General features: G+C 45.3%; 2 protein-coding genes across 3 annotated transcripts; one reads left to right on the forward strand and one right to left on the reverse strand.

The window, feature by feature from the left end:
• Nucleotides 1-7,477: 7,477 nt before the first annotated feature.
• On the forward strand, nt 7,478-53,349 carry SESN3 (sestrin 3). 2 transcript variants are annotated; one of them, XM_075140114.1, is made up of 10 exons: nt 7,478-7,683; nt 31,073-31,138; nt 34,929-35,126; nt 35,878-36,060; nt 36,417-36,653; nt 38,177-38,345; nt 40,577-40,692; nt 43,650-43,840; nt 44,255-44,399; nt 45,308-53,349. In XM_075140114.1, the coding sequence occupies exons 1-10, from the start codon at nt 7,585-7,587 to the stop codon at nt 45,392-45,394; spliced, it is 1,491 nt and encodes a 496-aa protein (XP_074996215.1). In that variant the 5' UTR covers nt 7,478-7,584; the 3' UTR covers nt 45,395-53,349. The 2 variants fall into 2 exon arrangements, with proteins under 2 accessions (XP_074996215.1, XP_074996216.1); XM_075140115.1 differs by having other exon boundaries at nt 38,198-38,345.
• A 7,035-nt stretch (nt 53,350-60,384) lies between these two features.
• On the reverse strand, nt 60,385-70,704 carry ENDOD1 (endonuclease domain containing 1). The gene is made up of 2 exons (XM_075140126.1): nt 70,260-70,704; nt 60,385-64,560 (listed from the first exon to the last, which is right to left on the reverse strand). The coding sequence occupies exons 1-2, from the start codon at nt 70,551-70,553 to the stop codon at nt 63,427-63,429; spliced, it is 1,428 nt and encodes a 475-aa protein (XP_074996227.1). The 5' UTR covers nt 70,554-70,704; the 3' UTR covers nt 60,385-63,426.
• Between the last annotated feature and the right edge of the window lie 346 nt (nt 70,705-71,050).

The following is a 71,050-nucleotide window of genomic DNA, read 5'->3' on the forward strand; positions in this document are numbered from 1 at the left end:
GTCATTTCTCTGCTTAGGCTGTCCAGCATTCTCCTGAATCTTCATCAATATAAATGCTTCAGTGGCGATAGTAAATAGTCAGCTCTATGCGCCTGAAGTTCAGTTATACCAGACGGATCTGGCAGTTAGCAGAACAAGATGCAATGACCTCTGTTATTATTCATTTCTTTGCCCAAACAGGAGTCGGTTTCTGCCATTTCCAGCTCAGTGGCTCCAGCGCTGAAGCTGTGACTGCCAGGGCTTCACCAGCACAGCAAGGTGAATTGCTTACACCCTTTTTTTCCCCTTCCAGATTGACCCTCCCTTTCCCCTCTCCTGACATTATAAATAGAGCTTGTGCCTACTGCAAAGCTGGGCTGAAATAGGTCAGAGAATCTTCAAAGGAAAATCTACATGCAGGAGTCACGCATTTCCATCCAGCGGCAGACAAACAGGCAGGCTAGAGGAGACGGGAACAGAAAGGAGTTGATGGATGTTGGTCCAGGGAAGCTGCTGCTCCTTTTCTCTTGCTCTGCAGCACCAGATGGCTGGGCCTGTCCTGCTTGCTGTGTTTCGGTATATCACAGTGGGCATCGCCTCGCCGCGCAGGAGGGAGGGAGGCAGAAGTGCCAAGGTTAGCGGGTTGCGTGGCTCCGTGCAGGCACGCTGCGCTGCTGATTCAGTCAGACGGCTCCCCTGCAGGCGTCTTTCTTTAAGGCTGAATCTCAAAATTTGGGACTTCTCCTGTCCAAGGATGTCCCCAGCATCTGGATGGCGATCGATAAAAGAAGAAACATGCCATGCAAACAAGCCTTCAGCACTGAGCCTATTTTGCTAGGGAAGATGTGCTAACTGCCTTCACTCACACGCCTAATTGCTTTTAAGTGTGGTACCTTCTGAGAAGATCCTGCTTGCACTGACACTGTTTTTTCAGGGTGCAACCATCAGAAAAATAATGAAACAGGATAAAACCACTTTTAAATCAAAATAAACCAGGTCCGTAACAGATGCAAATCTTTCAGCACCTCAGTTCTTTGTCTAGAAACAAAGAATAAAACTCTGCCATAATTCAGCCTGATCTTCCAACATACTTATGTTTATATCTCGGGGGCTTCAAGGGGAAATGGACCTAAATTATGTGCCATATCCCAAAAATGCTGAGTTTTGTATTTGATTTTTGTATTTGTATTTTGTATTTGAAAATAATGAAAGTCATAACATTGCCAGCGAATACAGGAAGCTAATTTTACTGATCAGCTCCATCCTTAATGTGGCATCATGCCGTACCGTGTGTTTCATTTGCAAAATACGAACAAACAAGTTCTGCTGCTTGAGAAATTTTAGGGTTTTTCAGCCAAAGACATTGACATTTGCGGGCTTTGCACTGGCCAGGCACAGAACTGAGCCAAAGCAGTGGAAGGAAACAGGCAGCAAAACCCCGGGTTCCAGTTCACTTCCCCAACCAGCAGGTATCTGAGCCAGCTGCCTTCTGCTTGCCCTCTTTTGGCTCCTTGGCTTTTGAACTCTTAGCCTCATGGTATTCTGGCTGCAAAAGGAGGACTCAAGGTTTTTTACCTAGCCTGACCTACAGTGTCATGGTTAGGCTGTACTCTCTAGCGACGTGCGATGTAGCTCGGAGCCGAGACAGGAGCTCCCACTTCCTAGCCAACAGCCAGCAGCACTTCTCTGTCTTCTCAAGGAAACCTTACCACCTGGACCCATGCCCAAGGCCCTGGTGAGCACCTACATCTCACAGAGATGTCATAACTGCAGCTTTGATGCAGGCACCCATGTTTAGGAGAAGGATGAAACTTCGGGCGCATCCTTCCCAGTGCTGCGGCTGGTGCCTCACGTTGCGGTTGCGCAGCGGTGCTGAGACCCAGACTTGTCCCTGCTCCGCATGTACGACCCCAGGCATCCGTGTCCGCCCCATGAACTCCACCTCCAGTCCTGGAGGGGAGAGGTGTTTCTGTCACCAAAGATAGCCCTGCTGCTGTTGTTAAATATGCTCAGTAGGACCATCTTCAATATTAACATGAATACATTGCAAGGGATTGCTTGTCATTCTCCTTTTGCAGGGAGTAAGACCAGGCTACCTTTGTCCTGCCTTTCAGATTTTTTTTCAATTAATGCATTTCCCCGCTGTATCACTCCCAAAAATTGCACAGGCCAAAATACTTCCAAAGTTAACTTGAAGCATAACCTATTTTTTCCAGATGAGCCCTATTTACAGGCTCCGCAGCATTGGCCAGCGCGGTCTCAGAAGGCTGAACTGAAGTAAACAACATGTTGAAATGTATTTAGCGAATTATCATGCAAACCACAGAAGAACATGAAGAGAGAGAGGAGAAGAGGTTTCTTGGTTGGGTAATGATTTAATGCTTTTTAGAGTTATTTAACTGTCAAAGAAATTAGATATTAAAAAGGCCTATTAGGTCAGCGAGCTCAGCTCTCCTGGGCCAGGCTGTAATTGTTTCTTATGATAAACATAATTTCAAGTGCTTATCTAGTCAGGGTTTAAATGCTGCAAATGAAAAGGCATGTACCCCCACCCTCAAGGAAGAATTCCACAAACTATCACATTTCGCTGTCTCGCGTAATTATCTGAACACTCACTTTGCAAATTAGGATGGGAAGTCATTTTGTAGTGTCAGAGAGTGCGTAACAGCACAAAGTTTATCTGCTGCCCTTCCTTCCCCTGACAACGTAATATAAATCCTGTGCAAGTGATATTAAAACGATGCAACAAATAATATGATAATGAAGGCAGGACTATCACTCATTTGACATAACGGCAATGGGCTGGATTTTTGGCCTTGAGAAACCACATCTAATTTCCTATGTATCCATACTCGGTATGGCTTTACTGAATGATTCATAGACTCATGAAATGTAAGGCATGTGACATGTGTCAATCACCTCGCCTAACCACGCGCATAGCATTTTGTTGCAGCAGTCATACGGGGAGAGTGGGCAAGGCTCCAGAGTTGGGTGCTCAGGCATGCCCTCTTTTCCGGCTGCTGAGAAAAACTTGAGGATCTTTTAATTTCATGTGGAATTTCTAGTCTTGCAGCAATCCAGTCACAGCTATTGCATGGCAGATGCCCCCTCCCTTCCTCTCTCTCCAAGCTGCTGGAGGTCTATGAATCACAAACATATTCACTGCATAACGAGTTCAATTTTACAGCACTGATCTTGTCAATCCAACCCTTTCAGGAAGCAACAAGCTGTTGCATTAATGTATGAACAACAAAAGCACTGCACGCTCATACAGTAGGCGCACATCTTGGGGAAGCGTCGTGTGGACTGACTGAGCACACCTGTAGCACCTGCACAGCACACTGCAGTTAGGCTGACTTTTCCGGGACACACAGCATGGTCAATACTGTACAGTTGATCTACAGAGCACCTTCTTATTGCAAGAGCTTATTGCTCTGTGCTCTCTCACAGGTTGGTTGTACAGCGGATGTTGGGTGTGATGCTTTCTGGAAGGCAGTGGAGATGCACTGTGTCCAGCTCTCAATCTTCTCTTCAGGAAATTCCAGGCAGAAATATCGCAGCCCCAGCAGGAGTTCAAAGCTGGTATCACACTGCTAAACTGTGGTGTAAGTGCTCACTCCGGGGGATGAAAGCAGTTTGATGTTTGGATGTGCTATGTCTCTTAGCCGATCCGTTTGAACCATGTTAGCTTGAAGGCTGCGTAAGGCATTATGAGAACTTTGACCTAGCAAAGGCTGTCACATCTCATCCAATTCTACGGTGAGGGCAGCAGTCCACGCCTGGCTGCAATGTGTCTGCCAAAAATGCATCTGATGATTTCAGGAGGCAGAGAAATCCCTGATTCCTTTGGAAGTTTGTTCCTGCCTTGTTGTTTCATCATAGTGTTTGTTTTTTAAACTTTGCAAAAGCCACGATCATTGATGGCAAAAATCTGTTTAAACCAGAACCACTTGTGCAACTCTGTATCAGCAGGTCAGTAATCTCTCTGAAAGGATGCGATGGTCTCAAGTCGGTATGCTCTGTATTATTAAGAAAAAAATCTCCACCTTTCCCATACACGGCAATAACTCGCAGCCTCTTCAGGTGACCTCAGCAGAGAGGAGTGGTTGTGTTTACAGAATTGACTGCCGCCTTACAATTTCCAGGCAGGTCAACATGCCAGGGTGCTTGTAACTCAATTACCTCTTAATTTCAGGATTCTGCTTTCCTTTACGACTCAGTAACTGGGCAAAAACTGAATGAAACCCACAGCAGTGGATGGCAGGTGAGGTACAGTTGGATCATGAAAACCGCCAGACAATTGTGAAGGGAACCCTGAATATTTTTTGCAATATTTATTTTGAGAAGTAAGTTTACAAGGAGAACTTTCAAGAATGTGGATATGTTCACCAAGAAGCCAGCTTGTACAAAGAGAGGCCTTTACTCTGCAGAACTTATGCACATGTTTAACTCGAAATGGAACAAGCCAAGAGCTTAAAATCAGGCACACATGCACAAGTCTTTGCAGGCAGCAGGACTCCGCAGATGGCGTAAGCTGAGCGCATACATGGTGTTTTACAGGGTCAGTGCCACAGGGATCCCAACAGTTCATTTGCAAACACTGCATCTAGACAGAGCTCAGGTGTGTTGAAAATTCTGATATTGTCTAGTCTACGCACTAATTATCTAATACTGATACTGGATAAGCACTGCATCTGGCCCTGCTAGGTACACTTCTGCTCTCTATTAGGCATTAAAACTCTTTATAAAAAGAAAATGCAGAGTTAAAAATGAATGCCAGAAAGACACCGAAGAGAATTTTTGTTGGGTGCAGGAAACGATCTTAGGCAACTTCCATTTGCTGTATTGTTTCCAAAAACAATGAAACACTTTCAAAGTTTATGCTTCTCTTGACATTTCTCAGATAGTAAAGTACTGAAAGGCAAGACTGGGAGCCACAAAGGTACTTAAGTGCTTATGTTTAAGAGAGGGTTAGTCAACCAAATACTTCAAGCATCTGGGCGTACATGTCCCGCCCCCTTTCACAAGAAGTTTGTGGCAGAACAGAGACTAGATATCAAATTTCTCAAATTTTAAACTGCCGTACAAGTCAGCCTAACTTTCACACTTAGCTAATGGAAAATTTTCCTGTTTTTAACGGGCTTTGCTAAAGGTCTGAAGTTGTCACTCAAGGTAGGAATAATTTCAGTGGAGAGGAATGGGACTCAGCTACATTTCTGAGGATGTCCAGTCATGTCTACTTGCCACTGTGGAAATAAAATAAATGAATGGATGCTATTATTGAAATCTGAATATTTGCCAATGTTCCAATCTTAAATATCAAGAGGAACTCAATCGAAATCATTCTCTTACCTGTGTTTCAAACTTGCCTGCTACCCTTCTTGCCAATGAGTTTGAGTTTTGAACCAGGTACTTTGACAGCAAATGACTCAAAGTGATTTTACTTCAGCTGAAGAGTCAACTCTCCATTGCTTGTGGCTACAATAACTCTGAACCTCTTCTGCTTGCTTTAAAACTTCTCACTTCAGATATCATTATCATGGAGCTCAGGAATAAATGAGAAGCCATTTACATCATTCACGTTGCTTGCTTACATTTTAGCATTACATTCAGATTAGACAATGGAACTAAGAAGTTTGGCTTTCCTTTGTCACTTTGTCACTACACTGGTGTAATAGCACCATGCTGTAGTATGTGGGATGCAGACAGGGCACAGCAAATACCTGCACTCTGGCAAACTGTTTTTTCACGTTGGGATGTCATTTCTACTATACTGCTTGGAAAAAAAAACTCTCTTCCATTTATTTCTCTCCAAGCATTTCGTATGGCTGCCTGTGACTGTAACATTTGGATGCATTCCACATTGACTTGACTGGCAATAGCGGAGTCTACAGGGTGCCCGTTTGCTGAAGGCAGCTCTGCCTAAGGAAAAGATCCCTTTGGAAACGGACGGAAGAGGAAGGATGGAGGAGGACATTGCTGTGGATGCCATTTTACTTAACAATGGTAAAGTCTGATCTGAGAAAGTTTTCAGTAGTTCTCAAAGACAGCCAGATCTAGGTTCAATTAGTCTCCTTTAAGAGATGTAAATTACAAATTGCATTGTGCCCTTTTTAGTCAGCTAGTTGACTAAATTACACAATGCTTCATTTTACAAAAATAGAAAGTATTCCCAGGCAAAGCAGATCACAGTTCTCAAGCAGCTGATTTACAATTGTTTTGCCAGAGAAACCTTGAAAACTGTGTAACACCCCGAATCTTAGAAATTTCATAAGGTTATAGCATTCTGTTTCCATAACAAAATCAAATCGTTCTATACCATCATCTTTCAAGATAGGAATTATATAAGGCTCGACATTTAATAAACTTTTATTCATGTCAGTGGGACTACTCAGGTTAAAGCCCACATATGCATATTTAAAATCTAAAGCTAAAGAGCACACAAACAAGGAAACTGCAGTGATGCCATGATGTAACAAAGAGGTTTATACCCCAGCTATCCTAGGCTGCAGATTATAGATTTGTTTCTGTCCTAATTATACACTCCATCGCCGTGCATTAGCATGGAGCCTAGAAAACCTGACTCATCATTTCTAACAATCCCGGCGACCCGAGGCAAATACACACACGCTCGCATGCTCGCTCCGAACGTTCCCAACTTCCCCTAAAGCAAATATCTAATCCTATTCTGCCTGGCAGCAGAGCGGTCTTGTCCCTACATGCGCAAGCTGCCGCCTCAGAGCGGGCGCTTTTGCAGGAAGCAGTTCGCCCTCCACACGGACAGCCCCCCGCCTCCGACGCCTTCGGTCGGCGGCAGCGAGCACCCTCACCCCAATTAACGGAGCCGCGGCTTTGGGGAGGGGGTACCCCGGGAGGACAGCCTGGGCCCGGGCCTGGCCCCGAGGCCGGCAGCCAGGCGGGGTGGGAGGCTGAGGCCCGGACCTCATCACACCGGTGACCCCTCGCCTTGCCCTGCTCCGCGCCCCCAAGCTTGGGCCCCTCGGGGACCAGCCTGAAGGGGAGCGCCCCCGAGTAGAGCCGGGGGCGGAACCGGCCGGGGCGGCTGCGGGAAGCCGAGGCCCCCGCGGCCCGGCCGCCCCCCGCCCCTGCCCACCGCTCCCTCACAGCCCCCGCCCGGCCGCGGCCTCCCGCTCTGGGGGCGGGGCTTCCCGCGGCTCGTTTGCATAGCGCCCGTTGAGCCACCCTATTGGCCAGGGGAAGGCACGCGCCGAAGCGCCGGCCCCGCCTCTCTCCCCAACGCTGCCCAGAGACGCGGCCGGTCCCGCCCCTCCGCGGCAGTGACCACGCCCCTTCGCCCGCCCCCGCTCGGAGGCTGCCTGGAGATGGGAGCCGGAGAAAGCTCTGCCCATTGGTCGGCGGCGGGCGACCTCCGGGATTGGCGGGGCGCGGCGGCGGCGGGCGGGGCGGCCCGCGCGGATTGGCGGAGCGCGCAGGGGTGTGCGCAGGGGGCAGCGGCCCGGAGCGGGGTGCTGGGGCCGCGGCTGGAGGATGGGGGCGGCCGGCGGCGCGGGCTGCTGAGCGGCGCGGAGCCACCCTGCCGCCACCCCCCTTCCCCGCCCGGCCAGCGCCGCGCTCCCCGCCAGCATGAACCGGCTCGGCTCCGGCACCGTGGGCAGCGCCACCGCTGCCTCCGCCGCCGGCCAGTACCGGGTGTGCGGCAATTGCCGGAAGGTGCCGAGACAGGTACCGGGGGGGCCCCGCTGTGAGGCGGGGGGAGCTGAGGGGGCTGCGGGAGGCGGTGAGGTAGAGATTTGTGGGGGGATTGGGGGAGCGGGGCGGTGGGGCAGAGACTTGGGGGAGGGCGGGCAGTGGCGTGAGGGCCACAGGGCAGCAGTGGGGCAGGGGGCTGAGGCGGTGGGATGGGGGGGGCGGCGGGGAGCTCGGGGGCGGTGGGGTGGGCGCTGTGGGGCACCTGGGACGGTGTAGGGGCGTGGATGGGGCCTGCCAGGAGGTAAGTGCCTGGGGGGTGCGGGGTGTGGGGGCAGCAGAGGGGTGCAGGGCGAGGGGGATGTGGCCCCGGGTGTGCTGGGGGTGCAGAGGGGTGCCAGGTCCCGCACCCCCATCGCCTCCCTCCCCTTGGGACGGTTGTCACTTGCCCTTGCCCGAGGCTACCGCCGCCCCCGAGGGTCTGGGGTCGCCTGGCCTCCCTGATGGCGTGGGGGATTGACCTGGAGCCCAGCGGCGCTTGGAAAGTTTATCCACGTATCTCACCAGCAAAATTCATCACCGCGATCTCCGTCAAGCCTTTGTGAGGGGGCATCTGAAATCAGAGCTTTAAAAAAATAAAAAAAGCACCAAAAAAGCCCCTGCCCCCTCCAATCCGCTAAACCCCATCCCTACAGTTATCAGCAGCTCCCTTGCGCGGACCCTCTGTGCTTCAGGAGGAGTGTAATCGCTTTACCACCTCCTCTCGACATCTGCTTAACGGGGAGCATTAGTAGAGGTGCTTTTTGTTTGTCCAGCGCAAATGAATTAAAATTGCTGAGCTGTGCAAATGCGCCGAGTCCGAGCGCCCAGGATGAACGCGATGCCGTTTTTGGTTTTATTTTAATTCAGTCTCTCCCGATACATTTTGCACCAGGTTGGTTCTTGCAAATGCTAAGAAAGCCTGTAAGTCAATGAGCTCAAATATTTGCGCTCTTTGTCCAAAAACTGTTTTTCTTCCTCTGTGGGTCAGGCCAAGTGCCAATCAAAGTTGTTTTTCAAGCCTCTCTTCCCTGCAGTAGGACTGCTTTTTTCTTTCTTCTTTTTTTTTTTTTTTAAGGGTTTGGTTTTTGGAAAGGAGGTGTGTATTTAGGGGAGGGGGGAGGAGAAACGTTAAAAATCGGTCAGAGAGAGAAGCAGATCTTAAAAATCCTGTTTCTTGAATATTTTAATGGAAACAAAATCTTATTAAATGTGCATGCTTGGTATGTGCAGTTATTTTTTCCATAAACTCTTGGATCATATTACAGTTGATACTTGGTGCTCAGCTCTTAGCTCAGCTTGCGAGAAATGTAATGGATCAGAGAAGCACACATCAGCAGAGTCTGATTTTTAACCATTTCGTTGCAGGATCGAATCCCTTCTTGGCTTTAACTTGCTGCTGTTACTGCTTTAAGAAAAACAAGTACTTTAAAGAGAGAAGTTCTGCGAGGTTAAAGCCTGAAACAGCTTCAGACTTGACATATGTCTGAAGACATACAAATTAACCGGTGCCAAATATGTCTGTGGAGAAAGCAGGGAGGGAGCTTACTTTGTTCTGCCAAATAATCAAAATGTTTTGTTGACAAATAAAGTGGTGCTTGGCAGCACTTGTAGATCTAAAATTAAATTTAAATTATTGAATTTTTTGAAGCCATAGTCTCATCCTGCTGGCTAGGACTTTTTTTGTATACCTCTTTAATAGCAAGGGGGGGGAGGACAGGGCTAGATGTTACTTTTCTAGTAACAGGAAACTTGCCAGATTAGATTTATTTTTTATTTTATTTTTATTATTTTTTTTAAGTAATTTAGGGAGGATGATGGTAAAACATAGGTACCCGGTTGGGGCTGTTGAGAAAGGCAGCTCAGCACTGTCCTGCTTTTCTGTGGTCATTTCAACTACTTTCTTTGCAAAATTGGGGGGAAAAAAGGAAACTGAGCGACAGCCTGTGAAACTCTCTTGAAATATAGGTGTTTTGTGCTTGCAGTGGTTGTGCTAGGACATGGTTGCATCTGTGTTTTAGGCTGGACAATAAACATAGAAGTACAAAGCTTCTGACTACATCTGTAATTATTTAAAAGTTGGTATAATAAAAATCACTGTAAATTTTAATCTTTTGCATTTCATTGGCAAGCATGCAAGTAGAAAACGGGGGGAGGGGAGGGGGGGAGCTTGGTGGAAGTGAGATGCAAATTTGACCTGAGTCTCAGTGTAATCATCTTCAGATAAGTGCTGCCTCATCTGTTCTTTTGATGGTGGTGTTCTTTTTTTTTAATGCTCATGTGATAATATACTGGAAAAATGATTGGCCTTAAAACATGTTGAATCTCTTCTGCCCTCCTCAGTCTTAAGTCTTTATTTGAAGCCACTTGAATGCTCGCAGTTTAGGTAGTGCTGTTGTCAAAATTATAAGGGGCAAAGCAAGCTTTCTACTCAGTGGTCTATAATGAAATTTGAAATAGTCCAACAGGTTTTGGATTTTCATGGGTGAAGGTAAGTTTCTCTTTCACCAGGGAAACAGGAGAAGCTAAATGCAGCGCTTTAAGGGTTTGGCTAATTTCAAATTAATCAAAGTTATGTTTTATTACGGAAAATTCTATTAGGGTAGCGCTAGAAACTTGCTAAGGATCCACAGGTTAAATTTGCCTATGAGGAAGGTTTTTCGTATTAAAAAGATACAATTTCCAGTTGGGTTTATTGTTACGGGACACTTTAAATAACCAGATCTACTTGCAGAACAATTGCTGCTAATCAGAAGGGCTTCGACAGTCATAGATATGACAGCTGCATCATTATTTGATTTAGAAAAAAAAAATTACAACCAGTAATAGGTGATGCTGGTTTGGATTTGGCGAGTGAGCTTGTTGAACAGATAACCAAGGCTAATGCTTTGACTCAGCTTAAAATAAATGGAAGAATGAGCAAAACGAGATGAGTAGCTCCGGTTCATGGGATTGATGGGCAGGCTTTGTAACAAAACTGTGGCATATCAGTATGGAAAAGTGCTTAAAATGGCCTACGAGTGCTGTAGCCAAACCTTTCCTAGAGGTGGCCATTGCAGTGACCAGGACAGCCTCCAGCTCTCACGTTTGAAAATCCAACGTGCGGGGGAGTCCCTGGGCAGGCGAGCGCCAGGGTGTAAATCTGGAGGGGGTCTGGAGCCTGATGGAAACCCAGGATTCTCCTGCCTTAACAAAAGTAATAGCCCAAGCAAGCAAGAAGAGAATATATAGGAAGGGCTCAGTATTTCTTTGGACAAATAACTGCTTCAGGAGGGCTTTTAGGAATAAGCAAAAAGTCTTCAGGGGATGGAAAAATCCTGATATGTCAGGAAATGTAGGAACAGGGAGAGTTTGCCAACTGTTCAAGCTTAGTTGCAAATTGCGAAGCATGTGAAGTAAAAGGTACTTTTACATGTACATACAAGTCGGTAGGGTAGAAAAGAAAATGAGTATAAACGTGGTTCCAGGATTAAATATTTGTTTTGTGTTAGATTTCAGTGAAGGAGGTACAACGGCAATGGCAAAATAGGTGATGGGGGAGTGCGGTTTATAAGCATCTGTCTCTGTTGGCAAGGTGGAAGTGAACCCGGCTTAGCTGACCCTATTGTCTTGAGCCAGTCTCTGTGCTGGAGTCCCAGATAAAGGTATATGAAATCCAGGATCTGTTGCTGTTTTTCATAGACCTACCCAATCAGGGTGATCCTGCGAGAGGGAAATAGCCATCAATATGATGGACATAATTTTCAGTGCTCCTCATCCCCCCCCATGCCAGTCTCCTCCTTTAGCACGAGTCTCAATACTGTACAAGTTACTAAAGCAAATTTTGACAGAAAAGCATACAGGTATATGAAAAAAATATGTATGACATGATACCACCAAAAGTAGGTCACGCTAGACTAATGCAGTACTCTTCTGTTGATAAGACATCTGCTAGAGTGTCCTCTTCTGAAAGCTTTAGATGGACTAAAACTAGACTTCATTCATTAAACATCTGAAGTAATGTCAAAGGTTGAACTCCTTGCTGCACTAGCAAGTCAGCTCAAATTAAACTTTGGGATTTACTAGCACAAAATGTTCTAAATACCAAAAAGTTTAAGTGGGTTTGAAAAGTATTTGGGCAAATTCATGACAGAAAAAATTAATCGAGACCAGTAAATAGAAAATAGCAACACTTTCCGGAATAGCTTCTGTATGCTTTCCTGGCTGTTACATGTCTGCTATTGCCCCCTGGCCGTGACATGTTACAGGGCAATAGGGACCTTTGATCTGACACATTTTGCCTATTTTTCTGTTCCTGTTAGTTATAGAGAAGTGATTGGGAACTGGGGGGAGTGGGGATGGTAGTGGGCCATGCTGAAAGGAGAAGTCACTGTGCTGAGAGGAGACTGCCAGTGGGTTTTCAAAGGATCACTTTTGAAACTAATTTGGTGTAACACTGTCCCGAATCGCGATGTGAGTGTGACTGTTTCTAAAAGTCGTACACACGGCAGAAGTGGTAAATGTTGTTGGTCCAGGGAAAAAACGGAACATTTCATAGAAAGCTGGGAGACCTTGAGCGCTGGCGTAGTTAGAGGTGGGGTGAAATTCAGTGGTATGCAATGGAAGAGTTAGAAACTTGGCTATTTGTTACTCATAATTTTTAATAAGAGCAGCTCCTTGGAAGGAGCAGGGAGAAGGATGTCGGTGTGCAGGAGGACCGGCAGCTTACTGTCATCCTGCAGGGCAGTGTCGCTGGGGAGGAGGGAAGCCGGGAAGGATGGACCCTAATTAAACAGGCGCAGGGGTGAGCTGGTTGGGTGCTGGGAGAAACGGAGTACTGATTTTGCAGAAGGAAGCTAAGACACTTTGCTTTTTTAATCCAGCAGAAACAAAGGCTGAGAGGGGATATGATCCATGTCTATAAATACATCCGATGGTAAAAGCCAGTGAGGAGAAATTAGCTCAAGAGCAGATGGATGTAAAATGGGTGTAAATACATTTAGGCTAGAAAATTAAAGTGTCCAGAGGTGCGAGGTTCTGGAAGAATTTGTTCTAGGTCTGGTGCTGTCAAAAAACCCACGTACTTTTAAGACAGAAAAATGTGTGAACGTCATTAAATGATGTGGTGCTTACAATAGCACTAGCCCAGACTCAGGGTGCTGAGGTCACATCCAAAAAAAAAAGGAAGAGACACTTTCTTTCACTTTATTGTTCCGTGTGGGTGAGTAAGAAAGTAGCCCAAAAGTGAACCAAAAATAGTCTAATGTCAGGTCTCATAAGCCTGTGTAAGCTAAAATATGTGTCACCATGAGTCATGAAGGTGCATGGAGATGCTGTTACCTGTTCTGTAGAAATCAAGAGGTCTTTCAAGGACATCTCGACTATTTTGAGGAAAGTCAACCTGTTTCAATCTATTCTGCACACAAGCAAATGAATGTTGCTAAGCGTTTGCTTGGAAAACACCTCGGGTTTTCCATGATGCAGCATCTTTGTTGTTGAGTTGCATCATGTAGTTGACTTTGGAAACCTGATCAACAAACTTGACTGTCACAGAGAATCTTGTTTTGTAAAATCAAATGATGTCTTCCATAGTTTGACCACTCTTAATAATAGTCTAGTCATGCTGTAGTTGTCTTAATTTACGGTTGCCTAGATGGCTTTAAATCTCTGATGTGCCTCTTTCTAAAGGAGTTCTCAAAGTAATTTGCAAACTCTAGCAGGAAAATGTAGCTCTGTTTTTATCGGCTCTAATTTTAGCAACTTTCTGTTGTGTAAAACATGGTGTCTGCCTTCAGTGTTTGTGTCTTCCAGTCCCCTGGAGCACTGCCACGGTGAAACCAGCTCGGGTCACTCCTCCACTAATCCTGCGTGCACAGCTGGGGGTAGAAGATGGGTCTTGCGGGTCCAAAATGTGAAACTGTAAACGAAGAGCAACAAACCCAACCTTTTAGGGCAGTTAAGATTGTCAGCAACAGGCCCCTCACCCTCATCATTTGTTCTTACTTTTTCTGGAAAGATTTGGTTAAAAAAAAAAACAACTTAAAGAATAGGATTCTTTCCTGTGAAATAAATGCAGTGAAAATCCAGAGATGACTGTGGTTTCTCTCCTTCCCCATCCTTGCGAGTCTTGCAGTAATTTGTCTCTTTTCAGAGTCTGACCCTTTTAAATAATTGTTCTCCCACCCCCCTGTGTAATTACTGGCTTCGTTGCCTGGAATTGGAGAGTGCTATTAGTCTTTGCACGTGTATGCTGGTCTTGAGGGTTCCTGGGTTCTTCCACCTTTGCCTTAAAAGCTAGTGTAAAAAATTTTCCTTTCTAGTCTTATGTGCTGAAAATGAGAAGGCAGAACTATTAAATTTTCATTAGACCTGTAATGAGTGGCATGAGTGAAATGAACCTGTGGTGAAAAGGGCGCTGTTTCGCAATGAAAAGCTGTAAGAGGTGGCCTCGTAGGAACCACGCTCATTTAAAATAGTCACTTTTATTTAAAAAAATAAAAGCAAAAACACAGTCTTCCCTGAATTACAGGGAGGGAGTGGAGGCAAGAAACGAAAGAAAGTGGGGAGGAGGATTTTCTTCAAAAGAAACTTTGAGGTTTAGTGTTGGGAGTGGGTTAGCCAAGCGTGGAGGTTGTCCTCTGTTAAGACGTACTGCTGCTGGTAGGAGTGGTGCATTGCATTAGCCAAATCGCAGGCTGTGGTTTGGAGATGTGGACTCTGTGAGCATTTGCTTTAAATTTATGCATATTACTTAATTAGTGCTTCAAATTTCACATCTCTTTAAATGGCGGTGTTTTGAAATCTGAAAAAAATAATATGGTTCATTAGGCATCCTTGGTTTTTCCTCTCTCCCACATCGGCAAGGGAGCTGTTAATACTCGTTTGGTTCTTTATTTGAACCTTTTTTTCTGACTAGGGAGATTTGAGCAAGAGAAGGTAGTGGTATAATTGTCCCTTGGCTTTGTGTAGCTAGGGGAGTTGGTCTGGAGATTTCATTATCAGATTTCCATTTCCAGGGCTGGAGAATAAGAAGGGATCACAGGCATAGTTTGCTTGGGCAGGCTGAATTTTGGTTTTTGTCTAAGTGGGTCAGGATAGACTGGGGGGAAAAGGGGCGTTTTCAATAGAAAAGAAATTCGAATTGTCAGGAGGGAGACCTCAGTTAATGAGAAATTGTACATCATCAGCTTCGGAAAAACCTGTATGGAAATCATTTATGCTGTTTTAATTTCTCTGTTCTTTGCAGGTGTTCCTGTTTGTATGCAGAGGTCCTTCCCATTGTTGTCTCTGCAACCCAGCCTGGTAGTCTATGCGCTTTAAGTAGAAGCTATAGGGAGCGTAATGCAGATGACTCAAATATCTTATGAAATTCCATTACAGGGAGGTGGGGATATTCTCTGCAAACAATTTTTTTCAGACTGTTTATCTATCAGTCAGTCCATTGAATGCGTTAGGGATAGTTCAAGAAATTTTATGGGGTTCTCAGTATGCCACCCTGGGCAAACTAGTGTTACTGATAATAGGGGAGGCTATCATCAAGGGGTATTAATTTTAAATGTCTCTCTTAACCACTAGTTTCAAATTTTTATTATAGGATGCTTCTTGCATATCAGACATTGGATAACTATCAGTTGGGGCAAAATACCAGTGTAGATGATAGTTAATATTGCGTGTTTAGGACGCTGAGAAACTAACTATTTTGTTCTTGGTATAGACCGTATCAACCATTGATTTATTCAAATATCTTCATTCTTGCATCTTATTTAAATTGAAAGTAAGATGTTTTGAAGCACAGGCTTTTTTCTTCTAGGGTATAGTGCTTGTGACAATCGGGGGCTTAAGTTAGGGAGGGGCTGAACAGGGTATAAGTAATGGTGCTCAGGGTAAGAGATGGAAGTCGGTGCTCTTAATCTAGAAAGGCGTCTTAAATCTTTCCTGAATGTCCCTGGTTCCCCGAATTAGAGTAAGATAAATAAACAGAGACAACCTCCTGATTAAACACCTATTTTTTTTTCTTGTTAATGACTCTCGTATTTCTTCCAAGGTAAGCATCTTGTTTTGTTAGACTGGCAATGGATTCCTAGTGGATTCTGAGCTCAGCACCCAACCTAGTGAACTTGGTAACAGTGTGAGGCTACCTGCAGTCCCCTTCCTCAGGGGATCAGGTGGGAAAAAATAATAATGGAGAGGAATATGAAGTATTCCTGGCTTCATGTGTTGTGAGTAGGCTGGAACTGAAGGGATAAGCCTGCATCACACAAGTAGTAAGTTCCTCATGGACTTGCTCCGTATTGTGTGGTCAGTGTGTGGACCACCTTTTGGGTTGTGGTTTAAGTCTTCCAATGTACACATATGTTAGGTTAACACCTATGAAAGCCAGGAGAAATCGCATTCTTGAGAATTATGTGGAGCCATAGGTCTCTATTATCACTTCAAGCGCAGAAGACATTTGGAAGAAAAGTAAAAGGTGACTTTAAAATCAGGTTTTCATCTATTCAGAATGAGCAATAAACTTGTAAATACAACAAGTATGTCTCAATTGCTGTACTTCGGAATCAAAATGCATAATTGTGTATCTGTTTTAAAGTGTATTAAATTTGAACTTAGTTTTGGAATGAAACTAGAGAGAATTGTAAATTCCTCTAAAGTCAATTGATCCTTTAAAGGATCAATTAAATTCTTCCTTAGAAGGGAGGAATGGTTGCAAGGATGACTCCTCACGTAATGTTTTCACACAAAAATGAACATTAAATGTGACTTGTAGGTTACTTGGGAATTAAGAATTTGTGCTTGCGAGCAATTCCACACACCTAAGTAAAACAGAGTTATGTTGGTGATAGTGAAGAAGTACTAGCTGTCTTGGTGTAAGCAATTCTTAGAGCAGGTCAGAGCTGCTTGCTCAAAATCATCTTTTATCTGTCTCTGGGCTGTTTATTACTGCATTGGATTTGCCCTGGCTGATACCAACAAAACAATTGAAAGCCAGCATATGTTCTCTCCTGTGCATGAATTGTGCAGTAAAAATCTATTTAATAAGACAGTATCTTAATGGCGTTGAACCTAATTTAATAGCATGTGCTTGTAAATATGTTTAATATCTCCTGCTTTAGCATGTGGTGAAGGGAATATAGTTACATTATTGGCTAAATGTATCTGGAGGGGTTTTGGCCATATGGTTTTAAATCTGTTTTAATGTAATTATCCCTATTAACTAAAAAAATAAAAAATATTCCCTCTGAGTTGATTGACATTCTTCTCAGTAAAGCACCCTTGTTGCTGATTAGAGGTGTGGAAATAATAATTTGTTCTAGCATTTAGAGATTTGATTAGACCTCTAATGAAATGGAGCGCCTACACGCTGTCTAAATATTCTACCTGACACCAGTTGGATCTCATCCAGTGTGGAAGAACACTTGAAATGTTGCTTTACTACAATATGTTTTGTGTCTTGAAATCAGCTGTGCTGCCTGCATGCAAATACCCACTGGCTGCTCAGCGGGCAGAGTGAACCTTGACCCTCCCTGAAAATTGGCATCAGGATTTGATTATTCTGCTGAACACTCATTGCCTTACTGCAATAACTACCTTAGAGTTAGAAAATTAAGGCAACTGTTGATGTGGAAGCACCCATACTGCTGACTCTGTAAGCTGGACTTCAGGTGGCTGCGCACAAACGTTATATGTAGTACGAAGTGTATATGAGGTAGAAGCATGCTGTTAAAGCTCACAAGTTGTCACTGTCCTTGCGTAGTAATAAGCTGATAACAACACACTATAAATGAAAATTTAAAGTTAAAGCATCACATTGCTCTCCCCGTTATGAGCTGGCTTGTTCTGTTTCCTCCAAAGGCTGATTGAAACACCCGTTGGGTGCCGCGGCAGCTGTTCTAGCACCCGTATTTTAACTTGGTTGCAGCAGTTTTCGCTCAAGAGCACTAGTGCCGGAAAACTCTAAATCAGGACTTTTTGTTAGCATCCTGCAGTGGAAACTTCCAGTCCCTAGTGGTAGGAAACACATTAAAACAACGCTTCAGGTGCATGTTGTCCATTGGTCAACAGTTCATTTTGACTGGTTAGCTGCTTCCTCTGAAATACAGAAGATAAGCTCTAATGAATCTGAACCAGAATCAGATACAGCCTTTTGTCTTCTTCCTTGTAGGTTTTTTTATTCTGTTTCTCCACCATATTTAATATTTTTACATTTTGCAGTCTCCACATTTAGACAAATACAATGGAAGTGTTGAACCAGAAGAACTCCAACTAGTTTGTGCTGTATTAATGCTTCAGGAGACTCCAGAAATTTTTTTCATCTTCTGTTCCTTCTGTTCAATTACATTAATAGTTTAAGTTTTGCATTACTGGGGAAAGATTGGACGAGGCAGTAACATCAGGGATCATGCAGGTAGAACCTGCTGTGAGATAAGGGACTTTTATTCCAGCAATTTAAAATGTGTTGTCTCGCTTCAACACTGGTGCTTCACAAGTAGTTAGAAGAAAAGGTGTGTTGGTTGAAAAGGTCAACTGTAGCGTAATTAAAGGCTGAAGGAGCCTGCAGCTGGTGGTGTAGTTCTTCAGGGGAGACAGAGCTTGGGGCTTGTTACACCTGAGCAGAGGACAAGTAGAAAGAGAACAGTCTGCACCGAGGGAGGGTATGCTGGAGCCGTCTTTCACACATGGCTTAGAAAAGCGAAATGGGAATGGAGGTGGAAGGAAGGTCTCCCTCCATGCCCCTGCTCTTTAGGTCACTTATGCAAAAGGTATTAGATAAAGCTGTAGTTACTTGACCTATTTATCCAACAGAAACTTGCAGTACAAGCAAAAGCAGTTTGACTATCCAGCGCTGTTGCTGTTTTGTATGGGACACTCCTTTGGGTTAAGCTGTGCCTCATGAATACTTACAGGCAGCATCCAGCCATCCAACATGAGTAATTTGCCTTGTTTGAGAAGCTAGGTCTATGGTGTCGGTTCTTGTTTCCCAGAAACGTTGGAATACCAGTTGCGTGGTCTAAATTCTGGTCGTACAGAGCTAACCTGGGTGCAAATAAAGGCTGTGAATGTGTCTCTTAGGAGCTGGGCGTACTCTGATGCAAAGGTCTTAGTTTGGGTTTGGTGACTTCATTCAGAAAAAGGCCAAGTAGACTGGAACGCAATGGAGGGTCTCATTAGGCAATGCATGTTAATCACTCTTCCATAGCTACAGAAGACGTTATTCAGGCAGGGTTTATCATTTCTGTAGTACTTGCTGGTGATTTTTTGTACAGTCATTAAGTCACTAAAATGTAGCCAAAAGTCCTCTTAGTAGAAGCATAGGCAGTAATCTGAGGAGACGGTAGCGCCTGTTAGCTCTAAGGTTGGAGGTAAATCTGAAGTTCTGCCAATCTGCTGGCCCAGACGGCTGAAGAGAGCAGGAATAGCTGATCTGTCCCTGGACATGTCTCTGTATTTACATGCAATAAATCTTCTGTAACAGTTATGAGTCTTAATTTTTGAAAATCAGCATCTCTTTTAAGCTCTGTCAGGAAAATACATTTGTACTTAGGTCTTTGCTGCCACCAGCTCAGCCACATTAACTCAGCGTGTTTTGGAGATTGTATCTCAGTAATGACTCACTTTGGTAAGACATAGTTTAAGATGCAAAATGTTCTTTAAAAAAAAAAAGAAGAAGAAAGAGGAAGAAACTGCCTGACTGCAAATATTGTTATGGTCGTTCCAGCAAGTCGGTGGCTTTCGGCTGTGCTACTGAGATGAAGCCTTTCCTCTGCCGGTCTTTTGCCCAGACCTCTCCCAAACTAATCAAACATAAACAGTTAGCATGTCAGCTCCTTGCTCATTGTAAAACAATCTCCAGCCTTTGCAAACAAGACTCCTTGGAGAAATAATTTGCCCTAATTGGTGACTATTTTAGGATTTCCTATCAGGTGAAGAATCAAAATCACCTGTGGTTTTCCGTCTGTGGCCCTAGCACCCATAAGATTTCTCTGGATTTCTTTCAAGGAGACTGTATAAGAAACGCATTTCAGTAAACTCACGTGCATGGTGTAGATACCACCTCCTTCTGAAAAATGCTTACGAGTCAACTAATCAAAAAAGGCTTAAACTCCTGGCTTAGACAGCAAGGCGCTTGCTCTTGGAAATTGTACCTTTAGGCTAGAGGTAAAGCGTGTTAGTCAGGGAGATTTTATTTTTCGTCTGGCACGTTCTTCGTGTTTGAGTCATCGACCAAAGAAAGATGGCAAAAAAAGGTGCTTCTTTTAAAGCAGGACATTGCTCCGTTTGGATGTCCAGAGGGACTATCGTTTTCCAGGCAGAGCTGTGAGAACAGCATCAGCGTTCCTTACGTTATCTGAACTGTAACAAAAGATGCTCAGGGGTCATCAATTGTACATGAGCATTCGTCTCAAAAACTTGTGCCAAGGGGGCTTCTCATTTTTTTAAAAGCTTTTCAATGGATTAACTTTTAAAATTTTAAGGAATGTCGTCCACAAGTTCTGTTTACTATAAACTAGAAACCTTATGTCAGCCTCATGGTTTAATATTTTTATGTTGGCTTGAATTTTAATGTGAACAGCTTAGCTAAATTCTTCATGGTGAGGTAGCGTAGCCAACGTCTGCTTATATTCTTCCAGATAGATACCATCAATCTAAACAAACATCATCAGCCCATCAAGTGAGTAGGGAGGTTACGTATTTATATTGTTTTCATGTTTTTTTCTTAACCTTTTTCAGATCTAAATTGATGTAACTTCTGATGAGGCGCATTCAGAAAAGGAGAAAAAATAACATTTGCTTCCTAAAAACAGTGTTGGTAAATAATTGAAGTGTAATGTCCTGTAGATTATGAAGTAAATGGTATGATACCACCTGTGTTGAACAGTCAGTGTAGGAATGTGCTCACCCAGGTACTAAGGAGCTCGATAACATGGGCTGCATCTTTTAGACTGGATTAGCACAATGCTTGCTTCTACAACAGTCCAGTTTAATTGAAATGTCTCTTTGTTTGGGTGATGCCAATTTCTATCTATATTAGAAAATATATTTAATTTTTTTAATTGCATTTATAGAATAAATAGCATTCTTGAACCAATCTGCTGCAGATATATAATATAACAGCATTAGAGCAGGTATGGTGGGTCAGATCAAAACTCGGTGTCCTGTCTCTGACAGTGGCCAAGGGCAAGGTATCTAAGGAAGAGGACACAAAATGGAGCAAGTTCCTTGTGACACTCCCTCGGCACTGCCTCCCAGTCTCCAAGTATTTGCAACTTGAAAACTTCCTGAGCTGGAGGTGGTTTCTCCATATTTAGTAACTGTTCTTGCATTTCTCTTCCCTGAGCTTGAACAATTCACTTTTAAACACATGCCGACTTCAGATGTCCACGGCATCTTACGGCAAGGATTTCCACAGCTTAGTTGCACATTGTGGAAAAGGTTAAGTACTTCTACTTGAGCTTGTCACCTGCTGGTTGGTTCCTAATCCTTTTATTGGAGGTGGTAAAAGCACACTATGCATGGACTGTGACAGCCAGGAGGCAATCAATTAAAATATCTTGACATGCTTGTGACAGCAAGCTCAGCAGTTCAGAGTAGCTTTCTAAGACTCAAGCTACTGTGTTTCACAATTCTATGTGAAAAAGATGGCAGAAAGCTAGCGGGGGGTGCTCTGAGCACATTTCCTTTTATCTGGGGGAGAGGATTTGTTTTTCTGAATTTTGGCAAGTTACTTCCATGACTCTTAAGATAGTTCCTGCACACAGTTTTAAAATAATTGCTATGATCATTTTGTACATAAAATGTGTGGGAAAAGCAGTTTGAAAACCCATGCCTCTGCCATCTGCTTGACTTTCCTATGTCTCAGAATAGAATTCAGTTTTATATAGTACCTGGTAAGTGAAAGGTGCTTGGGAGCATGTTTCTGTAGCAGCGTATTCTAGGACACTATTTATTTGCTCAGTAGTAGTTTTTATTGAGCTTAAAACACTGCAAGGACATGGACTTAGCAAGAGGGAGCGTCAGCAGGGACACGTGGTGAATTTATTTCTGGAGTGTGGGGCTTCTGTGATTTTACCTTTTCCTTGAGGTGCAGCGAAGAAGCACCTGTGATACCCTCCAGCCTTGTTGCTTCTGGTAGCCTATCATGCAAGCAGTTGAAGCTGGGAAGGAAACAATTTTAGCGAGCTGGTGCAGAGGTCAGAGCCCAGCTTCCTCCCCTGCAACCGTGGGGGGATTGAGATGCTAATCAGAGGAGGATATTGTTGTTATTTTTTCCATTAAAGTGCAAAGGTGGTTCTCTATACTAACTGAGCAGATCTCTTTATGATACTATTCAGTCTGAACTGTCTAGCTTCGTCATTTCAACTGAAAACTCAGCAGTGGCTGAATTAACGTTTGTCTGGTTTCTCAAGCAGGTTGTGCAGCAGAGCTCCATGCACCCGCCTGATTTAGGAACTGTTAACCAAGGACTTCTTTAAAACTACTCTTAGCCAAGGACTTTAAAGCTAGCTTTAAATATTTCTAGAAAAGCTGCAGTTGCGCTAGTGACTGCAGTGCAGGCGTAACCTTAGGAGTCTCACCCTTGGTAAAAATATAAATCATAATGTTTTAAGGCACACTGCGCCTGAATTGTGTCTCTCTGTGCTCTTTGTCATAATGAATATGACAGCAGTGCCAAAGAGGAGAGGTGAGAGAATGCGGCCTCGATGCCAGTCCCTGCTTAAACAATTCTCCCAGTCTGCTTTTATAGTAACCTGCAGTTAAGTGCATCTTCCTTCTATAACCCCTTGGTGAGCACGATCTCTGCTGGAATGCTGTAGCACTTGAGGATGTTCCAGCATGAATTGCAATGGAGTCCATTAAAGGTTTTCTTTAAAATATGTTGTTGGAGTGTACTGCTCTTATATTAATCTAATATTTCGAACATTTAGCATCTTTGAAATAGTTCTTTTTTAAAAAAAAACTAAGCCACTTTCTTCACAGTAGAAGAATGCCATTATGCATTTACAGTATGGATGAATACCATTCAATTTTGCTTGCTTACAAGGCATGTATTTTCAGACAATACTTCTATTAAAAATTCGGTAGAGCATTCTTGGGAGGCAGTTCTGCCAGAGATGCATGACAGATTTACATAACCCTAGGGGTCTTTCTCTCTTTTTTTTTCAATATCCACCAGTTATGCCTCTCCAGTTGGCAGTATGCCCAATAAATCAAATGTGTGTGCATTTATGAATTGAAGTATTTAACCATTCAATTACTGTATTGTAAAGAGGCTGTCCTATCAGTAGTTAATTTAGGTATTAATTCAGACCTGTCAAAGCAGCTGCTGTTTTATCTGTACTTTCTATCAAACGTTTGTTCTACCTGTTGGCAGTGGTTTGCTGCGTGGATCGAGTGGGGAAGTTGATACGGTCTCTCCGTAGGAGGACAGAGACCACATGCGTGACCACGGCTGCTGCCCTTACCCACGCTGAGCATGCGGCCTCCCAAGCACGTGGGACTCCGCTGGCAGAGCGAAACCAGGCTTGGTTAGATGGGCTGTGCTCGGGCAGGACGAGGCAGCCCTCTGCATGGGAGGCGGCGGATGAAAGGAGATGCCGTGCTGCTTCACAGACTCTGCGTTAGCAGCCAGCATTGCTGTCCTGGCTGATGATGAGGCAGATTAACTCGATGCAGTTTTGCCAATTTAGTGGCTGAAGGCTATGTTCCTCAAACTAGATAATGTTGGTCTGTCTCAATATGTCAGACTTGGACTAAATCTGAAGATGGAAGTGGGCCAAGGTACAGATAAAACAAGTCCCAGCTTAAACCGCTGAAGTTTTCCACTGTAACTTTTGCCCTTGATATCTGATGCTGTTGAAACATAGAAAATGCTCTTCTGCCGTGCTCGTAGGATTTTGAGTCATCTTGATGATCACAAGATCTTCTGTCCTGAGGGCATTTCTTGGGGAGCATACAAACTCCAGTGTTACCGTTGGGTGCGTGGGGAGGGAAGGAGGCGAGGTTCTTCATGGACTGATAAGAGGGAAGCTTTGTTTCTCTCTTTTTTTTTCTTCTCTTTTTTTGAAGGCTGAAGTTGACTAGAAGACCATTTGTTGTCTGCTGGTAGTGTGTGTCTTGCCTAGCTACAGTCCATTATGTTTGACCTGATTTACCATAAATTCCTGTTAGTCTATGGAGGAAAATCAAGCCTTTCCATGGCACAATTGATCTCCTCCTGAATTAGATATCACCTTTCTTTTTCAGTTGTAATCAGGCTAACTCTGATTCTGTGTTTGGTCAGTTGAGTTTCAGGCTTGGTATCTGATAAGGATTGGGCATGGATAAGAACTCAGATTTTGAGGTTTGGCTTAAATTAGATGGAAGTGAATCTCTAGCAACAAGGAAGTACAAGAAGTGGCTGTTTGTCTCTCATCCTTTTCATGTGTTAATAATCGATGTTTAGGTTTGTCTGCTGGCATCTTCAGTTGAGCGAATCTTCTTGTGAAGATCTTTCCATTTTTCCAGTCATGACCCTCAGCCTTTCTTTCTCAGCTGACGTACTTTCTACTTCAGTTACATCAAGATTAAGTTACAGGTGTGTCTTTTACTTGATATATTCAGGTCTATTCTGACAAAAATGCAAAACACAGTTCAGCTTCTTAAATAAAGAAGTGTTTTGCAGCATACGCATTACTCTGACATTTGACTTGCAGTCCTTGCCTGTCTGCTCCCAGTTGCAGTTGAAGGTTGGTTTTGGTTAATAGCTGTAAATAACTTTGAAATTATCTCCAGGTCAGGGAGAGTGATGCGACACAAGTAGGACTAAAAGAGGATGTAGATGTAGGCTTTCTTTATGAAAAAAAGGAGATACAGACTTTTCTGTTAGTAACCGCATGTTCACTTCTGAGTTTTTCTCCCTTGGGTTGAGTGTGCCGGATATCTTTCAAAGATTGAGGAACCTCTGTTGGACTTCTGCTGCCTGGCCATCCATCTTGGGTTGGGTAGAAATTGCTGCCCTTTGGTTTCTAATTAGTGTGGATTGTGTTCGTAATAGCTGGTGGAGGGATGGGAACTTGGGATAGGCTTCCTTTTATTGTGTGAAATCCAAAAGGGCTGTAACCTGTTACCAAAGCAAAAGCTCCCCATCAATTGTACTGCACTGGCTCTCTTCCCAGCTCCTTGCACCACTTCATCAGCTGTTAGGCACAAAGATGCCAAATTCTTAATGTTAAAAGTGACTGTTTGAAGTATTTTGAAATGCTGTTCCATAAAAAAGATTTCCTACTGTTTGACTTCCTCTGCTAATTCTCATCTTTATCGCTTAGTTTGCATTTTTTGAGTTGTACGGTCTGTTAAGAGGAAGAAACCGTTGCAAAATCACTTGAAATACCCTTAAAAAATGACTATAGGCTAGGACTTTTACTTTGTGAACTCGTAACATTTTGACATTGTTTGTTCTGAACATCTCTTTTATTGCTTCTGGAGATATGTCCTGGGTTTAGTTATAGGAATGGGTCTGTCGTAAAGAGGAGTTCTGCACTGTCAGCAATTCAAATTGTGCATCATTCAAATCATTCCTCTTCACATTTTCTCTTTTGTCTTTCAGCTTTTCTTTCTCTACGGAAATTGTTTTGAAAAACAGGACACCAAAGTTTATTCTCCTAATGCGTATCCAAATTCTTGAAGTTGCAACACAAACTTAATTTGAGATGAATTGCAGATATATTCTGAAGCTATAAAGCTCCCAATTTTAATACATTAGATGCCATAAACAGATTGTTTTCTTTAAAAAAGGATGCAGCAATAAATATTTGTCAATAAATTTCAAAATTTCACAGCTTTGATGAATATACTTTTTTATTCTTGTCAATCAGAACCTCCCAGGAGTACTAACATGTGAAGGCAAGTAAAGTGTGTCTATTTGGTTTTCCTTTTAGTCAGCAAGACTATGTGTAGCTTTAAATATTATATTAATCCTCTATAAATTTATGAAAAGTATTAAAGTTTCCACCTAAAATGAACTGGATGCGTCCTAAACTTCTGCCACGTTTCTAAACTGCTGTTCCTCTGACAAAGTTAGGTGAATAAGTTAAAATGCAACTTGGCGTATGTAGGAATAAACAAAATCCCTTTTGCATCCTAAGGAAGGGTTTGAATAATAGTAGAAGCTAAGATACAATCCGTGTTCAGATAATTTTTTTTTTTCCATGCTTTCTTCTGTCTTCAGTGAGGGTAGAATGAGCAGACAGTCCAGTGTAATTGTAAAATTGTGTTAGGCATTAATGAAGCCCAGAGTATTTCGCTGTGATCAAAGCAAATGGAGCTGGACCCTGCTCCAGAATCCAGGAATCACGAAGTGTGTTCACTAAGCAATAACGGGGGTAGGAGAAGCCAGTTTGTAGGTAGGGTTTTAACCTAGCAGCAAATAATACTGCCTGTACCATGTGAACTAAAATACCAGGTATTTGTGTGTGTCAGACTGAAAACCAAAAGTGGGCTCTGTAGCATCAAGTCCATGAGATAGAACTGGCATATTTTGGAGAACTGTAAGATAAATCTGAGACTGGGACAAAATCGATCCCGTGGGGGAAATTCAGCCCCAGATAGGGAGTCCCAAACCCAGTTCTCCACTCCCACCCGCAGTGTCCAAACACCCGGTGCAGCCGGCAAAGCCCAGCAGGTAGTCACTAGGTTTGGAGGTAATCCAAACCGCGCTGCAGGTGCTGTGACCAGTGCCACGGTGCCCAACACCTGCATTAAGTACCATTTAGGATGCTTAAGGGTGTCCAGGGCATCCACAGGGACTGGCAGACACTACACGTACCTATGGGAAGCCCATTTCCTTCTGGAGAGGTGGTTGGATGCCAAGCAGGAGACTCTAGGGAGTCTTGAATGGTGCTCAACTCCTGTTTTTAATGACACTGCACCTTGCTCTTGCTTTCTGCTGGAGAAGGAGTTTAGGCACCTCATAGAAATGGAGACGTCTCCATGTAGGTGTCCCAATGATGGATTTGACTCCAGATTGTTGCCGCAGATGATAATGTGTGTTATAAAGAGATAGACCACTGAATTTAATAACAGATCCTTAGAAATGCTAGATGGTAGCAAAATTGCGTGTAGATTATAATATAAGAAGAGGTGTACTAAATAAGAAATACATACGCATCACCTTCCCCCCAAAAAAATTCCTGCTTGTTTAGGAAAAAGAGTTTGTTCCTCAGTAGAAGCTAATTTTGGGATGCCCTTAGGATTTATATTTGATCTACTGCTGTTTATTATCCTGATGTCTTTATAGTGGTGGCAGTTTTTGTCAGAGTGGAGGCTCTGAGCCCCTTCGTGGGTGTTTCCCAGCCGCTTGCACTGCTCAAGAGTTCACAGGGATACGAGTGGCAGCGTTGCCATGGCTCGCAATATTCCCTCTTGAGGTGCAAAATGTTTCTTCCCAGTGATTTTTTTTTTTCCCCAGTCGCAGTATGAGCACCTTGATGTCGAGTTCAGGATGAATTAGCTTTTATGCACCATGTGCGTGAGAAGCCCCCGTATACCTGCGTCAGTGCGACCACTTGCTTCTCGCCTGTGCTTTCTGCGTCCATGGATATTCAAAAGGACTTCCCAAACCAGCTGTGTGATCCGCCCCGCCAGCTAGCAGCTCCATTCTCAAACAAGACAGCCTCCTTTTACATCTTGCTAAAAATAGTCGTTTCTTTAAAGCCTGAGGACGCAGTGACTCATTGATATCGAAGAGGAAGAAGTGTTATTTCTTTAATTTAAGCTTTGGGAGGAAAGCCGCTGTGTTGCCTCAGCACTGGCCAGGTTCGTCCTTGCTCCTGCTTGGGCTTCACGGCCGCGTTGCCAGCCGAGCGGCTCTGACATCCCTTCCCTTGCTGCAGCAGCCCGGCAACTATTTGAGATGCAGGTGCCATGTCCCAGTGCCTGCAGCCTCTTGGCTCTGGAGGGAAGGTGCACAGTCACTGCCACAGCTAAAAATAAACCCGTGAGACGGCAAGTCACAGCTTTTGGCTCTGGGGGGGTTTGGGCAGAGCTCACCCAAGGATGAAGGTGTTTCTGGCAAATTATAGACATGCAAATGGGAAATGGTTCCACTTCATCACTGTTAAAATTCCTGATATTTAGCTCCCGACACCGTTCCAAGTGCAGCTTAAGGAGAGAAAGCGAGTCGCAGATAAAGCTTGCTCAGGCCTGTTCTTTCATGAATTCCTGCAGCAACTCTCGCGTGGTCTGCAGAGGTCTCGTTCTGCTGTCTGACGCCGCAGCATGCTACTGCGAAACCTGCTTCTAGGCTCTGACTTGCAGCGGCCCCTCTCCCCGTTTTCTCTACTTATCTTTGAAGCTCTTCATCATCTTTCTCCTTCCAAAGAAGCACCCCCAAAAAAGGCTCTAGTTTTAATGTAAGTGGAGTTGGTTGCAAACCTTTTAAGGTAACTTATTCATACTCCAGCAACGCGTTTCTGGAGGAACGTGAAGCAGAAGATGGCTGGTATACGTGCGTACGGCATTTTGGTTGCTGAGCAACCTGTTTCTTGCTTCAGCCGCTTAGCATAAGAATCCAATTTCAAATAAGATATTAGGGACGCTGGCTGACTTACCAATAGCTAGCGTAACCTGCAAGGACTAGTAGGAAAATGAACCCGCTTTCTTGGGAAATCTGAAGCTTTACAAGAACTTTCACTGTAAAGGACCATATATCTGCAATGTTGCTTTGTAATTCCCATACGTAGTTTTTCATATTTGGGTTTTTGGGTAGACCTTAAATCACTGCTCTAGATAAAGCGTGCCCAGAAGCAGGGGTTCTTATCTACAGTTTGACAAAGCCAACGTTATCTTTCTTAATGCTTGTAAACTTCCCATGTTTTTATTAATAACATCCTGAGAACTTGTGCAACCAGATGATGGTTGCTCCTTTTCTTCTGACAAGCTTGTTTTAACCAGTCTTAATAAAATAAAAGCTTTGGCATGAAGGCAAAGTAATCTTCCGTGTTGATGGAAGGGAAGAGTATACACTTCTGATATAGAAAAAAACCAGCTCCGTGAAAATGTGCCGTAATTAGACTCACCACCTCGAAATATTATGTTTGGGGTTTTGGTTTTTTGTTCTTGCTTTGGTTGGTTGTCTGTTTTTTCCAGGCTTGTGTTTTTTGCAACTATCACCACCCAAAAGGAGCTGGGGTTTGTCCTTTTTGTAGTATATTTAACACACCTCGTTTTTTATGTCCGACTATCTCCTTGGCTTTCTGTCGTCGTTCACAGGAATTAATCAGAGATACTTGCCTACGTTCATCCACCCAAATACCATTTCCTCCTTTCCTTCTCAGCAATAGCTTATCTGCAGGGTCAAAGGAGTAATAGCAGTCACACTGAATGGGAAACACGGGAACGGAACCCAGATCCCGCTAGAAGAAGCATATGCATTTTTTTGCCTTGGTCAGGCCTCGAGGACCGGCTTTGCAGAGCCTGAAGAAGCAGGGTAGAGGTCAGAGAGCAAGATGGAGAAGGCAGTGGTTCAGCTCTAGTTTAGACCCGTGTTCCAGCGAGAGCTGACAGTTCGCAGCTATTCAAGTTGTCTCGCTCGCACAAGCTGCTTCCTCCAGATTATTCAGTATGAAATGAAGGTTTTAAACTCTAATATCCAGTTAACCTTCATGAAACAAGTAAAATGCAACCTTAATAGTAATCTTGGAAAGCTTTTCTTTTTTTAATGTTGACAGAAATGACTGGCTGCTAGCAAGATTGTGTATTTAAAGCTAGAAAATGTCTTCCTGTGCCTTGTGTAGCTGTGCGGGGAAGGAGCTGCACGTGCAGATACCCGGTCTCTCTACACCCTTTCTTCTTACTTTAGATTGAGTACATTTGATTCATAAGAAGTATTTTACGGGATTTTGGGGCTGTGACAGCAGGCCGCGATTGCAGTAAGTTGTCTCCTGGCTGCTGGGCTTCACACAGTAGATCCAGCTTATTTCTGCATCTTTTAGCAGCTAATTATTCCAAAGTCACAAATCCAATTGTCCTGCGAGAGTTTGCTTTGGAACATCTTTCCTGAATAATCACTGCTGATTTTTGCATGTTTTTTCATAGTCTAATTTAGAAAGGACAGGATGTTTTTAAGCAGCAGGACAATAGTTACACAGCTCCAGTGGCTTCATTTTCCTGTGTGGAAATCGGTGGCACGCTCCTTCTGGGACCGGCACTGCTGTTCATGTACGTGGCAATTAAGCTTAAGCCCCCCTTGTAGAGGTATTTAAGGGTCATTTGTTATGGAAAACCTTGGACTTTTATTTAGGGGCACGAAATATTTAGTATGCAAATCCCATACGGCTGTTGATGGATAACTTACTAAGAGTCACCAACGCTGCAGTGCCATTAGGGACTTGAGAAAGTGTGCAGCCATAGTTTCCAGATAGGTGGAATATAGTCATAAAGAGGAAAAGAAGAAAAGACAAGAAGCAACGGCTTTAAATTACTGCAAGGGAAATCCAGGTTAGATATTAGGAAAACTTTCTAAAGATCCAAGGAACTAAATGACCTGGACAGACGGAGGAACCTCCGGGAGGGTCTTTAAGAGGAGGTTGGGCCAACGTTGGTCAGGCCTGATGTGGACAGTGCTGGTCCTGCCCCTGGTGAACCAGAGGAGCGGGCAGCCTCCCCAAGGTCCCCTTCACCCCTCTGGCTGTCAGCAGCTACGCTGTGAAAGCCTCCACAGTTTATCTTAGTTCAATTTCTTATCCCTAATAAATCAAAAAAGTCCTCTGGCTCTTGTTACGCTATCAGCCTGTTCTGTACTAAATATATCATCCTCAAAGGGCGTTTCATGACTTCTCGCTGGGGTTTGTGCACCAAGGCTTGTACCACGTGTGGTGTTCTCCTCCGGGCTTGGCAGATGAGCAAGGTGGCCATTTCGTCGGGTTTCTAGAACAAGTCTTTAATTGGGTCTTGCTGGTTTGTGTGGACTGTGCTTTTCATGCCAATATTTGGCACCCAAAGTGCTTACACTCTTCTCAACACTGAGGATCTCATTAGATGCTGATATTGAAGAAAATGTCTTACTTATAATATCCCAAGTGTGGCTTTTTTTCCCCTCCGCTTTCCGAACTTCCATTCAATCCAGTAAATGGCTAATTTTAGCATTGTTCCAAATGTTTTATCGCTGTTGTTTATGTATCTTCAATCTGGTCTATAAACCAATTGGGATTAGATTTTTGCCAAAATCGGTGCCGTTCATTTGCGCAAAGTACAGGGGGTGCAAAGCTGAGCTAATGAACGTGGTGTGGTGGCTTCACTGCCTCAGTGGGCTGTAAAACACCCAGGTGGCCTTGGGAAGAGAATCTGATCCAGGCCTTGAAGATCTCATCTTGCGAGATAAAGCAAGTTGATAGGACGTTGCTGATGCTGACCGAATTATGTGACTGTTTTGCAGGAAAAAAGAGTACAAGTCTCCCCACCATTGACAAGAGGACCAAGTGCCTTTATACCGGAGAACGAAGTAAGTTTGCGGTTAGCTGGGCCGGGCGGGTGGCTTTTAAAATGGAAATACTGAAGGACAGTTTTATGATCCTGCTTGCCCAGTGGTACCCAGATGAGCCCCTCTGCGAGCAAAAGCAATGGTTTCTCTGGAGCAGGCTCCAGTGGGTAAGAACCACCCTGCCCTTGCACACAAGCGGTGCCGTCTGACATCTTTTCGGTCACCAGCACTCCCAGAGACAGCTGTGAGCGCCGGCTCTGCTCTCCTTGTGGAGGATGATCACTTATTACTCTTAATGCCAGGCCTAAGGAGAGGCCTATCCAGTATTGCAGCGGTACGATTATATAGCTCTGAAAGCAGTGTCTGACCTTCAGTTTGAGAGAACCTGAACATATGACTAACTCCTTAGACCGTAACTGTGGCTCTTGAAAGAATTTATGGTTGAAAGGTATGGTTTGACTTCAAAACTCAAGATTTCTGCCCATGATTTAATGTTCAACTTAAGCCTTGATTTGCAGCTTCCTGCAGCAAGTAGAAACTGCTATGGTGGTGTTCTCCTGTGATCTCAATCTTCACAGAGTATTATTTATTGATTAATTAATTATTTGGGATGGCCGACTATAAAACCAGGACCTTTGTTTTGTTTTGTTTTAAGTAATTGCTAAAGGCAGATAATTCACATGTTAGAAGGGCCAAAAAAACATTTTAAAAGATGAGATAGCTCCTGTTCTGTGAGTCTCTCTCCATGTATACACCAGCAAGGTCTGAATCTAAAAACAAACCGAGTGTAAAGGCTGGCAACAAGAAAACATAATGATGCAAAAAGGAAGAGAGGCCAAAAAGAATCTTTCAGACTTGGGAAGAGGGGAGCAGAAAGAGTTCCAGCCAGCCAACCTTGTGACGAGGACTTCCCTTTCGTATGCAATACGAGATGAAATTGAGATGCCAAACTTTGTAATGACTGAATTTTTCTCATGAAGCCAATAATTGTATAAAAAGTAGAAAAATAAATGCAGTTAAAATAACATATTTTGAGAGAATTGTTAATGAATTTATTTCACAGCTGATACACTTGGGAAAGGCGCTAGCCAAGGGTGCAGGAGGAATCACTGAGTAGCTTTCAGAAAGGAGTAACCCCAGCGATTACCCAGTACGAGCGGGGAACCTCCACCTGTATGGATGAAACAGCTATTCAGTGTCATGAACAAATGTTAAATATTGTTTGTTGAGCAAACGCCTACCTTTTTCCCCCATTTCTTGGCATGAAATAATACAGTGGATAGGAAGGATGTAGTTAGAGATTAGTAAAACACTGAATGTCCCAACAATCTTGATAATAACACTGCTCGTGTCAAAGCCTGCTTTATTGTCGTAATGGAAGGAATATGGACAGAGCAATAACAGCTTAATTGTAAAGGTTCCTGTTAAAGTGCCGTAAGGCTTTAAAAGCAGAATAAAAAAACATGTTTGTGAATCCACGGATGGTAATAAATCAGGAGGAAGTACATATACAGTATGAAGAGGATAGTAATATGGGTGGAGATAAATCACAGAAGCAATAATGCTGCATATTGCTATGCCTAACGTAGCAACAGTGCAGTCCTACAGGATTATATTTCAATTTTGTCAGCAGAATTTCTTTTCCATAGCTTGTACTGTTACAAGGAAAACTCCTGACAAGAGAAGATTAGAAACCTTACCAGAGACACGAAAAGTATGATTTCCCCAAGAAACTACTAAATGAGACAAAGATCTCTTAAATACATGGGAGATACACTTGCTGAAGAAGAAGGGGGAATCCTTGGAGTGGAGCAAGGGAAAAACCGTAATAAGTGAGATAAAGTGATCTCTAACGTGTGAATAAAATTCCGATGGTAAAAACATTCTTAAGAAAAACTGAGGAGGCATCATTTTGGGTATAAAACACAGAAAAGCTGTCATAGTGAAGAGCTACACATGTAAAAATGATGGAGCTGCCTAACTGCATAGCTGCTTCTTCCCTTTTTTCCTAGGCCCACAAATTAAAACAGGGAAGTACAGTGGTGAGAAGTGAAAATGTAGCATATTGTTTGTGTTTCTTTGTATGTAACTTCTATATAAGATTTGATGGAAAAATATTTGAGACACGGTCCATTCATCGGCCCATCATAAAGAAGGAAAATGTATTTTAGATAGAGTATCAATACAGGCTGGGGGATGAAGGGGTTGAGAGCAGCCCTGCCGAGAAGGACCTGGGGGTACTGGTGGATGAAAAGCTGGACATGAGCCGGCAATGTGCGCTCGCAGCCCAGAAGGCCAACCGTATCCTGGGCTGCATCAAAAGCAGCGTGGCCAGCAGGTCGAGGGAGGTGATTCTGCCCCTCTACTCTGCTCTGGTGAGACCCCACCTGCAGTACTGCGTCCTGCTCTGGAGCCCTCAGCACAGGAAAGACATGGACCTGTTGGAGCGGGTCCAGAGGAGGCCACAAAAATGATCAGGGGGATGGAACGCCTCTCCTATGAAGAAAGGCTGAGAGAGTTGGGGTTGTTCAGCCTGGAGAAGAGAAGGCTTCGGGGAGACCTTATTGCAGCCTTTCAGTACTTAAAGGGGGCTTATAAGAAAGATGGGGACAGACTTTTTACCAGGGCCTGTTGTGACAGGACAAGGGGGAATGGTTTTAAACTAAAAGAGGGGAGATTTAGACTAGATAAAAGGAAGAAATTTTTTACAATGAGGGTGGTGAAACACTGGCACAGGTTGCCCAGAGAGGTGGTAAATGCCCCATCCCTGGAAACGTTAAAGGTCAGATTGGACGGGGCTCTGAGCAACCTGATCTAGTGGAAGATGTCCCTGCCCATGGCAGGGGTGTTGGACTAGATGACCTTTAAAGGTCCCTTCCAACCCAAACTATTCTGTGATTTCAGCAAAAGCATTGTGTCGTCTTGGTTTTAGGTACTTTCTATCTTCATGTGCAGTAAACCAGCTAAAATGTTTTCTCATTTCATGGTGTTTGCAATAGTAAGCAGGCTGGTTTAATACTGTGCAGTTTCAGAATAAATACTTGTCTTGTGCTTGTAACTTCAGTGGCGAACATGTTGAGAATGGCTGTTCTTGGTGATAAACACTGAGTAATAGCACTAATACTGTGTCAGGGCTTGCAATGCAAGAGCTACTTACTCTTTTGCTGTTTCATTTCATCTTGTGCCCAAGGTTTGGATTGGTTGGAATAATTAAAGAACAGCTTTTGTTTAAAGAAAGCATTAAATTCCTATTCTAAATAATACTTGAATGTTATGGACAAATTAGCATTTGATCTCCTCTTCAATTATACACGCACAGAAGGGGTAGATTGCCAGGCTGTTTCTATAATTTGGTTACATAACCCAGTTCCTCTCCATTAATTTTGAAATTGGTTTTAGGGCTGAATGCTCAGGTGGTGTGTGTCTATACAGGCTGACTTCCATAAAGACTTTACTTTCCATTTAGCTCTTGCTTACTTCCAGCTCTCTGTACAGATTTGACTTTAAGCGTCTGCAAGTTTAGCCATTTCGGAAAGATCTACAGAAAAATGTTTTTTGTTTTTGTAGAAACATATTAAAATAACAGAGGTACAGTGTAAAGTGCTCTTCAGTTGTCAGTATACAAGTAACATCTATATGTGTATATTCGCATGCATGCAAGCATGTATATTTACAAATATACATCCGGATCTCCAGCATTGCCTTTAAGTTTGTACACAAGCAAACCGTTCATACCGCAATATGTTTCTCTCCAGGGCTAAAACTAGAGAAAATCTCTTTCTCTGTTAAGTTTGTCCATCTTATTTTTAAGGTTATGCAAGCAAATGGTTTGGATGAACGTACTAATCTTCTTGTGGAAGAATACTCTACGTCTGGTCGCCTGGACAACATCACGCAGGTCATGAGTATCCATACTCAGTACCTGGAGTCTTTCCTCCGCAGCCAGTTCTATATGCTGCGCATGGATGGGCCCCTTCCTTTGCCCTATAGGCACTACATTGCTATAATGGTATGTACCAACAGGCTATATATTTTCTCCTGCAACCTTGACTTGTGTATTTAAAAAAGAAGAGGAAGACTTAGAAAGGAGAGACTAGTGTGGTATTTTGACAGGGAGTGAATTTTTGTAGTTGGTTTTCATCAGAATAAAGCATGCCTGGCCAGAAGGCTTTCAATGAGAAGGGAGAGTTGGCAGCCTACATGTTTCCCTGTTTCCCACAGCCATACACTTCTCACGTGCCCACAAGAGTGGTGTTTTACAGAGAGCAGAGTTAAAACTGTGTAACCTTATTTCAGGATATTTAACCATCAGTGCGCAGCAGTGGGATGAGATGCCATGGACTCAAGTCACAACAAATTCCAGGTGGACACTAGAAAAACAATTTTTACCCGGAGGATGTTGAGACATTGCAACAGGGGCCAAGAGAGGTTGTGTGATCTCCAAGGATGGAGATCTTGTTTGGACAAGGCTCCGAGCAACCTGATCTAAGTTAGCCCTACTGTGAGCAGGGGTTGGACCAGATCTCCTCTAGAGATCTTGTCCAACCTAAATTAGATTCTGCAATTCAGAGTAAAGTAATCAAATGTATTTTTATTGGAGAATCCTCCATACTGCATAGAAATGCATTGCAATATAAAACATGGCCCTTTGGAATGAAATTGTATTTTTGTTTTGTGTTAGTAACCTGTCTTCCACCTGCAGCAAGATCAGATCACACGCTAACGTGCTGCCCTTTTCCCTCTGTGTTTAATTATTACAGGCTGCGGCCAGACATCAGTGTTCCTACCTAATAAATATGCACGTCGATGAGTTTTTGAAGACTGGCGGGATGGCAGAGTGGTTGAATGGTTTAGAATACATTCCCCAAAGACTGAAAAATCTGAACGAAATAAACAAACTCCTTGCACACCGGCCCTGGCTAATCACGAAAGAGCACATTCAGGTACCTGTTAATAGCAGAAAATGCTAAGAACTACGCAAGTGTCTGGTTGGGCTTCATTACCTTGAGTTAAAAAATTCAGGGAAGAAGTGAGCATTAAATAAGCCAATAAATTCTTCTGTGTGACAAAGCCAACAAGATTTGCTTTTTAGGAATAGCTTTGGCTAAAATAACCTCCAAAGAAAAGAGGTAATATATTAGATGTCTCTTTTTTTTATCCAGTGAGAGTTAGTGTGCAAGAGGAGTATGGTATTACTGGAAGAAAGGAATTGATTCCTTTTTAAAATACATAGTGTTTTATAGAAAAGCTGGGGGCCAAAAGAAATTTTATATTTACGCTTCTTTTATTCTCGTTTCAGAAACTTGTCAAGACTGGGGAAAATAATTGGTCTCTTCCTGAACTGGTGCATGCTGTTGTCCTGTTGGCACATTATCATGCCTTGGCAAGTTTTGTATTTGGTAGTGGCATTAATCCAGAGAGAGATCCGGATACATCTAATGGAGTCAGACTTATAGCAGTCAACAACTTCTGTGTCTGTGATCTTGCCAATGACAACAACATAGAAAATGCATCCCTCACAAGTAGCAACTTTGGGGTTAGTGTCACAAGAAGATTCTTTTGCTTGCCTCTGTTTTGCATTAGAAAACTTTCTTCCATCCTTTCCTGTTTAAATTTCAGGGTAATTTGAAATTTTTTGTCTACTTTACTGAAATGCTTGAGTCTGGTAACTCTTACGTTAGCTCTAGCAGTTTGCAGTGTAATCTGTTGAAACAAACGTTGTAACAGCAAATGGTCGTCAGAGCAATGTGATTTTGATAGCTAATCGCACAACCTGTTGGGCGAGACTATAACTCTGCTTTCAGCTGAAAGCTTAAAGTTGCAGTTTCTTCAGATAGTGTGTCACTGACTGGAGCATTGTGTCATCCATGTTTTAACATGTGGAATGAAAAAAGAAATGGGAAAAAAAACAGAAGTCAAAATAATAATAATTTTGACTTCAAGGCCTACAATCACAAAATGGGTCAATTCTGAAACCCTTCCTTGTAGATGGGAGGAAACGTCTGAAATAAAATTACTTAATTCTTCATGCTGCTGTTCCAGTCTTGAATCAACCAACAGAGAACTTTGATGACTAGTTAATTAACTTAAATGTGGAAATTTTTTTCTGAAAGTGGCTCTATAATGCTTTGAAGACATGTCCTTGAACTAATGGCGATTGATGAAGTAGCCTCATCGCCTTTGATGAAAGATAGGGATTATGAGCAGAGTCACTAGATATATTTTTTAAAAACTAGCAGTACAATGTGAGCATGCGATCAGTCAGTTCAATTGCTGTATCTTAAATTTCTGGGCTGTAGGACATGCTAGCTCAAGTCAGCGGGGTGTCTTATTCCCTGTTTATAGTGGGCAAAGGGCTGTTGCTGACTGCGCTGCTTGTTAAGCAGTGAGTAGCGTACTAGAAAACAATTATAGTTATGGGCAGAAGAACAGAATCAAAAGATGGAAAAGAAAAACCAAACAATTTATCTTATGAAAAAACTGAATGATAAGTACAGGTCACAGAACCCCAAACTTTGATGTATTTCTAGTCAAGAAGCCTGTTTTCCTCACAAAAGCAAGAAAAAGGGTCCACATAATGGTTATTTTGATCACGTGTAATGAAAAGAAAAAGAAAACGCTGATTTGCTCTCTCAGGTTGTGTTCCTGCATTGCAGTGTTGCACTGTATCTCTTCAGAAACACATTTTACATTACTAATAGACTGAAAAAATTACCTTAATATTGCAAGTGGCTTTTTGATACATGTAGGGCACACAGATGGCTTTTCCTGAGCCATCTACGTGGAGAAATATCTATTATAAGCGACTATGGTTTCCACATTCAAACACCACCTCTTCCGCTGTTAATCCCACTGCAGTAGGTTACTGCGGTAGGTTAGAGTAACACTTCCCAGCTCCCTTCGTCTCGCTGTCTGAAAGCTGTTTGTCTACGCTGAATGTGACAAAATGCATTCTGGCATGAGTTTTCGTGTTTGCTGCTGCTATCTGTTTTTGAGAACGTTTGTTGTCGAGCATGAAATCTGAAGATGACACATGTTGTCTATCTTCTAATTTTGCAGAATGTCATGGTGTTTTTGCAGATTGCAGATTCTTTAAGTGAGCTGGAGGCCTTAATGGAAAGGATGAAGAGGCTACAAGAAGATAAAGAGGACGAAGAAGCCTCTCAGGAAGAAATGGCAACTCGCTTTGAAAAGGAGAAGAAGGAGAGTCTGCTAGTAATTAGTGGAGGTATTTGTGCTTTTCCAGTTCCCTTTTGTTTGTGCTTTATAAGAACTAAACACTTGAGGCCAGTTCAGTGACTATAACTTTTTCTGTCCATTTCTTTATTCTGGCTGTTGCTCTTGTAGAAGTGTAGTAAGGGTGGTCCTGTCTCTTGCTTCATCTGCTTAAGGTTTCTTGATTGGCAAAACCCACCATCTTTCTTGCTTCTTGAAATTTGGCTTTTGTATATTAAAAAAAAGCCTGTAGGCTTCTGTAAAAAGTTGGGTGTAAATTTCTCTTTCTTTATATGCTCTGGATCTTCAAATTCATTCATTCATGTAAATATTCAGTAATATTTCACAGGTTTAGGTTCTGCAGTGCTTAGAATTTCAATGACACTCAGAAGTAGCCTTCAGATACGACATTTAGTTCAGGAAATAGATTGGGATGAGACTCAGCTTCTTTACCATTTACTGGAAAGGACATTTCTAACTTACCGTTCTGAGTGATCATACTGCTGTGCTGTTCCACTGCCTGTGTTGTGATAGAGATTCTTACCATTTTTTTTATTCTTAAATAGTGTTCAAAATTCTGAGCTGAAAGCTTCTTTTCCAGTATTCTTCATATGCTCTGGAGGCCTTCATCTCTAACAAACCATATAATGAAATCTGTTTCCTATATACAGGAAGGTGGGTTTTTTTCCCAAAGACAGTGTTCGAAGAAAGAATACTATGAAGACAATCAGAATCTCCAACCATTTCCTCATAGTAGAGGCTACTTGAAGATGATAGCTTCTGTCTTTTTAAGAAGTGACCCATAAAATGCGTCATGTTTTACTGACACTGTTCTTTCTGAATTTAGATCTCGGTAGCTTCAGACCAAACATGTTTGAAAGTATCTAAGTTTTTGTGCACTGAGCCCAAAAGAGAAGAAGAATGTATTGTGGATCAGCAGAGAGATTGTTTCGTGGCTCTCTAGGAACATGCAAAATCTCTGAAAGAAGATACATCCAGCAACGTCATGGCTGGATTTTAAGAAATGGATATTGTCTGTTGTTGCTCTGTTGTTTTCTTTGGTCAGACATATCAACGGTGCAGATAAACTGACACCCATGGCAGTTTCATTATCTAGTCAGGACTTCCATGAGACTCTGCAACTTCAGGCATACAAAAAAGAGGTGGTGTTTGGGACAGAAGGGGGTTTTTGATGCGGTTGCTGATAGTTCTGTTGACTTTCCTCCCTCTTTGCCTTTTGCTGGTTTGAGCTTTTGCTGTATGTGCTGGGCCTTCACCCTTTCATGAAATTCAGTCCTTGTCAGGGGAGGGGAGTGTATGTGTGCACGTTTTTTATTCTTCGCTGAGGATTTGCTGTAGCAGATGCTGTGCGAGCTCCTTCCTACGCAGTTATGTTTTGATTGTTTAATGAGGCAAAGAGGAGATAAAGCACTTCTGCAATTCTTAGATTAACTGACTTTTCAAGGTGCTAACAGTGGACATATGGCAACTGTTCTGTCAATGCATGTGGAAGCGAGCCAGGATTTTGACATCAGGGTCAAATGCAGTCAGCTGTGCAGTAGTCAACTTCTGCAGAGGTGGTTACACAATCAAGCCACCTGTTTATTCGGGAGGGAAAGATTGATTCCTGATAGAGAACCTGCGCTTGCTTAGTGACGCGTTTTGGAGCTCTTTGGAGATGCTTAGTTACTAAAGCTTCTGGCAGAATTTCAGCCTGATGTACTGTAGAGCTCTTTGCTTTCATATAATCTTCAACTGATATTTAAAGTGGAATATTGCATTGCTTTCTGGTTGCTCATACTCCGGGTTATAGAACAGAGCTGGTGTAATTCCTGACACCATACCTGTTCAGCATAGCAATCCTGCTGTCAAGGGTACATTTTCCTGTTTCTTATCCTAGCACAATGACGTGACTAACAGGATTCATCTTCCTGATTTAAGATACCTTGCCTCCCTCAGAAGCCAACAGAGAGAAAAGCACACCTCCAGACAGAAGTTTAGCCAGCCTCTTCCCATTTTGTAGAAGTACGATGTCTGGTGTAGGCTGACATTTAGTTGGCTCAATGAAAGGGATGGATCCCATACAAGCAGATTGGGATTGAAATGTTTCTTTCCTTTGTACTGCTCTCTTCTTTTGCACAACTTCTAAAATTGTTCTCTAGTCCTGTAGTAGAGTGGTAGTTGGAAGTCCACGCCACCTCATGTGCTTGCCTAAAGCAAAGCATTTTGCTATTTTATTCACAGCATTTGATGATGAAATAGTTTCTACGGATGTCTCCCGCTATATTGAAGATCCTGGGTTTGGGTACAAAGACTTTGCAAGGCGAGGAGAAGACCATCTGCCAACATTCAGAGCTCAGGTATCATCTCTTTAAAGTACATTCACTCAAAGAATGTTTGTATATCTCATTACAGGGCAAATAGCGTAAAGCAGTTGTAGTGGGGCATGTTTGTTGCATGCTCCTCTTCTTTTCCTGGTCCATTAAATAACTCGCAAGCTTCCACAAATCTACCTGAGATGTCTTTTACTATTTGTAAATTTCAGACAAGGGAATACTTAGCTTTCAGTCTTATTCCAATTATTACCAGAATTAATGTTTGAAAACTGTAAAGCATATCACTAAATCTGGAATAAAAGTGAAAGATAGAAAAGAAAGAATTTCTTTTCTGTTCCTCCAGATGTTGTAGAAAAAATCCACTAGAAGAACTCTTTATTTCTGTCATTTTATCAAGTATTCTCTGTCCAGTGGTTATCAATACATAGATGTATATATATCTGTGAGAATGATTTGGTGAGTATGGACTTAGAATGCTGGAAAAGAAAAGGAGTTCCTAAATATGATTACTGAAGTTTTTGGCCATATTTGAATATATTTTTTAGTGTTTTGCATGTACATTTTATTTGTACGTTGTCTTACACATTGGCATCTTTTTCCATGACTAGACTCATGAACTTCTTCATGATATATATAACAGGAGGGACATCCGAGGTGGTTCTGTTCCAGCTTGTAGAGTAGATTAATCAGCAGTCTAATAATAAATTGTAAGCAATAGAAGAAATCTTAAACCAAATCAGAGAATTTCATTAAAAAAACAGTGGGTGCAGGAAAACTTCATGGTCAGAAGATGTATTTAAGACTGTAAAATAAAGAATCCATGATCACTCTCAGGAAATGTATTTAGCTATATAGCAGTCTCTGCTGATCTGGATAATTTACTCTGCGGTCTTTATATATGCCTAAAGTAGGTAGATATTGCCAAAAAGAATAAGGCAGAGTCAGTGCTTGTAAATCAAACATTCTGCTTAACTACTTTAGGAGCAGCAGGCTCCCATGGAAAAAAGCTCTACAGAAGTTGAAATTGGAACTAAAACATCTCTGCTCTTAAATAAACAGGACAGCTTCTGGCCTACATTCAAAGGAGTCACCTTGATAATTTAACTTTATTAGTATGTCCTACTCCTAAGCAGTTAGATGTATATACCCACAGCCTCCCAAATGCTCTGCTATTAATGCTATTTTACTTGCAGTAGCATCCCAAAACCCTGCAATAAATCCAATCCTTATTCTGATAAAACAAGACTGCCTTTACCTCTGAGGGTTTAAATTTAGTAATAGTAAAAGGTATTTATTCCATACACAGCAGAATGTCTTTATATTTTTTTTTTTCCCTTTTTCGTTGTTAGTATGGATTAACTGCTGTTAGTAAACAGCACTTTTCCCCTCCTGAGGCTTCTGGTTTTCAGAGGCTTTTGTGATGCCCCAGGTGTCCTGGACACCTTCACAGGGCTGGTAGGTACAGTATATTTCTCACAAGCCTTATGTTGTGGTTTAACCCCAGCCGGCAACTAAGCCTCACCCAGCTGCTCGCTCGCTCCCCCCTGGTGGGATAGGGGAGAGAATCGGAAGAGTAGAAGTGAGAAAACTCCTGGGTTGAGATAAAGACAGCTTAATAGGTAAAGTAAAAGCCGCACATGCAAGCAAAGCAAAACCAGGAATTCATTCCCTACTTCCCATCGGCAGGCAGGTGTTCAGCCATCTCCATCACATGTAACGGTTACTTGGGAAGACAAATGCCATCACTCCGAATGTCCCCCCTTCCTTCTTCTTCCCCCAGCTTTATGTGCTGAGCATGACGCCATATGGTATGGAATATCCCTTTGGTCAGTTGGGGTCAGCTGTCCCAGCCGTGTCCCCTCCCAGCTTCTTGTGCACCCCCAGCCTCCTCGCTGGTGGGGTGGGGTGAGGAGCAGAAAAGGCCTTGACTCTGTGTCAGCACTGCTCAGCAGTAACGAAAACATCCCCATGTTATCAACACTGTTTCCAGCACAAACCCAAAACGTAGCCCCCTGCTAGCTATTATGAAGAAAATTAACTCTATCCCAGCCAAAACCAGCACACCTTACAGTCTTTTGGACTGGCAGCTGGAGGCCAAATGCGATGTTGTGGTGCGTTTCAGATGTCACTGAACGCCTCTGTTAGGCAGCTGAATATTGTCCTACATACTCTTTCCCACCATCCTAATCAGGGGGCCAGTCCAGTAGACGTGCTCTAAAGCGCCTGGGCGAGGACCCTTGCCCAGCCGTACCTTTTGAAAACAGCCAGACACAGGAAGGACGCGGAGGTGATGCCTTCAAACGTAGAGATGGCATCAGTGATTGAATGATTGAACACTTGCCAACGATGTGGGCAAACCAACGTGTTCTGTGTAACCACAGCATCGAGAGTGGTTGCACGCTGCTCTGAAGCAGGGTCGTTCTCCGCTGCTGATGCTCTGCCACCACGCTGCAAAGATTTTCCCTTCCTGATGTGAGCCGGCAAGCTTTATCCTTGCAATCCAGGTGCTTGTCTAAGACCAAAGCAGCCTGGATTTTATTAGTTTGTTCAAGGACGGTTCAGCGCTTTACCCAATGAGTGTACATCCTGGGTGGAAGTAAATACTCCATCTCTGCTCAAAGCTAAGCATCAAAGCCTCCAAGAGGAACCAGTTTTTAAACATGCTTCCACATAGAATGACACTGGTCGCAGTGGCAAAGCAGACAGTGGAAAATTGCTTCAACGCTTCAAGAGAAGCTTAGGTTTTTTACTCCTGGGGGCTAATGATATCCAGCTGGAGGTGGGGTGTTGCGACATGGTATCCATTGCCAGGAAGCCTGGAGGAATGGAGCAGGTGATACGGATGAAGGATTCAAAATGTAAATTTTTTGAAGAGGATAAAGTTATAACTAGCAGACAACAAAAACTATTGAGCTATAGAGAGGATCAGATAGGGACTTCACTTCATTTGTACATTTATGTATTTCCTTCTCTTCCTGCAGGACTATACTTGGGAAAATCATGGCTTTTCCCTTGTAAACAGGCTTTATTCTGATATTGGGCATCTCCTTGATGAGAAGTTTCGGATGGTATATAACCTCACATATAACACTATGGCAACACATGAAGATGTTGATACAACTACGCTAAGAAGAGCTTTATTTAACTATGTCCACTGTATGTATGGAATCAGGTATGGATGAAAATCCCCTGGCTTAGGAGTGCATTTTAAACTGTGTAAACAGAATGAAAAATGAACCATGTGAAAAGCACGATTTTAGACTCTGGGTGTTAAAGTGGAGATGGTACCTCAGTCTGGAAGTTAGAGTGGTTTTACTGGCATATCAGTATAACTTTGCTTCCGTTGGAGAAAATTATTATGAATCAGGATGGAAATTATTACAGAAATGTCTTCTCTGAAGCCAGCCTGTATCCTTTGTTCAGAGAAGACAACATCCTAGTACTAAGCCTTTCAGATCCTCCGTTAGCGGGTGGTTTTCTAGCGTGTATAATAAATACTTCAATTCCCAAACTCAGAACATAATGCTGCAAAAGACCATGCTTTTAAAAACTTATATCCAACAGAGTGATTGCCTGTGTTATTTAGGTATGATGACTATGATTATGGAGAAGTTAATCAGTTACTTGAACGCAGCCTGAAGGTTTACATAAAGACAGTGACCTGCTACCCAGAGAGAACTACCAAGCGCATGTACGATAGTTACTGGCGTCAGTTCAAGCACTCGGAGAAGGTACGTATTTCAAAGCCAAACTGGCTTCACAGAGACCCCCATGCTTTTTAAAAATGAAAATATGGTGACACCTAAAAATGGCAGTACCTGTCAAATGAACTGGTTTTAACCAGAGAAAAACAAATGAGATTAATTCATTGAGTGTTAGATATCAATTTTACAAAAATACTTCTTAGTGTACTGGAAATACTGATTCTTTTACTGTTATTATTATTATTATTATTTTGAGTGACTTCTCCATAAAATTGAACTGACAACTGTAAAAGAGAAGTGGATAAACTTGGGAATGCAGACACTTGCCAACTATGCCAATACTTGGGATTTGGGGATCAAAAAAGACCTTAACTCATATGTAGATAGATATATAGAGAGAGATATATATAAAAAACTCATATATGTGTGTGTGTGTATATATATATATATATATATATATATAAAATCTTCATGGTATTTTTCATGAATAAATGTCAACGTGTCTTCAGATATCCAAGTTAAATGCTTCCTGACAAGGGTTCAGTGCTTGTGTGCCTGTTAGCCTATCTGGCACATAAACTATTCCTTACTCTGTGCTCCGATATAGTGGTCACAGGTGGTAGTAAAGAAAACAAAATATAATTCATAAAGAACTAATACCATTAGGATACAAAAATGGTTTTATTGTGACTTCTCAGATGGGAGATTGCTTAAAGCAGCAGTTGAGGCTAGTTCCTTGCAGTCCTAGGACGTTGTCTAGTGTTGGCATACTCCACAGCTGTCTTGAGAGGAACTGGGGTCCTGCAGCTCGGTACAGGGAGAAAGGACATAGTTTCTTGCAGCGATACTTTACTAAAGGTTAGAAATTTTAGCTTAAATGAATAAACAATGTTGCATTCAGAGGTGAACTAAACGGCTGATATAATTTTTAACAGGTTCATGTCAATCTACTTCTAATGGAAGCTCGTATGCAAGCCGAACTTCTGTATGCCCTTCGTGCCATAACTCGTCACTTAACCTGAAGCATTCGCTGGGCAGGAGTAAAGGAGTTTTTACTGAGTATGTAAAGACCTTTCGAAATAGATACACACCAGAAGCTGTTTGTGATGTAGCATCAGGTTATTCAATTCTCTAGTGTCAAAGTTTAGCCGTGCTTCTTGACGGCTGTAATGTGCAATGACGTGTTTTATTTTCTTGATGCTTAACATTACTAATGATAACAAAAGTAACACTGAGGAGCACTACTCTGCATTGTTTCCGGCTGGATTTCTGCGCAGTGGTCAGGATCCTGAAACTGTTTTTATTATATCCAATCCTAGCGCTTTTTTCTTTAAGCACTGGAGTGAAGTGCTTAGAGACTTCTTTTTCCAAGCAATCATTTTTCAGATTAGTGGAGTCCAGCAGAAGATCAGTTTTGCCTGTCCTGAGAACGTACCACCATGTCGTGACTCGTGACAGAGACGCGCGGGCTGCTTTGCATTGAATTGCCCACTGGATTCTTCTGTGTCTCCTGGAGGCTGCTTGCCAGTCACTGTCTTACTACAGCAATTGAAGGTGATGCGAGATGTGGATGCAAACATTGAGCACACTTTAATGTGAAATTAATCATGATAAATCCTACAGCATGCTACTGAAGTGCGAAATTCATCTGCTTTGTCGTGCCCCTTCCCAAGAGAAGAGGCCTCACGATTTGCCATTTCAGCCACACTTACTGTGTTTCAATCGTGCATAATCTTGTTTTACTGACAGTCACCCTCAGTTGTCCTTACAATATCCATGCTCATCACATGTTGCAGTGTGTTTAGTTGGCACCTATAAAGTTAATTCGCAGGCTGACCAAAAATAGGGTTGTGGGTTTTTTTGCACTCTCTTCTTTCTCAATGTTTTAACTAAGGAAAGTAAAGGAAGGCTAGCATATCTGTTCTTTCATATTGGATGTATAGAAATTTATTTCCCATAACTTTTTCATAGCATGAAATTTTAATATTCAAAGTTTAAAAAGTTTCTATGCATTAGTGTGAGTGAACAAAAGAAAAGTGCAATATTTAAAAAGAAAGCAAGCTTTTTTCCCTATCATGCCACTGCTAAAGTGTCCTTCTTATACAGCCATAAAGAAATTTTAAAACCAAATTTCTTTATTGTCTAAGGCCTAGCAGTTTTGTTTTAGCTTTTACGGCTTAAGACAACCTGATAACTGAGATGCCAAAGCATCCCCAAAACAAAGCATTCTTGGACAACCGGTGATACTGGGGAAGGGAAGAAATAAGCTGCCAAAAATGTCACACTTTTGTGCTGTTTTCTGTTGCTTTTGACTAATTTTTAAGAGCACAAAATGTTGATATTCATAGCTTTATTTTGTATTGCATTTAATGAACCAGTGAAGTGCCTAAAGAGATGCTTAAACTTACCCGGTAGGATGCAAGTTGTCACTGCTTCAACTTTTGTCTGTTGGTTTGGACTTTTCATATTTCTTTGAGGAGGGTGACCTTTATTTCTGTTGCATACATTCAAAACTAACTGGATACGTTTATTTCTCATGTTCCATTGGGTTGTAGAAGTTAATACAGGATTTTTTTCCATTGGTGATTGTTGAATAGTTTAAAAAAATACTATAAATCAGTCATATTTTAACCCTTTTCATTGACAAAATCATGGACCAGTACGCTACTAAAGTTAGTTTTCTCTTTTCTTCCCTTTTCCTGATACCTTGCTGTGACTTCGCATGTTGGTTTTTTCGCTTTATCTCTCTGTTCCAGATTGGAAAGCTAAATGATTGTACACTTTTCTGCACTTTCAGACTGCAGACTCTGCATGTGAAAACCTTTTGAGGAAGAAATCAGTAACTATTTTTTTTAATGTAACATTGGCTATTTAGAAGACTACCCAACAGACAGCATCGGACTCTCTTCTAGAGAGAGCATTGGGTAGAACATCAGATTTATTTATCTTGTATAGCTAACTGCAAAGATTTCTCAAAAGTGTTGAGATGCTCATATGTATGAACTTAGATTAACTTTCTAAGTTGTTAGGATCCTTTTTCCTCCCTCTTGTGACTGTAGTGGCCATACCTAATGGCTTTTGTGCTTAAAACAGTTCTGCTGAGAGAAGTTTTCATGCAATACTTTTGCTTTTTTCAAGTGATGGGAACTGTACAGTACTACTTTAAATTCCTTTGCTTTGAAAAGTCAAGTAGTTCTCAAGAAGCACAGTTGAGCTCTTGGAAAGGAGGTGAAACTAGATTTGGGTAACTAATATGACGGCTTAGTTTCCCTTCAGAAATGCGAAGACTCTTAGAGTAGGTTGAGTTTTACGTTTGGAAACATGAGTGCCTTTACTTCTTTCCTTACGAAATGTACTTGCCAGCTCAAATGCCTTCTGAGCAAAGCATATGAGCAGATTTGAAATATAGAAACCATAAATGGATTGCTTCATAAAATTTGTAGTAAACCAGTGATTTCTTTTTTTTTTTTTTTTTAAGGGTGCCATATCAAGTCACATATGGCCTGCAAGACATTCCACCGTAGGAAATGTCATTGTACAACTAGTTTGCTATTTCTCTTTTTTTTTAATATTAAATGCAAACTTGAAACTTCTGGAAATGTTTTCCATGTGGCATTTTTTTTTCAAAGTATTGCATTTACAGTGTAACAATTTATAGCCTAATTTTTGTATGCAAATTTATGATTTTTAATAGATGTTTGTTCAGAATAGGTGTTTAAAGTCAGACAACTCTACCATACCTTACGCACGCTTTAGGCTCACACTGTGCCAAATTTTAATGTGCGAGTGTTCTTGGATTTTTTGCATTTTTAAAGCACTCATGAATGTTAATCTTCACACTTTGTTCATTAATATTATTCTTCAGAGTACCGTAATCATTGGAAGTGTAGATACTCTCCCTCTGCGTTCCTTTATTGGAATTGGTATTTACCAGCATTAGTGTTAGTCCACGAAATCCCAGCCGTGACCAACATAAAAACAAAGTGTACAGTCTCCTATCTACTGAAGAGAGAGCTCGGTAGGTACAAATTAACCAGCTAGCACAGGGAATGCTGTACGTAAGGAACAGAGCTTTCCAGCACGGACAGCTTCTTACCATTGAAGAATCACTTCAAAATGTGTGTTGCGATAGAGTACATTCTTGCTGGAATTGCTCCATTTTTTGGGGTAACGAAGAGAAGTGAAAAAGGTGCCGATTGAAGAAAGCATTTGCATTTCCCAGAACACTCTGCCTGCAGCCAAATATCACAAGAGTACCATCATACGGGAACAGAAACCATTTTAAAGTAGGGTACAGTTTGTGCAGATAGCTACTAAAGCTAGTGTTGTGGTATCCTATGAGAATTTTGGTGAGCTGTAGGCGGATTTATTTTCATCAAGACTGAACTGAAATATATATTCTTTGTCCTAAAGCCTTCTTTAAAATGCAAAGGATGTACTTTCAGCTTTAAGAGTTAAAGAATTGCCACTATTGGCTCTTCCTATGTATTAAAAAAACTTTAAGGACAGGAGAATCAGTGATTGTAAACAATGATAAATGTAGGTCTCTATAAATTTAGAACAGATCAGAACAGAACAAAAAGGAAAACATTTTGCTTCTCTGTTACTTGAGTGCAGAAGGTCAAAGCACCAGATTCTTCAAAAGTATTTTTGTTTTTAGTGATGCTGATAGATGTTTTCATGGGATTTGGAAAAAGCAGCTAGTTGCCTAAATTTCAAAGGGAATTTAAGCACCTAGGCACTTAGCAAAATCCTACAAAGTGCCCACTTGCGGTTTTGAGTCAGATTTTTAAAGATACTTAGTCACCTAAATTCAATAGAATAAATTAAGTTTCCATAGAGATTAAAGGAATAATATGTAGGAGATCCATGTGATTTGCAGCGATTGTTAATGAAATGGGTTGTTTTGGGGACTTAATATAGGCTTAGAAAAATCTTTCCCAAAGCAGTTAAACTGTAAGCTGCTGCTCTTGCAGAACAGGTTCTCGACATTTCTCATGCATGTGTGTTTTCCATGAACATAGGCATGCATTTCAGGCGCATGTTCCAGAGTTTGGACTCCCTTTTAGAAGAGCTGGACTATTTAACCTCTACCTGCAGAAAAGATTTATTGGTGGTAGCAAGTGGATAGCTTGTGTCCGGACTAAAAAGTTTTGGCCAGAAAGAAATACTCCAAATCTTGATTTCAAGTTATGTTCTTTCAATTACTTTCCTTAGAAGTTTGGATCCTTCTCCCATAAATAAGGGGTGATGTTGCACAAAATGGAGGGAGAGGGGAGTGGATTCATTGTAAATGAACTTTCCCAGAGCTGATCTGAATATTAAGCTGTAAGAATTGGTTTGCCATTAGCGATCGTTCCAAGAGCTGGACAAAAATGTCAATTTTCACTATCAGAACTTCAGATCTATTCTCCCTAATGTCCCCCAGCACTATGTTTGTTTGAAAAGATGCATCCACCAGCTTTTCCACATTTGGGAATTGTAAATGAAAATTTTTATCTCCAAAATGAAAATGAATTTAGCATTTCATACCTACTGCATAGATCACAAGTGTGGGAGATGGGGAGAGCACAGTAGTATGAGGAAACTTTAGGAGCATCTTGATCGGTGTTCGTTTATCCCTTAGAGCACATTTTCTGGCATGCGGTGATGCTGCTGCTCCCCCAACACACATCAGGTCTCTCTTGCAGACATTTAATCCTTCTGCTGCTCACCAGGGGCCAAAATTGTCATTTTCCCACCCTGCATCAAGTGCTTCCTACCTTCCCAACTTCCAATGCCTAGCAGTCATGCAGGGACAACCTCCTAGCCTTAACCGTGTGAAACAATGCTAGGTTCCTATATCACCGTTTGCTGTTGAGTTCAGAGGGTCTTTCTCATGTTCAGAAACACTTAAGTGCCCTATTAGGTTATTTCTGGACAGGAAAATTCTAAATCTGGTTCGAATGGATGACACTCAGTACTTGCTTACAACATTTAGGTAGCATTTGCCAGTAGCGTGTCAGATCCCATCTCTGGAGTTACAGTAATAATCCAGTGGATCCACTAAGGAAACGCTTTCTTTGGTGAAACTCCCCGTGCTTGAGCTGTTCAGCCGTGCAGGTTTCTTTGAGGGACATCTAATGGGGGATTTGAGGTCCTCCTGTGCCAGGCAGGCTTACAGGGCCGTTGGGTCGGCAGCTCCTCGGGTGCCTTGCAGCCGGGCAGACCGTGGCCGACCTCTGGAATAAGTGGATTTGGGTTTTTCGCTTATCTACGGAATAAATCCAAATGCACGCCGTGGAGTGGCTGCTGGAGATGTAGGCAGGGTTGGATGTTCTTACGGGTACTGAGTATCATCAGGGCTCGTGGAAAATAGAAATCTGAATTCTGCTCTTGTTCCCGACAGTAGTTAGAGGTGGTATTGAAGATGCCAATTAATATACTAATTGTGGGGAGCAAGCCATGCTGTCAGCATCAGAAGGTACAGACCACAGGCGCTCTCGAGGGGACACAACCAGCGCAGGAGGAGTTGACACGTTGGTCAGTTGAAGAAACTTCACCGATGTGTCCGAGAGGTTCCTGTGTATGTCTGTGCATAGGGGAGATGGTGGCAGATGCCTCCTTCCGAGGTGTCCAGAGGGCTTCTGTAGGACAGGAGCTGGGACCCTTTCCTTACTCCACGGATGGAGCAGGGAAAGGGAACCATTCACTTCTGCCCAAGAAAAACGTGCCGCTGTTGAATTACATTTTCTTGCCCCCATCAGCCCTTTTCAGACAAAACGGGTGAATCACCAAGCATTGTGTCTCCAGCTGAAGGGTCTGGGGGGCAGCGACAGCAGCAGGTCCAAACACACACAGTCCAAAACTGTTCCTCATTCCCCACTTCACGCTCATGTCGTGCCACCGGACCCAAACCCCTTCCCTCCATCCCGGCTGCCACGTGCCCGGGTGGCCGCAGGGTGGTGGGGAATGCGGCTGCTTTTAGGGGAAAAATAATAATAATTAGGCTACAGCCCTTGGACTCTGCGAGGCGACGCAGTCAGAAATCTTTTCATGACTGTGACCGGAACTGGATATAAACTGTAGCTTAAAAAAATAGGAATTTTGTAAACTTGAAATCTCTCGGTTTTACCCTTTTCTCCTTTTGCTGGAAAGCCACACGATGAATGTATATGCTTTATCTTTCTATCCGACATAACTGAAAATCAGACTGCCAACTCCTTGTTTTGTATTAGCCTTTCTTTTTTTTTTAAAGAAAAGTTTGTGAGCAATATATGTAGCATGCTGTGAACGTCTGTTTTGATCTTTATAGTTACTCTTTAATCCATCAGTATTAACACCAGTTCTTTTTTGTGTTCCCCTTGGTACTTCGTATGCAGTGTAAGCAGAAGCTGTGATCGGCTTTGCAGTCCTGTGCCGTGTTACTGTAACTCCTTGATTTTTTAGGAAGCACCTGACTGTGGGCCACCCTGGGGCAGGCAGCGTGCCCGTACACGACTGCCACTTTTCGGTCTCTTGTACTATGTATAGTTTTAAGTAGAATAAGCTTTTTAACAGAATATTGATGCGGTTTATGAGTCACGCAGGCTGCAAGTGTCTGGTGTGTGAGAGTCTTTGTATTTATAGTTGTTGGGGTTTGGTTTTTTTGTTTTGTTGTTGGTTTTTTTTTTTTTAATTCATAAAGTAGCAAACTTGATAAACATAGCCACTTTAAACTGCTCTTGCTAAACAGACCCTGCTGTAGATAAAATACCACTGTAGATACAGGGAGGCGCGCCGGCAGACCTCTCTCGACCGTGGGTGAGCTGAGCCCCTCTCTGCAAAAAGCACGGTCCGAGCTGCACGGCTGCCCTGCGTTTGGCCGCATCTGGACCCAAACGCCGGGAAGGCCGGGGTCTGGCCTGTGTTTCAGCCCCCCGTGCCCATAAGCCTGCCGCTGGCTGCCCCCCGCGGTCTGCTTGCCGGTGCAGGGGGTAACGTGAGCCTTGCCGGTGTGGGAGGGATGGACGGACCATCCGCTGGACCGAAAACGTGGGCACGGTGTTTCTGCAGCTAAAAAGCTTCCAAGCCTCTTCCGAGTGCAAAAATTAGCCCTTGATTTGCTGTCTGCAGAGCCCAGCACGTCGGGGGTAAGAAGCGGCGTCGGCTCCCCATTGGCGGCTGTGGGTCTGAGCCCCCTTGCCCGCAGGGCAGGGCAGGGCAGGGCAGTGCCGGGGGGAGCGTTTCAGTGCATCTCCCACCCCCACCCTCTGGACAGGGGGTAAGTTGTACCCGGCCCCAGCCCGGCAGCTGTCGGCTTCTTGCCTCCTCCTGCGGTGGCCGTGCGGGTGTTTCGGGATGGAGGATTAAGGACAAAGCTCTGATCCTGCTGCTCCCTCCCACCACCACGAAGCAGGGAAGCGTGGTAGCTCTGTGGTCCCGCGGTCCCTACAGCATCCCGCGAGCGGGCGGCACATCACCCGTCCTGCCGCCTGGGCCACCACCTGCCCCGGGCCCCGGAGGTACGCCCCGGGCTCCGTGCTTTCGCAGGAGGTTTGCCTGCAAGGTGAGGCAGCTGCTAGGAGCTCACTGTGGGTTTCCACAGCAGCTTTTATCATTTATTTTTTTCTGTTGTTGCTGGTTGGGGGTTTTTTGGGGTGGTTGTTTTTTTTTTTGCAGAGGACAGACTGACCTAGTGGGATGGATTTTTTTTTTTGTGTGTCACTTTTGTTAGTTTTTAAGTTACCCGACTTGAATTTATCTGAACAGATGCAGAAGGAACTTTTTTTTTTTTCGTGAGTTAAGAGACAAAAACGCATTTTTAAACAAAGGAATCATGTATTAACATTTTAACAGCAATTCATAAATCTGCACTTTTTATGCGGTTTTGAAAAATCTATTTATAGGTACGGAACAATGGGGTTTGTTTAAAACTGTATCGCATTTATACTTGCTGAAATTACTTTCATTGTTATCAGTAGGAATTTCATTGGTTAAATAAAATGGATAAAACCTGTCTCCTGTTCGAGCCATCATTTGCCACGTGCTGGGGAACACGTCTGTGGAGCAGAGCATCCTGTGTTTTGGGACGAGATCCAGTCCTGGAAGTGACATTCTCCTCCACGCCCTTGTCCTGGTTTTTAATCTATGTATTGTTTAATACCTAGATTATTTAATCTATACCTAGATGTAGATAATAATTCTATTTAATCTATCTGAACATAGGTCCTGAAAAATGTATAGGGCTTGCTGAAGGAGATGTCTTTTAAACAGGCAGTTGTCAGTGATGAGGGATGGGCATCATGGTGTTCGCTCTTGATACGGGGCTACTCACCTTCCCCTTAGAAATTTGTTTAGAGAAAGCCACGGGCAGTGGGGTGCACCAGGAGCTGCTCCCTCTTCCCCGGAGCCCTGAACGAGCCCCAGAGCAGAAGTGGGTGAAAGCCATAAAACCACGAAGGAAATGCGAAGGAGAGAGGCAATGTGTGCGGAGGGTGCTGGCTCGGGGCGATGCCACGCTTACCTAGCAGCCGAATTGCCCCCCAGCCCCCGCAGTCCTGCCGTCTGCCCCATCCAGCCCCCAGGGAAGGGTGGCAGAGGGAGAGGGATCACCGCGGGGGTTTGTCCTGGGAGAGATGCTCATCTCCCTCCAAAGAGACAAAACTAGGTAACACAAGCCACAGACCTGGGGTGTTCTGAGTGTATCTTATCCTCCAGCTGGCCTGTCCTCGCCCTGCAATGGAAATAACCCCAAAAAACCCTAAGAGCCCATTTCCAGTTCTGTTAGAGGTAGCGTGTGCCCCGAGGAGGGCTGTGACCGAGGGCTGTCACAGCACGGCCATTACCTGCTGGCATCTTCGGCTGTTCAGCTTCATCCTGCCCTAAAAAATACACTTATCACAAGTAAAAGAAGTAGATCTGTATATATATAAAGTGCTTATTTGTTTGCTTTCAGTGGGAGTTTCAAAATACTGAAAATATCTTATCATCTTGGGTCCAGGCAGAGCTTCCCGTCCCCTTATGGGCGCTGTGGCTGTCACCTCCAGGCGCCGGTGCAGCTCCGGACTGGAGGGAGGGCAACCGTGTCGCCAGCACCATCGTGAAAAAGATAAAAAGCTTGCAATATTCCTCAAAGCCAAGGGCTGCTGTGGAGTTCCTGCTAAGGTGCCACAGAACGGCGAGGAGCAGGGCAGGACGGTGCCCTCCTCAAGAGCCCAGCTCTGATTTTGGTCCCTGCACCTTCACCCAGCGGGTGGTGTGAGTGCTCAGACGGGGCGACCCAGCGCGGGCAGAGGACAGCTCCGCTCCCCGGGGACCCCGGGCTTGCCCTGCACCTTGTCCTTACTCTCCGGCCGGTTCTCCCCAGGAAAGCCAAAGCCAAAAGCATTTGTGTGTGTTGGTGATTCCCCAGACCTTCGCCTTGACCATCCTCCCCAGGCCGCTTCGGCTCTGCTGCCACCTCCGCCCGCCCGCTGCCTCCTGCGCCCACGCTGGCACCCTGAAACCCAGCCCCTGGCCCGAGAAACCCAGAGACCTATGGGCAGTGGCAGACCAGGGACTGTGTCACAGGGACGCTCATCTGCCCACGCCGGGTGGCCGCGGCACAGTCCCCCTGCACCCCATAGGTGACCCCCGTGGGATGCCCCCCGGGCTCTGGGAAAGGGCTATGCCCGGGTAACGGCGGGCAGCCCTGCACGGGCGGCACATCCTTGGGGAGACCCAGCTGGGCTGACCCCGAGCCCGCCCAGGTCCCTCCCCAGCCTCACGGAGCACAGGGAGACACCCCGATGTGTCCCATGACCGGCATCAGCGGGGAGCACGGCCACCCCCAGCCGCCCGGATGGAGCCGAAAAGCCATGAGCAGCAGCAGGGTGGCCGGCAGCAGCAGTGTGCCGCCGCAAGCGGTGCCCACTCATGGCTCGAGCAAGCCCACATCCGTAGGGTTGGATTTTAGCTTGTACTGGAGTCTCCTTGGCCTCCTCCCAGCATTGCCTCAGGCTCCTCGTGCTGTGGCACTGGGAAGAAATGGTGACCAGCCCCGGACCCCGTATAGGGCAACTAGTGGATCCTCTCTGCCAAGCGTTTGCATTAATTGCTGCTGAAGTGCACCCACCAGCACATGGCTTGATTTTAATGCTGCATGCTAAATTAGCCCAAATTATAGGCCCCGTGGGAGCATGCTAACCCCCCCCAATAACTTTTGATTTGATCATGATGGAGCAATCTGGTGAGGCACCTGGACAGCAGAGCACAGGCTCTACAAATCCAAGCTAGAATTAGAGATGTTATAAATAACATCACTCATCACGCTAATGAGCTCATGTAAATACCATTGATTTTTTGTAAGCTTTTTGATGTATAAAAGAAGATAATCACTGGATTTGTATTTCCTGCTAAATTAAAACCTACCCTCTGCATCCTCCGCATGTGCTTTTTGTCCTTGGGCTTTCTTCAGGCCCTTGGAGCAAAACTTGAACGTTTCTGACCTGCAGGAAAGTGCTTCTGCAGAAGGGAAGCCCTCCTCCTCCTCCTGCCGGGGCTGGTGTTCAGAGTATCAACGTGTCCAGGGAATAAAATGGTGCCAAAAACTGAACACAGAAAATACAACAAACCACATAATTTCAGCCAAAACCGAAGTGTTTTAGCAGTCGTGACCTGCAACATTCAGTGTTGACTTGCCCAGGAATGAGTTCCCCAGCAGTTTGCTGCTGCAGCGTGCGACCCCATAGAGGAGGCTTTAGCTTCAGCCCAGACCACCTCTCCCACGTTGTCCTCATGGCCTGGTGTCTCTCGTGATGCACTGAAAGCACCAGGAGGAGAAGGGCTGGGCTGGGGAGATGATGCTGCCTGAATACAGACTTTTAATTTGTCTTGCTAAAGTACCTAGCTAATCTCTCTTGGCTTCCTCTGCAACCGGTGGAGAGATGGAGAGGCTCCACCAGAGGGTGGCATCTGCCCTGAATCATCTCCTGGGGGAGTCTGATCCGCCTCCACCCTCCACGTCAGGGGAAACACAGTTGGGTTGCAGCGTTCAGCTCGTGGAAGATTAAACTCCAGCTCAATACAATCACAATACAGCACAGTGATACTGAAAACATCAGCTGGAATCATTTTTTTACTAGATTTAAGCTAACCCCTAGTTTTTTTTCTTTCGGTTTTCCTGCTGAAACAGAAAAACAAAACAAGAAAAATGCCGTTTTTGCAAAAAAAGAGGAACAGAAGCAGCTCAGCTGGAGGCATCCTTACCAGCTCTAACCAGTAGACCTGAGGGCAAATCCCCACCACCGCAGAGATCCAGAACCTCAGAGCTGTGTCCCCGGGGGTCCCAGCAGTGCCGGCAGGGCACACGGCGGGAATGTGCTCAGTGCTGAGCGCCTGCATCTGCTCACGGCTGGGAACGGGTGGTGGGGAAAGAGTGAGACTTTGGCTACCCTCCTGAGAGAAATAACAGACAGGTACCAGGTTCCCAGATACCTCCCACTCCTCCAAACCTCCCTCTGATTGGGCTTGGGGGGATGGTCTGCGGCATTACAGGATCAGGGGATGGACAAAACTATCCTCCATTGCTGGAGCACGGGCGCCTGTCCCCTAGCCCTTGACGACACCTGGCATCTGAGTTGTCACCCTTTCTCCGTAACTGTCTACTGGTGGGATGATGAGCCTCAGAGATCATTTGCACCAGGATGCTAATTGTCACCATTCAAACCTCTTCTGCAGCCACTGGGCTCCGTGGTCTCACAGATCCTTGAGAAGGCAGCCCCTTTGCTCCACATCAAACAATCCATCTCAATGTTGCAGAGTACGGTGGTTTTTTCAAGTGCAGGCTATCACCTACAGTGCAAAGGTGTACGGTTACATCCCGCGGGTGCCTGAGGGCGAAGGATGCACTCAGCCACCCCACAAATATGCATGTTTTCCATGAACTCAAAAAATTGTGGGCCAATTTCTTTGGGGGATGGGATCACTCCACGTAGGTCAGGCCAACTCGTAGGGTTTGAGGCACACACGGTGGTTAATCCCATCTGTTGCAGCGGGACCACACACAGACTCCACCACCGCCCGGATGTGACTGCGAGCGCTGGGAGTCGTTTCCAGCAGCACTTAGGAGGCATCAGCCCCTGGTATCATTCCTACCCGCATGGAAGGACTTAGTGACCCAAGAGCTCTCCAGGGGGCTGTGGGAAAGACCATCCCACCTGTACAATCATCTGGGTGACTCACATCAATGGACACCTCAAAGGTCTCCATGGGTGGGACAAGCCCCATTAGCCACCAACCCCAACTAAGCTTATCATAGAATCATAGAATCACAGAATAGTTTGGTTTGGAAGGATCCTTTAAAGGTCATCTAGTCCAACCCCCCTGCCATGGGCAGGAACATCTTCAACCAGATCAGGTTGCTCAGAGACCCGTCCAACCTGACCTTGAATGTTTCCAGGGATGGGGCATCTACCACCTCTCTGGGCAACCTGTGCCAGGGTTTCACCACCCACATCGTAAAAAATTTCTTCCTTATATCTAGTCTAAATCTCCCCTCTTTTAGTTTAAAACCATTCCCCCTTGTCCTGTCGCAACAGGCCCTGCTAAAAAGTTTGTTCCCATCTTTCTCATCAGCCCCCTTTAAGCACTGAAAGGCCGCAATAAGGTCTCCCCGAAGCCTTCTCTTCTCCAGGCTGAACAACCCCAACTCTCTCAGCCTTTCTTCACAGGAGAGGTGTTCCATCTCCTGATCATTTTCTTTTTCGTGCTTCATTGGCCCCAGTTTTAGGCACCCAGCTGAAAACCTAGTGAGATATTCATACTGAATAGAGGGAGTCCAGTGCCTGCAGAGAAGAGATTTTAAATGCCCACACTTGGGTGGCGTAAATCCAGATAGCGATGTCTCCCTGGGTCTATCGTATCATCCCTCTGGAACTGCTCCACTGATGTCAGCAGCTTGTTGGTGTCAGGACCAAGCAGAGACCTTCTCAGCCATTACTGTTCACTATTTAGCTACTGGCCACTTGGTTTGAAACATCCCATCCATCTGCTGCTCTTCTCCCACCAGCAAGGAGCTCCCATGGTTCCTCCCCTGCCCACTAGCATCGCCCTGCCCGCCTGCTGCAGCTCCTGGCTTTGGTCCATAACCATCTTCTACCAGCAGACACTGGGAGGTCTGGCAAAATCCGCAATATCACAGCAGTAAACACGCAGTGACGTCTGCTCCAAATGTCCATTCTCCACCGTGTTAAATTAGTTTAAAACATCAAGTTATTAATAAAGATGATACTGCAGAGGAATTTGAAGCCACTGCTTCAGCTTTGCAGGCAACTTTGCTGCTGGCTGAGTGGAAAATGGCTTCTACCTCCCAGGAAAATGGTCACAATTTCAGTATTTTTGGAAAGGAAACAGGTTTTTTTCACCCGAACAAATGGGAGAAAACGAGACATAAGCTGAGCTGAGCCATGGCTGTAAGGGCACTGCTCTGAGGTGGAGACAGCCACGTTCACGTGCCAGGCCTGGCTTTAGGCAGGAGCAGGTGCTGAATGTCCATGTCCAAACCTCTAATCCAGACCCTGGGCTGTTCTTGGATGATTCTGGTCCTTGTTCCAGCCCGAACCTGAAAAATCTTTTCCACTAAAAATGGAAAATTGCCATGAAAAGGACCCTGTTTGATAAACCAGCCCGCTCTGACAGGATATATTTCCTTGGAGATTTTCCAACCAGCTGTAACACTAACACTGCTGGAAAGTTTGTAGGCCTTTCTGCTTGGCTGGAAACACCAGTTTTGTGGAAATCAATGGCAGATGTTACCCAGTGTGAGATCCATTCTCAAACCGAAGTAAGTCCAACAGCCGGGGAGGCAGCGAAGAGAAATTGTCCTGTGCCGAACCCGCGGGAAGGCAGCCTCGCTAAGACGCACACCCCAGACACACCTCACGCTCCTTGCTCCGGGGCAATCCTTCCCGGCCAAACAAGTTACACTGGTATTTATTTTCCAATACTTTTTCCATTTTCTGGCAGTGACTACACTGGAGAGAGAATGTGCGAACGAGCATCGGCTCGGTTCCCTGCCGAACTGGAGCAGCTCCCTGGCCGGAGGGAAGTACCGAGCCAGTGATGGAGCTCCACGCAGAGGTGAGCAGCTCCAAAACGTGCAATGGCAGCAGAGGTGTGACCCGCAGGACCTGAGCCCAGGGCTGTGACCCCGGCTGTGCTGCCGGGGTTGCTGAGTCCCTCTGCCGTTATTGGTGCCCGGCCCCAGGTTGGATGCAAGAGAGACAAAGATCATCTCGAGGTGCAGAGAGACCCCTGTGTCAAAGCGATGGGTGATCTGGGTGAGGCAGGGATGACTTCCAACAGATCAGGTTGCTCAAAGCCCCGTCCAACCTGACCTTGACCACTTCCAATGGTGGGGCATCTACAACTTCTCTGGGCAACCTGTTCCAGTGTCTCACCAATTCCTGCAGACCTGAGAGGAACGCAGACTCCGCTGGAGGGGTTCACCTGCCCAAAAAGAGGTACCTGCAAAACGCAGGTGCCAACATCTGGTTTACTCATCCCAGGATCTCTATACTGACAGTGGAGGAAAACAGCCACATTTAGGGAGTGCTTCTAAAGAAGATGTGATAAAACCAGTCAAGGGAACAGCATCATAGAATCATAGAACGGCATCACACAAGATGGAGTTTCTCCCTGTCAGCTGAGAAGAATCATCCTGCCATGATGTGATTTTTCTGTATCCAAACCAGCCATCGTGCTGCACCCCAGGTGTAACTGCATCTCAGAAGAATAAAACATCCCCTCTCCCTCACTCAGACCTAAATTCACCGCCTGCAACCCCTCAGCTTTTACCTACATATTCTGCAGCTTAATTAATTGACTCTTTTAAAATGCTTTGAGAGAGGAAAGGTGTTTTAAAAGCACAAAAGGGCCATTAATATCAGATGTCAAGCTGTAATAAAGAACAACTGTGCTGCTGGTGCTTTCATGATTAGTCAGGGCACCCCGGGTTGCATTATTTCGTTTGCAACTGTGACAGAAACGTGATACTAGCCCCTCTTTAGAAAAGTAACTTTTATTTTGTTGAAGCCATACGTTTCCAAGGATAGAGTAAAGCTCACAAGCCATAAATCATGCCCAGATAAGAATAATCTCAAACAATAGTTGGTTTGTAGCAGGATGTTTCTTGTTCTGTGATAATTGCTCAGCGTTCGAGGCAGATTTCCCATCGCCTGCTCAGACACGCAGCACGGAAGAAAAATGCCCTGTGCCGGTTGCGGTTCTTAGTGTTTGAAATCTGAGCACGTTAAGACAATTTTTAATAATACTGTTCCACGTCTGCGCAAATCCTACAGTGCTGACAGCCCCAGATTTCAAGGACTGTCCACCTGTGGTCAGACGACACGGTTGCAGCACGGAGACCTGCTGGCCTGAGCCAGGCTGGGTAGCGATGGTGATGGAGATGTGGCAAGCCAGACCTCCCAAGGTGTCTCAGCTTTGCTGCCTCTCAACACATAAGCTCCCATGTCACTGCGACCAGGGGGTGCACTGGAGATACTGGTGGAGCTGGGATGCGAGGATGCTGGGTTAAGGTGTGGGGAAGCAGCTCTGGGTGCAGGACCCCCGAGAAGTGCGTCACCAGCCGCTGCGCAGCGCCGCACAGCTAAGACGGGTCAGAGATAAGGCCACGCAGAAGGCACGAGACAGGCAGCTGTGGGGGGCAGCTGCCTCCTCCCCAATGCTTGGCCTGCACTTGAGAGCTGCTGCCACCACACATGTCTTCAGAGGCTGCTGGGGACCCTGGGTCCACCAGGCTGGTGCCCCTGACATGCACCCTGGCAGCTCCTGGGACCTGAGCTGGCTGCTCTCCTGCCTTGATGGCTGCCACGTAGCCTGAGAGGAGTGCTGGGGTTGGGATAGGGTCCTATGAAGGAGTGAGAAACCAGCTCCACATCTGGCTCTGCAGCGGGGAAGGCATGTTTGAGTAGGAAAAGATGCAAAGTTTGGTTTGGAGAGCATCCGCGGGCTGCTGTCTGCCTGCTGGGAGCAGCGATCTGGACCTTGCACCCAAAACCCCCGTACCAACAGCTCCAAGGCAAAGGAGGGATTTGTAAAACACTGCTGACTTCACCCAGTTAGACTCCTATTGGCGCACAAAAGCTGCCTTTCCTTTTAACAAAGCCGGCGCTGCTTGCCCGGTGGCCTCTCTTTCTCCATGAACCAGCTGTGGCCCATGAAGGGTGAGACGAGTTGTCCTCTGTCCCTGCTCAGCCCACCACCTCCCCACTTCACCCCCATTGTGGGCATCCCCAACGATGCCGTTAGCATTGTTGCCGAAGAGGGTGCCACCTGGTCAGGGTGCGCTGGTCTGGGATGGGCACACACAGCTACTTGCATCGAACGCAGCCCCTGCGCTGAGGAAACAACCCTCTGTTGCCACCATGAATCAGCTGAATCTCCTTTACCCCCCCGAATCCATCCCCCCCCAGCTCAGCCCCGCCGTGAGCAACATGAGGCAGCAAAGCTGCTGCATGGAGTAACTGGGCTTTCTTCAACCCAGGACTGGCCACCAGCAACGCAGCACCGCTGGGTCCCCCACAGGGATGGCAGCACCACCTTGCACACCCCTGGGACTCCTTATGGGGGTGCTACGGCAGATCAGGGGTCCACAACCAACCTGGCACCGGAGCGGGGGGCAGAGGTGGGAGTGAAAGGCAAAGGCAGGATCCATCCATGTAGGACTCCCAAATGCCTCTGGGAATCCAGCCAGAGCAAACGTTGCTGACACCGAGAGCCTCCCTCCTGCAGGCAACTGCACCAAGAGATCCAAAGCCCCTCGCTGAGCCGAGCCCTGTGGAAGGGCAGCACCCCTGTGCTCTCCTCCAGCAGCGGCGGGTGTCCCTGCGCCCCTTGTCCGCCTGCAAACCCCTGATGGTTCCCTGCAAAGCCCCCGCATGCACCCCGGCTCCAGTGTCCCAGATGCTGGGGGTCCTGGCTCACGTCAGTGGAGAGACGGGGTGAAGAAGAGCGAACGGGGAGGACGAGCTGTGCAGAAGCGGGGTTGAGTCCCCCTCCCACGTAAACATGTCTGGTAGTGCATGGGCTCACCAGGCGGGTGAAACAGCAAAACAAACGCGGTGCCTCAGATCCCCCTTCCACCTCTCCCATCTGACAGCCTGAGCATCGTCTCGTGGAGACCACGTGAATACCACTGCGAGCTTGGGGAGCCGTCAGGGAGCAGGGCAGGTGGCAGCTGATTGAAAGCCAAAAGCGTGCCTTCCAGGCGCTGCTGGGCTTCAGAGCAGGCACAAGGGCTTCAGGGCTGAGACCTTCAGGGGCTTAGACCGTCATGGAACGCCACGTCTTGAAGCTTCAGGGCTTAGTGGTCACCAGAGAGCAAGGAAGGGTTGGGGGAAGATGACCTTGGTATGGCTAAGGGAAAATGTTTAAAAACGGGCAGCAGGTCTTTCCTCACAGCAAGATCAACGTGGTTTCAGCTGCCTGGAAAGGCCTGAGGACTATGAGATACACCCGGTTGTATCCCCTCCACCAGCGGGACCGTGGTGCAATGAGCAGTGCAACCAAGAGCAGGACCTTGCCCCCATCCCTCCTCACTCCCCACCATTTCCCAGCCCCAAATCCTTGCACCCTCATCTCCTTCTCCCTTCTCCAGGTCCCAGAAAACCCTCCGTAACTAAAATCCTGCCCCGACCACCACCTCCTCCCCAGCAGGGATGGGCTTCTGCGGAGCTCTCTGCCACTGCGCAGGTCTCAGTGTTACCTTTGCTGGAAAGAAATAACCCCATACCCCATAACCCCATACCACAGCATCTCCCAGAGGAAGCATCTTGACTTCTGCAAACCACAGAAGCTGCGTGGCCTGCACCGATAAAACCCGAACACTTTACAACAGACAGAATTTGAGTTACAATGGTGGTGTCCCCCAGCAACGTTACCTCAGCCTTCCCTGTTACTCCCCAGTCGGCTCATTATTATTAATGTCACTACAATAAATACCATAACAAAATTGACAGCGTTTGGCCACGTATCGTAAAGCATTGCCCCACTCCTCCTTCACTCCGTGTCTTTGCAGCCTTGGTTTCCATCCCTATCAGTCATCAGAGGAGCCTTTAGGGACAAACCGTTTGACTATGTGACCAGCCAAGTAATAAAAGCCATGCAGAATTGCAGCTGTGGCATCGATGACCAGCGAGAAGGTGCCCCCAATCCCGGTGGCCATGTCTTTGAGGACAGAGGGAATGGCACAGATGGAGTGGTAAGGGAAAGCAGCAAGGTGAAGGACAAACCCCACAGGGATGCACAGGATCCTGTAGGTGAGGGACGCCACATCTTGAACAATTTGCAGGAAGCCCAGGAAGATGTTGATGATGACTCTCCCCACATCATAGGGGATGCTGATGAGCACCATGCTGATGGCTTTAAGGTAGGACACCACCCCGTTCCACAGGCTGTAGACTCCATCCAGAACTGTGCCACCAACCCGCTTGATAACAAGCCACAGAAAATAAAACACAAATTTCACCAGCTCCACAAACACGTAGATGAGGAGTTCCAGAAGTTTGATGAAAGGGGTAGCAATGATGCCAGCCACTTTTCTCACCAAGCCGCTGTCTTTGGCCTCCTGGTTGTCACTTGTTCCTACCTGCTCTCCAGAGCAGATCTGACTGACAGCTTGCAGTACTGCTTCTGTTTTCTCCTGGCTTTGGTTGTCTTCCCCACAGTTGCCCTTGAACAAGTGAACCCCTGCTAGAAGCTGCTTCTCCAGCTCTCCCACCGTGAGGTCTGCCAAGCTGTTTTCATCATTCATTTTCTTCACTAGTCCCAGGGACCACCCCTCCCGAGCATCACAGCAGGCTGCCAGCCAGAGGGTCTCTGGCACTGACACCTTGCCTTTAACTCGGACGCCGGAAGGAATCGCGCCTGCAAGGAGATACAGGTGATCCTTCTTGGAGCAGTGAGGGACCAGAGCTTGCTCCACTACCCTCCCAACGTCTCTGTGCCAGCTTTTGCTCAGAGACGGGCTCAGAGGGACAGCGTTCGTGAGCGTGTAAGTGGCCATCTGGAAATCCTCCTCATTGAGCACGCTGGGATTGAGCAGCCCTCTCTCGTAACTGGAGCCCACATAGTCTGAGGTCAGGGCTTGATTTGCACCAAGGTTGGCCACAGTGCCAATGATATCGGCTTCACGCACCATCTCATGCAGGCCATTTTCTGGATCGTCTATCTGAAATAGTAGAGAGGAGAGTTACTGGAGGCAGTTTGCCTTTCTCGAAAGCAACATGTAAAATGGGCCTTGAAGTGTATTTTCCATTATGACTGCTACCACACGCTGTGCCTCGGACCACATCCTGTGCTCCCTCCTTATTCTCCTTGCAGCGCTTCAGAGGAGTGTATGCTTTACTTAGCTGCCCTGCCAAACACGCTGGTTTAGGCTGCAAGGGATGCTTGCAGCTCTCCAATCTGGTCCGCGGCACAACACAGCCTCCAGAATCTCACCAGCCACCCTGCACCAAGCCTCTAACTTGTGCTTCATTTTCTAGAAGAGATTTTTAAGACCAATAGGTGGCTTGATTTAGGGTCACGTTCTCACCTCCTACGGTGGTGGTACCTCCAGTTCATTTAAGCACCTACCATGGCACCTTAATTCAGTTCCTCTGAACTATGAAATCCAAGGCATGAAGAAAAAACCCATGGTATATAAGACACCTAGAGAAGGCATTTACCTCTCACCACTGATTGTGTAAGAAGCCAGAATGAAGCCAGGCATCATGGCAGGTGACCTGAACTTCCCTGCCTTGAACACAGACACGGCAGTGATCTCCTAGGGCTCTCTCAGGCTTGTCATTAGTAGTCTAAACCTCACGTCATTAATAGTCTGAATCTCATCCTTAATGACCGCATAGCTCCTGGCATAACATGGGTGAGGATGCCATCACCGCAGGTCCTTGATGGAATCTGTGCTACCTGCTCGTGTCTGCCATTCCCATGCTGCGGAGCCAGGGGTATCAATTGCTGCAGCAGGAATGCATCCTGGAGTCATGCACAGAGCCATGCATGGGGAGCAGTCGGAGCAGGAGCACTAAACGCCAGGGCGTGCTCAGGTCTTTCTCGGGTGGCCGCAGCTCTGTGCTCCTTAGCCTGCAGCCGCTCCGGGGAGGTGTGCCACATTGTCATCTTCTTCCCCAATCAGTGGGTAAGCGTGTTGGTCGAAGCTCGGGGGTGGCAGACAGCCTCTGGCAGTCGCTGCCTCCTGTAGGGTCTGTTTCAGAGGCTTGGGCCCTCAGCTCCCAGCACTGTGCTGGCCCAATTAAACCTGCTGCCTTTACTCCTGGCCTATAGACTGTTTACTGCACTATATAATACGTACTTTGGAGACATCTATGGCAGACAGTTCATAGTCTACGTTGAATCACTCCCCAGTCATCTTTCCTCGTCCCTTGGCCATCCTGCAATGCACTTGGACAGACGTCCAACTACGTCCCTGCAACCTTACCCAGAGTTTGCTTCCTCTTAGTGCCGCATCACCTCCTCGCAGCTCTGCGTCAGCCTGTTCTGAGAGTCAGGGGGAAAGGGCCAGCGCGCGTCAGCAGCTATCCATCACCCTCGCCGTAGGAACTGAGCTCTGGCTGGCCTCCTGCATCAGCCAAGTCCCTGCGGTCCAGGCTCAGGGCTCCCTCTGCACCAAGGCTGGTCACAGCGCCAACGCTGGCCATTGCAGAGGGCTGCATTCCCCCCATCTCCTGCTAAGGAGGTCTCTTGCACTTCATTTTGAAGTATCTGATGCTTATTGCTTCAGGACTGGAAGGATCACAGCAAGTCCTATGTGCTGATGCACAAGTCGTAGCTTTTTCTAAATACACCACTTAAAAAAGACTTATCCTGCCCGTCTTCTGCCTTATTCTGCTCCTCTTGCTCAGACACCCCAAACTCACGGGCTGCAGCTGGCTGATGAGGCCAGACATTTTGCATTCCACAAAATCACTGTCCCTTCCTCCCCAAACTCATTCTCCCTGTTCTGAGGAAATGATGGTGTGGTGCCATGGGACAAGGGATGCACCCGGTGTGTTTAATCCCACAGTACAGGTGAGGGGGGAACGAGCACGGGCGCGAGGCTGTGCCTGGGAACTGCCCTCCATGCTATGGCCCTTTTGAGCCTGACACCCTCTCAGAGACACTCATCCCCGCTCGCTCCCATGGCAGTGCTGCTGTACCACAAGGACATGTAGACCCAAGATGGGTCAGCTCTGCCTCCTGGCAGAGATTCCCAGCCTACATCAAGCAGATGGTATAAACTTAATTCTCTCTCCTTGTGAGCTGATGCATGCGAACCTTGAGGTGCCTATTAAGAAAATATGTCTCCGGTTACCTGTTCAGCTGCAGGCTTTTGCACATACCATTGGGATTGTTTAGGTGCAATTAAGAAAGAACATGATAAAAATGCGGCCGTGTGCTGTTCATGCATACTCTGACATCAGCGAGTTATGCTTATATTATTAACTCATATTATGGTTTGTAATAACTCATGTGTAACTGAGGTTTTCATGCCTCCTCCAGCTCAGCCCCAAAGGCAAGCTGTCTCCAGCACCCCATCTAATCTGCATTGCAAGCTACCTTTCCTCATTGCTTCAAAAAGCTTTTGGCTTGTGTCACCGCCAAAGTGTGCGTATCTGCATTCATGGAGTCAGCCATGAAGCCACCTGTCCAAATAACCTGGAATAGCTAAGGGCAAGATCCAAGCAGACAGGTAAACACCTCATTCATAGGATGGGGATTTAAAAATAAATTATGCATCTGAACACCTGTACGGATGTGAGCCCCTAACAACACTGATGTGTTTCATAAAGTGGGGGTTGCAGTTTGACAGAAGGGGCAGAGGCAGAGGGAGATTAAAAGTATGGCAACACATAGCTATTAGAGCAGGCAGCTTCCATCAAGTTTGGTCATTTAACCGTGTAGGACACTGTTACCTCCCACCTTCCCCACCCTAGTGCCATTCCAGGTGAACTTCAACATTCCTCAGGCACGCTTACGCCTTTGATTGCAGTGGAGATATTTCATCTACCCTTAGTACAGGTCCCAGGGAGGAGGCACAGTGCATCTTACGCCAAGGTTTCTGTTGTAGGATGGCCACGAGTGGCTCGAGAAGTACCTGTTTCTCTTGACTGTCTGGCAAGAGCAGCTCAGAGGTAGCTATGGCTGGGCGATGCAAATCCCACCTTGGTCATCTGGCTGGTGGTAGTCATCAACCAAATGAAAACACAAGGTGATTCATCCAGCCCCTCATACATTAGGACAGAAAAAGCAATTCCAGAGCTTTCCATCTCTCTCTAAGCTATAGAAAGAGTCAAAACCATAGGTTTTCAGACAACCGAAATGAGACGAGGTAAAAGTCACCTAAATGACTTGCTCTCAAGCCCTAGGAAATCTGTGGCAGAGCAGGTTTTCAGACCCAAGCCTGGGGGAGTCCCATCAGTACCCTGCTCATCAGCATACCCTGGCTGCTCTCTAATTTTTCACTAATTGCTGAATTAATTCTCTGTTTCCAGCTGCCAATTGGCAGTGGGTGGCACTGACATTCCTCACGCTTCTCACCCAATTACTGCCTCTGTGCTACATTTGGCATTTGTTTCTCAGGCAGACATTCCTGAGGAGGTAGGCATGCAGGGAGTGAGACTATGCCCTCACCACTTACATCACTACCAAAAAAAAACCCCCATGTGACAACCCTGAGGCCCTCACCAGAGTGCAGAGAGCGTTTTTATAGTGATTTCTTTCTGCTTGCCGTGTCTCTGCACCTCCACGTGCATGCACATAGGTGAAAGCACATGCCACTGTGTAGCTGAGCCTGCTCACACCCGGCTATCCCGGTCTTGGCAAGGAAATTACCCAGAAAACAGGCAATATAACCTCATGGGGCTGCTAAGGTGTTGCTAGGTGTTGCTAAGGGTTCCCTTCAGCAGCCATCTGACCTTTCCTAACCATCTCACCTAACCTTGATAGGTACACACATAATGGGTGTGAAATCTCTTCCCCTCTTTCTCCTCCCAGATCCGTCGTGGCGGTGTCTAAGAGGGGTGTACATGCTTATTTCTTGAGTTATAGGAACTTTTTGTAGTCCTGATTTCTTTCTCTTACAGATTCTTCAGAAAATTTCTTTTTCTAGTGGTTTTCTGTCTCAGACTGAGGTTCCTCCAATGAACTGCAGAGCTGCTACCTCCCACCTCTGAGACACCTGCATTTCAGCAATGGGTGAAGGGGACCCATTAGTGTAAACTAAGAAGGGACCCACAGCAACCCATAGGGATGCTCTGGAAAAGCCAGAGCAACTAAAGGTAGCACCTGGGCAATTATTTCTGGGGCTGCGGTACAGTTTGGAGGCAGGAGACACAACGTTTGGGGCTCTGGAGTGCTGGCAGGGACGATGACAAGGTGAGGGGTGAAGAGGGATGGAGCGGGGAGGGCAGGGGAGCCAGCTGCAGGGAGGTGCTGGAGAACCAAAGCTGCTGTGGAGGGGCTGCTGGCCGCTCCATGGCAGGAACAGCTTTCAAGCCTGCCTGGGCAGGTCTGGTGAGTCAGACCATGAGGAGCAGGAGGAGATATGGTGGCTAGAGGTGATGAAGGGCATCAGCGGCTGAGGCAAATGGGAAAGGATCTCACCTCTGCCACTTTGCCTCGCTGCCTCCATGGCACTGACAGCAGATGCTCACGCGCCTCGGTCCTCTTTGTGCTTTAAAAACTCATCACCCTTCTTCAACTCCATAATGGCAGTCTGCAAAAAGCTTCCCTCTGTTTTTAAAGGGCAAGCAGGCACCTCCCACAGCCATCTGTGAAGTGGAAGGAGAGCAGATCAAAAGGCCTCTGGGAACTCCTGCAACTCAAAACCCAGACCAGGGAGCAGAGAGACAGTCCAAGGTGAAGACAGGAATGTAGGATCTCCTGTCTTCACTGCCTGCGACCTCGTGGTCTTAGTATCTCCTCACCCCACACAAGGAAAATGAGCGTGGCAGCCACTCTCTTGGGACAGGGGTGAGCTTTGATTCTGGCTACGTCCAGCACCTAGCACCCGGGGGCCCTGCTCCCAACACGCTGCTCTGATACTGCAGCCATTCCTGCCCTGACAAAGCACCCTTGCACGCTGCCAATAGATGGGGGTAGCTTGATGTTTGCTACAAAATTCCCCATGATCACTGCTGAAAAACCTGAAACACAGCAAAAAAAAAAGAGAGGTAAAGCGTACTTGTTCTCTTAGGGCACCAGCAATTTTTTAAGGCTTTCCTCTAAATTTAACAGCCTGAAGGACTTGCTTAAACATGCCAAGTGTCAGAGGAGGCAAATACCACTGAGGCTCCGGATAAATTCATTTTATACTGCACACTTCTGACCTGACTGAAGCGCACACGCTCCAGGACACAGCTACTCGTTTCCCTACTGGAGTCTGCAACACAGGGACACAACAAAAAGCTGCAGCGTCAACTTGGTGAGCCACAAATGGGTGTTTTATCCCTGCGCAGTGAAGCTAAAGAACTCTTTATCAACACTGCGATCACACTGGTAACAGAACAAACTTCAACTTGACACTGCGATGTTTAACCCTGCTACCCGCCGGCAGTGCTCCCTGCCCGTGATAGCAGGCTGGGCAGGACAGACGCATCAGCTGGTGTCAAAGATGACTTTCCTCTCCCCTGGCATTGCACGTCGCACACAGCAGCCTCTCAGCTTTCATTATAAGCCCTGTGGGACAAGGAACTATTTGTTTGCTCAGTTCCAAGCACAAAAATAAGTTCTGCTTTTGTTAAATTAATATCAAAAGAAGTTCAACAAGCAGAGCTCCTGCCTCCTTTGCAAAAACCTAGCCCCAGCTTCACCCCAGAGGAAACGTTCTCCAGGAACGTTTGCTTTACAGCGAAGGAAAAGCTAACTTACCTGCGGTTCGACCAGCCAGCTCTCCTCCTTGTTTTGGGCTGGCTTGGTATACTTAAAAGCTGAATAAAGAGGGATTTTATCCTTAGTACTGTAGAGGGTTGCAAAGCGTGGCTCTTTGTTGTACTGCTGACAGATTTTCACGTGGAACGGCTCCGTAAATCCTTCGGGTGGGACTTGTCCAGGGAAGAACACGTTACACTCGGCAAAACCAGTTTCATCCTTTCCAACAACTCTGCCCTGGGAGAAGCCTGGGAAAACTGAGATGCAAAGCAAAAATACAATTGACGTCTTCATGGTCCACTCCTTGGAGCTGAGGGAAGCCCCGTCTGCCTCCTCTGGGTACAGCAAAGGACCTGTGCTCTGAGTCCATGCAGCAGCGAAGCCAGAAAGCGTCTGGAATTCGGGTGTAGCGTGCGAGGGAAATGAAATACGAAACCACAGCCGATCCCTTCGGGGAGCCAGCGCTTTCTGCAGGCAGCACGTTGTGAAACCGAACGTGCGCCGGGCTGCGCTGACACACGCTGCGGACGCCAACTGCCCACGGGAAATAATGCCAAGCAACCTGAAATCATCAGAGCTCGTTGGGAAGAGGAGGAGGGAAGGCTACGGCGGTGCGGGGCTAGAGCTGAGCAGCACCGGCTGTCCAGGCTGGGGCTCAGCGCCGGCGGGGGTGTGGTGTGCTGCATTGCAGCAGAGTCCCCAGCAGGAATTTTGGCTGACGCAGCCAGAAATCTTCCTGGGGCTGCCAGGGGGATGCTGCAAAGTCAGATTCACCACCCCGAAGAAGGTGT

The sequence above is a fragment of the Calonectris borealis genome, chromosome 1 (assembly GCF_964195595.1).
Source record: "Calonectris borealis chromosome 1, bCalBor7.hap1.2, whole genome shotgun sequence".
NCBI lineage: Eukaryota > Metazoa > Chordata > Aves > Procellariiformes > Procellariidae > Calonectris > Calonectris borealis.

Bases quoted from the DNA above. Each gene is read 5' to 3' on its own strand.
- SESN3 (XM_075140114.1), top strand. From the start codon at position 7,585: ATGAACCGGCTCGGCTCCGGCACCGTGGGCAGCGCCACCGCTGCCTCC. The intron at 31,139-34,928 runs GTAAGTTTGCGG...CTTATTTTTAAG, and splicing joins CCTTTATACCGGAGAACGAA to GTTATGCAAGCAAATGGTTT. The intron at 44,400-45,307 runs GTACGTATTTCA...AATTTTTAACAG, and splicing joins AGTTCAAGCACTCGGAGAAG to GTTCATGTCAATCTACTTCT.
- ENDOD1 (XM_075140126.1), bottom strand. From the start codon at position 70,553: ATGAAGACGTCAATTGTATTTTTGCTTTGCATCTCAGTTTTCCCAGGC. The intron at 64,561-70,259 runs GTAAGTTAGCTT...CTACTATTTCAG, and splicing joins GCTGGCTGGTCGAACCGCAG to ATAGACGATCCAGAAAATGG.